The following is a 70658-nucleotide window of genomic DNA, read 5'->3' on the forward strand; positions in this document are numbered from 1 at the left end:
TATATACACTTTATTTTTTATTTTCCACCCTACATATTTGTTTGTCTTAGTCTTTAGCTGCCAGAACCCACAATTGCTAGTTTCTGTCTCTGGCTAATAATACTATGTGTGTACCTTCTAAGTGGTTACAGCAAAAGCAGGGTAAAGGGAGGAGCCCCTAATAGGTGGCACTTTCTCCTTCCAAGCCATCCATATACACCTCCCAAAGATTAAGGTTTGTACTTCGAGAGCTATAACTGCCTCTTCTTGGGATAGTGCAGTTAGTTCTTGGTCTGAAGTACCAATTATTTTTCATTGTCTTTTTGGTAAACTCTTTAAAAATGACTTATATGTCTAGACAAGTAAAAATTTTAGTTTTTTAGTCTCCTTTCTGTCTCAAACTATTTTGACCTTTGAGTATTTACCAAAGGACATGGTGGTCCCAAATGGTCCTATCTGTAGGCGGTGGCCTCCCTGTCCATGATGTCTCAATTGACCTCTGAGGGGTCCACATCCACTTCCATGAGAACAGTGGCCTTATCAGTACTTTAAGGATCCAGGTTTTGAGCATAAGGCCCTTGGTGTGCTGGTGAGCAGTAGTACTCAGAAAGGCCCATGGGTGTTGCCTCGAGTTTTACATTCCCAAAACAATGTCATGACTTCCTCAGGGGTCTTAGGCTAAGAATAGTGTTCCCCAAATTTTCTCTTTTCATTAAGCTTTGTGCTACTAGTTTCCATCCATATGGCCCTCCTACCCTTCCGAGTTAGGCAGTTAGACAAACAACACTGTAACAATCATTTCCTTTATCACAGGACCTGTGGGTGCCATGGTTACTAAGATGCCCTCACAATGACCCTTTGAATGGCTTGAGACAGAGAAGTCTCCTACTGTAGTGTAGAACAGCCTATTACTCTGTAATAGGATATAATGACTTCATTGGCCCTACCACTTGCTGACCAGTAGGCTACTCAGACCCATCCCCTGCCACTTGGATGGGATCATACCTCACTCCCTTCAGAGGAAACTTTTAACAATCAGAAGTAACCAATTAATTTGAGCTGCCCCCAGGTGCTCTGCCCTGGACACTTGACTCAGAGAGGACATAGGGAGTACTGTTCACAAATTTCACAGTTTGTGGAGTAGATTCTCAGCAATATCTGGCAGAGGCAACAAAAAGCAGCTATGGCCCACAGCACCAACATGCCAGCCAGTGGCATGCCTGTGCAAGTAGCCACTGCTGTCTGGAAGAACCTGTAAGTCAGAAAAGTCTAATGACATGTCATTTGGTCTGGAACCAAGCCATCTGACTTTGCTGGTTCAATTGCTTTGGTAGGTTTTTATTATTTCTATTATTATTATTATTACTACTATTATTATTATTTAGGTGTGCTAAGGCCAATAGAACAGAAGACAGCTGCCTCTGAAAAGATAGTTCAAAGTTCTCAAGAGGAGTACACATCATGTGGGGACAAGAAGGTGGCGCTGGGGGACAAAGAATGACCAAAGGTGAGGTCAAGGGGCAGAGAGTGAAGAGGAACCTGTATACCAAAGATTTCATGATTTCCTTGGAAATGATGGATTAGGCAGGGTAACCAGGGTTAGGTTTGGCTAGTTTGAATCACTTCAGCAGTTTCAGGAGCACAGGGGCTTCCCCCAGTCATCTGGTATCTAGCCCTGGAGTGATTAGGACAGATATATAGCAACCCATAGTGTGATAGCCTAATAAAGAAAGTGGTTGGGTGTGGATTTAATTAGCTACTCAAAAAAGGGAATTGACTAGCTTCTAGCCAGAGCCTCAAAACTGAGTCAAGATAGCATTTATAACAACTATATTAAAAGAATCCACCAGTCTTATAATTTGTTCTAATATTTGCTCAGTAGTGGGGTAAATAGTGTCTTCCCCCAAATTCATGTCCACCTGCAACCTCAGTGTATGATCTTTTTTTTTTTTAAGATTTTATTTATTTATTTATTTGAGAGCAAGACAGTGAGAGAGAGCATGAGAGGGGAGAAGGTCAGAGGGAGAAGCAGATTCCTTGCTGAGCAAGGACCCTGATGCGGGACTCGATTCTGGGACTCCGGGATCATGCCTTGAGCCAAACGCAGTCACTTTAACCAACTGAGCCACCCAGACACTGTCAGTGTATGATCTTATTTGGAAATAGGATCTTTGAAGATGCAATTAAGTTAAGATGATGTCATACTGAATTAGAATAGGCCCATATCCAAACACTGTTGCCTAAGGCCCATATCTAATAGTCCTTATAGGAAGAGAAGAGGACACACATGGAAGAAGGCCATATGAAGATGGGAGGCAGAAATTGAACAATGCATCTACAGCCTAAGGAATGCCAAGGATTTCCAGCAGCCACCAGAAGCTAGGAGGAAGCAAGGGAGTTTTTCCCAGAGTCTCCAGAGGATGTTTCAGAGGATGTTGCTCTAGCAACAGCTTGATTTTAGACTTCTGGCCTCAGAACTGAGAGATATTAAATTACCAAGTCACTTATAATGGTAGTCCCAAGAAACTAATAAAGATTTCGATACCAGGAAGTAGGGTGCTCTTGTAACAAATACTTAAAAATGTAGAGTGTGGCTTTTAAAGTGGGTAAGGAATGGAAGGATAGATAGAGACTGGAAGAATTTTGAGGCACAAGATAGAAAAAGCGTAGAATACCTTGAAGAGATGGTTAGTGGAAATACATATGGACATTAAAAGTTACTCTGGTTAGAGTTAAGAGATAGGTAAGGAAGACTATAGAGAATGCTTCTATCCTCTTAAAGTATACATATACTGACATGAACAGAATGTTAGTAGAAATATGAAAGTTAAAGATTCTTCTGGCAAGAACTTAGAAGGAAGTGAGAGACATTGTTAGGGTACAGAGTCGACCACCCCTCAATGAGACAGAGAACACTCTCGATAATGCAAGTCACACAGCGAGGTTTATTTCCAGCTAGGTGGGGTCCAAGTATCTGCCTGGCACAGTGGGTTTCAACAAGGACCCCGAGCACTCAAAGCCAAGGGTTTATATAGCATTTTCAGGGTACTTTTTCACAGCTACATACATATCTTTGTGCCTCACTTTGACAGTTTAACTTTGTTTAACTTTTTGTCACTCTGGCGTCACCCTGGCTGTTAAGTGAGATTTAGGTTTAGAAGAAATTTAACTTTATTTACCTTTCCCTCTGCCTCAGCCTCCTTCAGTTTTATGGTGGGGAGGGCGACCTTACACCTCAAGGAACTGAGCTCTTTGTCTCTAGAAATTGGGCTATTGAGAAGATGGCTTCTTTGTTGTAAATCACTAGGACATTTGTAAACCGAAGGAGACTACTGTCTTGCAGGTTTGTGATCTCTGCAAATTAACTCTTTGTTTTTTATTAACATTTGGTCCCTGTGGCACCACCACCTAACCACCCTGGTGGTATATGATTAAGTTGTTTTCCCAGGTTTTAGCTAGTTTCTCTTATCTCAAGTCACCGTACCCAGTATCTGCCTGTTAGGGATGCTCAGTAAAATGGCCTCCCGCCCTTCAGGACAACCATTCTTATGCTAACCCACTCTTACAGTGCAAGGTGCCAGCTTTTGCTTTGCCAAGATGGCTGTACTTATTTAAGGACCTATTTAGAAACTGTCCCTGCTCCCCTTCCCCCAGGGGATTTACTTGGAGACAAGTTCCGGAAACCAGCTCCAGGTAACAAAGCCCAGATACCAGGGTGGGTCAGACCAGGTAGAGACATCCGACCAGTGGGGGTTTGCATACTGTCTCCCTGGTTACCAAGGAGTAGGGACCCCCGTCCTCTGGGAGCTTTTGGCGCCAATCCTAATCAAGGTGTAATAGACTGGTTCTAATGTCTACTAGGGTAAATTGTAATTCAATTGGTCACCTAGCATCACTGGAGTTTCCTATGTGTGTTACAATTTCATTGGTCACCTCTGCATGGCCAGGCCCAACCACATGGCCTTTGCCCTTAAAAGCTAGTCTGTGAAACAGAGAAGGGTCGCCCTCTCTTGTAACGGGTGCAGCCCCGAACATTCGATTAGATTCTTGATGCTTGGTGGAAATAAAGCTTTGCTTGACTTTGGCCTTATATCAGTCTCGCTCCTTTAATCACAGACCCATTACTTATGTCAGGGCTAGACTCAGGTGGGTACAGCCTTGTTTTTCTTGGCCTCCACACCTGGAACTGGTTTCCAGGACTTGTTTTTAAGTCCCCTGGGGGAAGGGGAGCAGGGACAGTTTAAGGGTTAAACAACAAAGTTATTATTTAACCTCAATGGAACCCTCTGGCTAAAATAGAAATATAAAATAGGTCCTACAACATGTTATTGGACACTAGAAGAAAAACAATTCTTATTTTAAAGTGGTAGAGAACTTGGCTGAATTGTGTTTTACTGTTTGACAAAAGTAGAACTTAGAAGCAAAGAGCTTAGATATTTAGCTGAAGGGATTTCTAAGCAAAGTGGGGTAGGCACTGATTATCCTTGATGCTCATAGTAAAAAGCAAAAGGAAGAAGTAAATTAAGAAAAGGACAGTTAAGCAAAAAGGAGCTATCTTTTGATATTTGGGTGGTTCTCAAGTTATCCAGATTACAAAGGATTCAAATATTAAGAAATTCACTGTTGGGAAGTGTGCTCTGAAAAAAGTGCCCAAGGGTGTGGCTGGACAATCTTTCACTAAGGAGATTGGTCCCAACTCATGGATCCAACTGGCCATCCCAGCAGAAACAAGAATGGAGATGGGGTTATTCAGGATAGATCTATAGAAGATGCTCTTGTCTGAGAACTGAAACCCCATGAACTGCACAGGAGGTTGACAAGGTTTCTGAGAATGTTATACCAGGAAAACTACTGGCAACCTGAACTCCAAGGAACAGGACAGAAGAAAATGAAGGGAGGCTGTGGGACTTCCAAAATCCTGCAAATAGGGCATGGGCTGATAAAGATTCTCAACTATAGACATGCTTTACCCTTCAACTTTTAAGTTTTTATTGAAAGGTAGACACGACGGGTGCCTGGATGGCTCAGTTGGTTAAGCATTTGCCTTTGGCTCAGGTCATGATCCTAGGAAACCATCTGCCTTTGACTCAGGTCATGATCCCAGGGCCCTGGGATTGAGCCCTACATCAGGCTCCCACTCAGTGGGAAGAATGCTTCTCCATCTCCCTCTGCTGCTCCCCCTGCTTATGCTTGCTCTCTCCCTTTTCTGTTAAATAAATAAAATCTTAAAAAAAAAAAAAGGTAGATGATGAGGGAGCAGGAGGCTGGCAGAGGACAAAGCAAAAGCTGGCACCTTGCACCCCCTCTCCATCCGCTCCCCTTGGTAATATGTGTAACATTCCTCAGGCACCCCTGAGTTCCCCTTGGTTTACAAATGTCCTAGAGATCTACAAACAAAGAAGTTACCTTGCACTATTGATAATTTCCAGAGGCAAATAACTCAGTTCCTCAAGCCCTCCCTCCATACACAAAACTGAAGGAGGCTGAGATAGAAGGAAATGTAAATATAGTTAAATCTCTTCTGAACCTAAATCTCTCTAACAAAGACGCTTGATAGCAGAAATGTGACATTCCACCAGAAATCTCCCAACTATCTTGATGTTAATGGCTTACCAAAACACAACATTGATCAAGCTGGAAGACCTCCAGGTATCCTCCAGGATACTCCCTGCACCTTGTAGGCCCTCTTTAGCATATGAAAACTCCGTTGAAACCTCCCTTCCCTTCACCTTCCCCAAACCGCAGGGTACATAACCTGCCCTCCCTCACAACCCGGGGCAGCCCCTCTTTCTGCCCATGGGTCCTGTCCCCGTGCTTTAATAAACCACCATTTTGCACCAAAGATATTTCAAGAATTCTTTCTTGGTCATCGGCTCCAGACCTCAGCCCACCGAACCTCACCTAGGTTGTAGAACTTCATCAGTAGACATGATGTGTCAGGTAAAAGGAACTAAGTTATGCAGGGTTTTAGTGTGAGATTTTATATTTATCCTCCTAAGAATCACTCTGTTTATTGTCTGCTATGGCTGTAGGTATCAGAGACTAAAATTTCCTCCAGTGTTCTTACTTGTCTTCTCTGCTGTGTTTGGGTTTCCCATCAGATTTCTTACATAGATTGAGCCCTGCAGTTCTTTCAGTTGTTTTATATATTATGTGTATTATAACAAGAACCTTACAGATGTGGTGATAATATTTGGGAGGAGGAGAAGTACTGTATAATCCTATAGTCTTTTACTGAACCTCTGCCCTGAGGCTATAATCTTCAAAAGCACTTCCCAGTTTTTTTTCTCCTTTATGTGACACAGGAAGGGCAGAGGGGACTGGGTATTTCTCTTTCCTCAGGTTGGGTGGGGTCTAGTAAAATAGTTTCTCTAAGAATAGATCTTTGTTAAGGAGAAATGGGTGCTCTGGCATATTTCAAAGTGGTACTTTTCCCTCCTCTTGCCAGAAGCAAAGGAGATTCTTCTCCAGTCTTGACCCTAAGAACCTAGTAGGGTTCCTGGAGGTAGAACCCACAAAAATGTGAGGGTTGTCAATACAAAATGAATAAAACTTTTAGGCACTCTAAAGGAAAGAAAGTTTTATTCCATCCCGTTAGGACACCTGCCTGGGAAGCACACTCTTCACAGGAAATAATAGTGCTCCAGAGAATGAATACTTTATACAGGGTCAAAGATCTTTTTTTTTAACATCTTGTAAAAGGTCAAAAGATTACAGATTAACAGATAGGCAGGAATCACAAGTTTAAATGTTAAGAAATGCAAGAAGTAGGAGTATTCATTGACACCTCAAGGATAAGATGGTTTTCCTTTATGGCTTGGTAGGCCATTAATCATGCTTTTGGTTTAGAAAAAGTTTATACAGTCATGCTAACTTAGACATCTAAAATGGCTTCCCTTTGAGAAAAATTAAAGATGTTACTGCAGATAAAAAAATCTTCTCTTCTTTTGCCTTTAACCAATGTCATACTCAAGGGCTTTATTCTTTCACCAAATCTGTATATGCTCTGGTTGGAGTCTCGTTTCCTTAGTTTATAAATGAGAATGTCCTAGTTCCTCTGGTGAATCTGCTTATTTTTCTCTGTCCTGGGTGAGGAGTCAAGAGTAGAGGTGAGGTTGCGATGACCATGGTGCAGCTCAGGTAGAAAACCTTTGACTTTCCCATCTCTGAACAATTACTTCCAGTTTTCCTGAGGGTTCTGACTCTGAGGCTGATGGCCATTGGATCCATGCCTAGATCCCAAATGGAGTTGGAAACTGTTCTAACTGCCAAAATCTTTGGTTTTGTTTTGTTTCGTTTTGTTTTTTTTTTCAGTTTTCATTTGAGGAAAACTGGCGTTTACCTGACTGGCTATTTCTAGTTCTGTTTGTAATGTGTGAGTTGGGTCTGAACCTGCCCAGGGAGTGTTAGGGGCTCCATGTTGAGGAGAGCCACAATGACAGTGACTTTCCCACATCGAAAAACTTGAAAATTGTATCAATAATTGTCTACATCAGAGCCAAGTTATATTTGCATTATACCAAACCATAAAGAACTAAAAGTGCATTATACAAAACGTTTATACTGTTCTCATATTTCACCTATTTTGTATTCATGTGACTAGATCAGTACTTTCTAGAAAATGGTTCTGTTAATAATTTAGTGAGTTGCCATTAAAACTGCTATGGTAATCAACTGATGTCTCTTAGTTATTTTTGTCTAATTCAAGCTATCATGGTAGCAACTGTCTAGATTCTTTTTCTACAAAAGAGCAATAAATATTAAACATGTCAAAATAAAAGAAAATAAGCTTCCCTTATATATCAGGCCTTTAGAGAGTTTTTCTCTCATCAGGGTCAATTAGCCTTTAAGTTTTCTTACCAGTTACTGGCTCCAGCAGCAGCTTCTGAGCCTGGTATACTATGATTCTCTGTATTCATTCTTCTCCCCAATTTTCAAGGCAGCAATTTGCCCCCTGACTTCAATTTTCTGATGTATCTAAGAAGAGTTGTTAAATGTTAGACAGTTTTCTTGTGAGAACCAGTGATGACTTCCCAGCTCCACTGTATCCTATTTTAAGCTATACACTTTAAATTAATAGGATCACAGAAATCATACCCCCCCCCCCCCAAATGTATGAGTAAGTAAGTGTAGAGGTCCACTTCTGAAGGCAGGACCTCAGCCCTGCACATAACCTCCCTTGGTTGACTAAATTGAACCAGACTAAGGGGGTGGAAAACTGACTAAGGCACTTAGTGACTCATGTGTGTACGTTTGGCTCTCCTAACTGGAAGTGTGCAAGTGTTGGGGGGAGAGAGATTCTTTAAAAATTTTAAGTAATTTCCATAACGGGTAGAAGGCAAACCGGTTTGCTTAAGAACCCTAACCATTGGACTAGAAGGCAGGCAAAGCGGCCGCAAGACCAGAGAAAATTAAATTGCCGGAGACTTCTTCCAACTGGCCCTCTCCTGTGCATTCAGACACTCCATCCTATGCCCCTCCAGAGGCCGCTCTGCTTGTTGCTGCCTAGCCTCTGGACTGGCTCTGGAGCAAAAGTTCCAAGTGTCATGACTCCACTCATTTCTTCCCTCCTCCTGGAGGGTTCCACTACCCAGAAGTGTGTGGAAGGACTAGGCTGTGGTCGCCCTCCATGAAGATCAACAATGAATTTTGAGTATTTTAAATATTATTCAATATATAAATATAATGGTATTTGCACTTATAATGCATATGGTATCTTATATAATTAATAAATTACCCATAGAAAAATAGTTAATGATGTGACAATTAACACTTCCTTCAAAACACAGAATGATAGGTCCCAGAGCTCCCCGGGGCCCCAATTTTTCAGGCTTAAATGGAAAGGAACGCCCCATGTGACCTGAGGTGAAAATACAAAATTCTGGCCACCACAAAATCAGACCAACTACCTTCCCATACCGGGAGTCGAACCCGGGCCGCCTGGGTGAAAACCAGGAATCCTAACCGCTAGACCATATGGGAGGCGCTAAGAAGTATTTTCTCGTTTCTGCAGACATCGCTTACTTCAGCCTGCCGTCTGCCTCTCCATTCAACGGCTTCTCACCCGCCGGGCTCGCCCCGCCTCGCGAAATTCTGACTGCGGCTGCGCGAGTCCCAGCTTCAAGGATCCCCTTCCCCCAAACTGGCACCGGCTAGAATATCCGGGCCTCTCGAGGGGGCGGGAACTCCTACACCCGGAAATCTCCGAAAGATCTAGGGCCTGCTGGGACAGACTGCCGAGCGTTTGTGGTTTTCCGTTTGTATTGCTGACCGTGCTGGGCACAGTCCCAAAGCCCAACTTCAACAGTACAATGAAGGCTATTGCTTGACCTTCCACATCAACTGACATCTGAAACAAAGGACCCCATCCGGGACAGAATTCCACGTAAATATCTTTTATGTGAGAAACAAAAATGTGTTGTTTTTAATTTATTTTTGCTTCAAAATCTCACTGGTTGACACTTCGTAGCGGGATTTTGTTCTGAAATTCAACCTGTGTGGGAAGGGATGTACTTTTTTTCTCCAGCTTACTTTTGAGGTCTTCCATTAGGCTTTCCACTGACAACTCAACCTCAATATGGCAAAAACAAAACAAAAAAACAACCCGCCCCCATCCAACCACAGATATGACCTACTACCATTAAAAGTATATGTTAAAGAACAGTGTGGTACCTGTATATTAACTGACAGTAAAATCAATGAAACAATGGAAGCTCCAAAATACGGTATGGGTATACACTGGGATTACTTGAAAAAAAAAAAGGTAGCACCTCAACTCAGTGGTTCCACATACAGTAATGTAGACCTATGGTAGAAAAAACAAGCTGGATGTAGGAGTCACCCCATACCTCAACTGAAACCACAAAAGTTCTTTAGGAAAATACTGGAGAATTCTTTTTTTTAAAGAGGAAATTTTATTTATTTTTTTAAAAGATTTATTTATTTGATAGAGAGAGATCACAAGTAGGCAAATAGACAGGCAGAGAGAGTGAAAGGGAAGCAGGCTCCCTGCCGAACAGGGAGCTGGATGCAGGACTCGTTCCTAGGACCCCGAGATCATAACCTGAGCTGAAGGCAGCGGCTTAACCCACTGAGCCACCCAGACACCCCTGGAGAATGCTTTTATCATATCATTTACAACCCCAAATCCAGAAATGATAGAACAGCTGATTGATAAAGTCAACTCTCAAATCAATTAAGAAAACTAACTAAAAAAAAAATACAAGAGCTGGGTGATGGTTACTATAGCTTTCACCTTAGTTATTCATTAAGCTCTTCAATATTTTGTGCAGGTTAATGCGTTTTATTTTAAAATGAAGTTAAAAAAACGTAAGCAAAGTTACAAGAGAAATTGGGAAAAATATTTACATTTCATATTATGAACAAAGGATTAATTTTCCCCGAGCAAACTTTTAAAAAAACAACCCAGTAGGATAATAAAGCAAGGACACAGATCCCATCACAGGAAATACATTTGGCCCTTCAAAAATTAAAAGTAGCATGGTCTCACTCCTATAAAGATAAATGAAGAGTTCTTTGAGTTCCCTTGAAAATCTAAGTCAGATCTTTGAGACTTTCTGGCTTAAAACCTGCCAAGGACTACCTATCTACTTAGGTGTTCACGTTTTTTATTGACATGGAATCATACTGTCTTAATTTGTTAGCCATGTTCGTCTTTTTTTTCTATACCAAAATCAGTTTTCAGAATCTAGTGCAACTGAAGCACCAATTTGTTGTCCTTCCCTGCCACTTAACTGTGCAGTATTTTATCCTGTAAAGAAACCACAGCTGACATATCCTTGAGGCTCTTCAAACTTTCACACTTAACAAAGCTAGAAACACGCAAACCAGAAAATGCAAACAGGGATTAGTTGGGGTGGGAATAGGGGCAGGGGCAATCTGTGAAGGAAGAAGGCCTGAGATAAGGTAGCCACACCAAAGAACAGCTGTGCTCACTGTCCAGCCTCTGGTCACAAGTCAGGCAGACTAGGGCTCCAGCTGCTTGAGTTTTTCCTGGAGCCCCCGGAGTTGGCTTCGACCCCAGTCGATACGGATCTGAAGGCTGGCCATGTCTGCAGCCAGCTGCAGGCCTAGAGGAAGAGATAAGATTGTCACCATGGTATCCACTATGTGGATACCTCCGAACATCCCCAGGAACTGGAAAGGCTCCAGAATTTTCTAGCTTCCATACTATTTCTAAAACATTCTCAGAAGAGCCTTGCACTGGCTGCTTCAGAATCTCAGTAGACCCACACCCTCACCTCCTTCACATCTTTACTAAAATGTCACCTCTTCAACAGATTTCCTTTACTCCCTTACATTACCCACCGGGGACTAAAAATTCACAGATCATAACACTGTTGCATGGCCTGATTTCCTTCCTTCTTTCCTTCATTATAATAGTCCTTCACTATTCTTGCCCTCTGTTTACCCTGCCCCCAAAAGTGTTCCACATTCTGGATCCACATCTAGGTGGTTTTTGCCTGATGCTTCTGCTCAACAGTCTTCTGGGCCCTCCATGCCCAGACCACTCACCAGTTCAGTCTTCAGCCTACCTGCCTGACAGCAGAGCTGGCCACACATCTGCTCACTTCCCTCCAGGAAGCACTTTCTCCTCTTGGTTTCTGGGATCTCTCACCCTCTTGTTCCATGTGCCCAGACACCTGAGCAGAGTCTCCACCACACAGTAGTAGGAACACATTCTCACTCAACTCTTGACTTACCCTTGGCTACAGCTCTCCCACACCAGGTGAGGGCAGCTTCATTCTCCCAGGTGTTCCTGCTGGAATCTGTGGGTTCATCCTTCATTCCTCTCCTTCCCTTACTCTCAAATTGATCTGTTAGTAAATCTTGTGGCTTCTACTCTCAAAACATGCAGATTCCTGCCACTTGCCGTCTCCTTCACTGCCTCCACCTACCTCTCAATCCCGGCTGCTCCCTGACATCTGCTTCCTCCCTCTGCTCTTGTCTGTTCCCACCCAGCACCCAGAGTCTTCCTATCACTCTGTGGATCCAACTCTGTCTCACTCTCTTCAGAGCCACCTGTGACTCCCAAAGTCCTCAAATAACCTGGGCCCAGTCCGCTCTGACCTCAGTTCCTGGTACTCCCTGCTTCGTAAACTCCACTCCAACCTATTTGGCCTCCTCTCTGCCGACTTAAACATGATTTCACCTCAAAGCTTTTGCCTTGGCTGGCCCCTCTGCCTATAGCATAGATCAACTACGAAGTTCTTTCCATCTTTTCAGAGAGGACTTTTCAGATCACCCTTCATAAAATAGCTACCCTCACCCACTCCTGTTCCACTCCATCCACCATTCCCTATCAATATTTTTCCATAACAATTCGCACTACCCCGTATTATATATAGGGCCTACTTAATTATTTGCATGTTTTCATTCTCCTCTCAATGGAATATACATTCCATGAGGGGTATTTATCTCTTTTGTTTCCTGCTGTATCTCCAGCCCCTAACATGAGCCTGGAACACTGCCAACAGCCAATAAATCCTTTTTGGGGAAAAAAAAAAAAAAAACAGCATGTGTGCAACAAAAGCCTGTTATGGAAAAAAAACAAACAAACCCTGGAAAACCCTTTGCAGATAAACCCGAGCCAGGCATGGCATTACTACTACTTCTTCCTATAGATAGAGGGTATACTCACCTTCCCGGAAGCTGGCTTGGGCATGACGCAGACTGTGCGGAACCAGGATTCCAAACCAGTTCAGAGGGTCCTGGGGGGCTGGGGAGGACTCTGGCTCTGGGGTTCTGGAGAGACCCTTGCGCCTGCGCAAAGCTGGAGAAAGACAGACTGGAGGTTGGGGATCTCACTACCTGTCCCTTGTCTTCTCTGTGACAATGTTGAACTTGATCTAAGCTCATGATCCTGACAAACACTGAAGGCTGTAAAAATCCCTCCAACCATTTATGTTCCAGAAAACAGCTTACCACAAAGAACCTTTGTTTGTGATTCAGATGAGATGCCCTGACCACTCTTTCTCATGAGATCAGCAAATGACCCCCTTGTTTACCTGTGACAAAGCCACACACTGACTTTTCCCATTTTGCCTGAACATGCTGAAAGGCCAGACAGACCCTCCAACTCCCCGTTTGTCTCATAAATGACTGAGATTAGAAGTCTGCCCCTCTGAAACCAGTTAGACATATAAATATTTTTTGTTCAACTGACTGAAACCTCCCCCGATTGAAAAACTATCCCAACCGTAAAGGACTTCACCTATAACTTATCTATTTCTCTCTATAGAAGTCTAAAGCAAAAAAAAAAAAAAAAAAAACAGCCTGCCGAGATACTGTGATCCTCCGAGATCTGGGCCGCTCTCCCTCGCAACACCCTTTATAAAATAATCTCTTCAATTATCCTGCATATTTTGTTTTCGACATCGGAAGGGAGCTCCGACGCGAAGAAAGAGGAACTCACCTGCCTCACGGGGCCCCACCTCTTCTGGAGTCTGGGCGCTGGCTCTCACCACCCAGACCTTCTGGAGTCCGTCCTCGGCCTCGCTGAAGAACGAGAAGGCAGGATCGACATTTGGAGGCCCCAGCCTGGACCCTGTCCGCCCACCCGTTCCAACATACACGCTTCCTCACCTGGTGCAGACGCAGACCTGAGGCTCCATGCGGGAGGCATACTGCAGAGGACCTACAGACTTGGCACCCATGGCATAGCGCGCTTTGGAGAGTGAGAACCAGCCCTGCGATAAGAGGAGAGCGGTTAAACTCAGTTTACCTCCGCATGCCCGCCCATCCCTCCCTCCGCAAGATCCCACCTCCTCCACCCGGGCGTTCAGTGCTGCCCGCTTAGCCTCCAGTTCTTCCAGGTCCCCGAGCAGTTGCAGAAGGAGCGAGTCCACCTGTGCGCGTAAGCCCCGCGCAGCCATGGGCCCTCGGTACTGAGGGCTGGAACCAGACTCCTCACAGGTCGCCCAATCGTCGCTCGCCATGCCGGCATGACAACCAATAGGCTCACCTTCAAGGGGCGTTCCCAACCGTGGGCCGAGTTGCCCAACGTCTGTAAAGGTAAACGCTTTTAGAGCCGCGCTGCAGAATTGATCAGCTGGGTTTTCCGAAGCGTGTGAGCCTACGAAACAGTTGGCTAGAGCTGTGGGTGGTTCCGAGTCGCCTTGGGAAGAGGCCGCATTTTACACTTGATCTTAGCCAAAAGGCCGAGAAGCGATAAGAGGCCGCTTTTTAACAGTAGGGCGATAGCTGTGGTGATGGAAAAGACATAGCTGTGTGGCAGCTGTTTTAAGGGAGAAGAGGCTTTAATTCCAGCAGCCGGTAGGCGAGCCTCCAGTTAGCCTCTGTGCTGCTTTTACAGTTGCTGGATCATTTTGAACCGCCAATGATGATTACTCTAGCGGTTCATTATCTTAAAATTTGGCAACCGCACAGTGGTAAGTAAAGAAGCTATGCACTAACATCTTTAGTAAGGGCGAGGCTTACCGACGTGACAACGTTTTGACGCCCGCCTATTGATGTTCTAGTAAGCTTGCGCCTCCAGATTGGCCAATCGCCTTGCAAGTCCCAACCCACCCTCCGCCATCTTAACATTGGGCACTCCCCACAGTAAGAGAATGCAGCAAAGCCTCTAGCGACCTTCTTGATTGAGGGCAGAATCGTGGGTGACGTTGCTGACGCTGCATCCGGCATTCTCCTAGACCCACGTGGAATCCGCGCTCAGAATGGTAGGAGGGATGTTTGAGCTCCTGCTTTTGATACTGGGGGCTCGCGCAGGGCTGAGGATGATTTACGGGCTTGGGGCTGGTGGGGCTGGTGGCCTCCGGGCCCGGCTGGGCGTGGAGGAGGCTGAGCTAACCCGCTTTTTCCGTAGCTGCGTCGTGAGGCCCGCCTTCGCCGGGAGTACCTGTACCGCAAGGCCCGCGAGGAGTCGCAGCGAGCTGCCCAGGACCGGAAGGAGAAGGTTCGGCGCGCCCTGGAAGGTAGGGGTGCTCTAAACCTGTCGTTATAGAGACCATTGATTTGCATTTTAAAATCCAACGGAATAAAAGACCAGATTGTATAAAACGCGTTTAATTAGCATCTCTTAGTATTTGTGTGGCTGAGCATCCTTTAAGTATTTACTGGCCGTTTTCCTTGCCTTTTGGGTTTGTAAATTCTTTCCGTGATGCTATAAATTTCGTATCTTGTCATGTATGCTGCAGTATCCAGATTTTACAATTTGTCTATTAGCTTTGTTTACAGTGTGTTTATTTCTTCCCAAATTTTAAATTTTTACATTGTCCTCCCGCACCTCCCCTCGTTTTTCTTTTTGCTACCTTCTTCAGTACAAGATGACAAGAATATCTTTTAGTTGTTACTGTGATTACGTTGCATTTAAAAAGTGTTAAACCGTAGAGAATTTATTTTTATTCGAGTTGTGAATTGGTATCTAACTTTGCAATATTTTCTCCACTTTCTGTTTCTCATGCGAATGAGAGTGTTAACTTGTTTGAATGAAAATGTTATATTTATCCCTATTTTCTTGGTTCTTGTGTGAGTAGAAGTTTCCTGTCTGGATGGTACATCAGCTTACTATCTATGATTTTTTTTTAAAGATTTTATTTATTTATTTGAGAGGGAGAGAATGAGGGAGATCATGAGGGGAGAGGTCTACAGGAGCAGACTCCCTGCTGAGCAGGGAGCCCGATGTGGGACTCAATCCGGGACTCAGTCCAGGGACTCTTAGATCCTGACCTGAGCCGGAGGCAGTCGCTTAACCAACTGAACCACCCAGGCCCTTTCTCTGATTATTTTAAATTCACTTTGATTTTCTGTGTTTTAGACATATAAAGTGCATGAGTCTATATGTTTACATTAAGCGTTATGTTAAATAGCTGTGATCTATTTGCCCACATTAGAAATAAAAAATGCTCAATATATTGAAATTCAGGAATATTTTTCCCCAACTCAGATAGCCACAATACAGGATACTGTTTAAAAATAAGCTATTTCCTTACTCTTCTTTGTGCTTATATCATACTTGTTTGTATCCTTAAGTCACATAGGTTGATTTTTAGCTTTTAAATGTAGTTATTAGGTTGTATGTATTCTTTCCCAGCTTTATGTTTTCTAAGATCTGTTGAGTGTAGTGGGGGCCCCCATTTCCCTGTGCTTGGTATTGACCTTATTTTTTCGGTCTGGCGTAGTTAGGAACAGCATTGCTGCTATGAACCTTCCCTTCCATGTGCAAGAATTTCTCCAGGGCATATTGGAAAGACATGCTAGTTCCAAGGGCATGTTCATATTGAGCTCTGTACTCCAAAGTGGGCATGCCCACAGCCCAGCCCCCCCCCTTTTTTTTTAAACCACGTCTAGCTTTAGTTCACAGAGGAACTCTGACCCAAAGCATAAAGTTTAGCACTTTCATTGTCAGAGGGTTTCAGGGTTTTCAGAGTTTCTGGGCCACCTTCATATAGAAAGAACACTCTTTATTTGTTCTTTTAAAAATCAGGTGTTAATTTTTTTTCTAAGTACAAAAACAACATATACTTGCAACTAAATATTTTAGAAAGCCCTCAAACCATGAGACTAGAAACCATAAAAAATGAAATCTCCCGTAACCATTGTTAACAGCTTGGCATGTAGACAAAAACAGTTTTGTCTCCCTCTTCCCCCTGCCAAAGAAGTCATGTACACATTTCTGCACAGAAAGGAGTGAAAGGGGTACTTTTTAATCAAGTCTGTACAGTTTTTGTAAGCCACAGTGTTGTATAAACTGAGGGCTCCACGAATGTGTCTTACTCTGCCGCTCTGTGTTCCCCCTGCAGAGAACCGCCTGATTCCCACCGAATTACGCAGGGAGGCTCTGGCCTTACAGGGTTCCTTGGAGTTTGATGACGCCGGTGGTGAAGGTAAACTTCCTGACACTGGGCCAGCTTCTTCCCCTGCACTTGAGCCTGCTGGTGTCCATATCATTCTGCGGACAGCTTGAAGGAAAGGCTGTGTAGCTCCTCCTTGCGAAACTGTCTCCCAGATGCCCTCCTGACTGTGCACAGATGGCACTTTAGGAGAGCTCTTTCTTAGTGCTCCCAATTTCGTTTATTTAGCACATACAGGGTTATCCCACCTACTCTGTTTTGTCTGTTAATTATCCCCCTTATCAGAATATGAACTCCACTGAGGCAAGATAGTATCCATTTTGTTTACTGCCATGTCCCCGCCTCCCAGCCCTTTATTAACACCTAAACAGACATTACAAATTTTTGTTACGAGGAAAAGGAGTCAGTTACCTTTGGCCTTAACAGAATCTGGGTTTGCACTTGGTAGTCATTAACCCCGTGTGATAAATATAGTTAAAATGAAGTAAAATTAAGTCAAATTTAAACATTTAGTTCTTCAGTCATAGTTTGTGTTTATAACCAGTGTGGCTGGAGGGCTACCCTCCTGCTCAGTGCAGGCGTGGAACATTTTATTTTCATCATCAAAGGTGTTGTCAGACAGTGCTGCTCTAGACAGATTGAGCCACCCTCAAGTTAGCATTTTATTTCCCAAGACGATCACATTCTTTCCCCTCATGCTCTGACCAGGTGTGACCAACCATGTGGATGATGAATATCGATGGGCAGGGGTTGAAGATCCTAAGGTCATGATCACTACCTCCCGAGACCCCAGTTCCCGCCTCAAGATGTTTGCAAAGGTACCAGTAGTGGGAAGCAAATGGGAGGTCCTAAGGCACTAGTGGCCCCAGGCCTAACTGAAATGCGTTCACATACAAGGAGCTGAAGTTGGTGTTCCCAGGTGCCCAACGCATGAACCGTGGCCGGCATGAGGTAGGGGCACTGGTGCGAGCCTGCAAAGCCAATGGTGTCACTGACCTGCTGGTTGTCCATGAGCATCGAGGCACACCTGGTAAGACTGTGGTGGGAACAGGGTGTCTGCTGGGGTGGTTGTCTGAGAGCAGATAAGGTTTCTGACAGCCCGCCTGGCCCCACCAGTGGGGCTCATTGTCAGCCACCTGCCCTTCGGCCCCACTGCTTACTTCACACTGTGCAATGTGGTCATGCGCCATGACATCCCTGACCTGGGCACCGTGTCCGAGGCCAAGCCTCACCTCATCATGCATGGCTTCTCCTCCCGACTAGGCAAGCGGGTGAGTCTGGGCCCATGAGGTGAGGGCTGGGGGCAGGGAGTTCCAGGCTGGGCATTTGCCACTCTCCTTCCCTCTGACCCAGGTCTCTGACATACTCCGTTACCTGTTCCCCGTGCCCAAGGATGACAGCCACCGTGTCATCACCTTCGCAAACCAAGATGACTATATCTCCTTCCGGTAGGTCCGTGGGCTGGCCTCAGAATGGCGTCCTGACGTTTGTGTTCCACTGCTGTTTGTTATTGACCCACATCTCCTCACTGTCTTCTCTCACCCCTACCCTGTCTCCCCTTGCCTCCAGGCACCACATATATAGGAAGACCAACCACCGCAGTGTGGAGCTGACAGAGGTTGGACCTCGCTTTGAACTGAAGTGTGAGTTTGGGGCTGAATTCCACTTCTCGTGGTGGTGGGGTGCTGGCGGCGTAGGTGACAGTGTACCCATCTACACCCCCCAGTGTACATGATCCGCCTGGGCACGCTGGAACAGGAGGCCACAGCAGATGTGGAGTGGCGCTGGCACCCATACACCAACACCGCACGCAAGAGGGTCTTTCTGAGTGCTGAGTGAACCCACTTGCTGGTCAGGACGTGGACCTGGACCCAGGACTTGGCGAGGGGTCAGAATAAAGTCTGTGTGCCACACCACCCCATTTGCTTCTGTGTGGTCAGGACAAACCCACCGTCGGGCTGCATGTGAGGGACAGTTTCTACTGGGTCTTCTTAGGTGGAGAGCTGACAGCTCAGGGACATTCTCAAGGCTGCTGTTGACGTTGTATCTAGGAAAAGGCAGGCCCAACCTGCTCGCTTGCTCCTTCACCATAGGAAAGATTTGGGAGATTTGGTGGTAGTGTCACTTGGGAGTCGGGCTCTGTGAGAGCCCATCTCAGACTGGGACTGATGTATACCTAAGGACCCTGGTTTTACACAGAACACATGTCAGGACCCTACAGCATGCCCCCAAGTTGTTGTGGAGGGGGGTATGACATTAAGAAAGCAAGCCATCACACCACTTGGGGCAGGTCTATAAGAAAACAAGTCAGGCAGGGGGATGGAGAGTGGGGGAGACCTCTGCAGATGTCCCGAGAGCTACAGGATGGCATGAAGCAGCAGGGATCACCTGGGTGATCTGCGCAAAGACACTGAGGTGGATGTACTCAAAAGGGTTCCAGAAGCAACAGTGGCCTAGCGAGAGGAGCCTTGAGGGTGAATAAGCAATAAGTTTCATGGGATGTCTGTGACTTCTAGCCCCACTCATGTAAATCCAGGACTTTCCAGAGCCTCTCTTCCCTTGCCATTACCTCAGCTCACAAATGAAGGATATGCCACTAAAATTTTCATGCAAGTTACAGAAATTCCAAAATACATACAAAGTAGAAGTAGTATGATGTTTTATTAGTTTTCTGGACTACCAAAACTGCCATGAACTGGGTGTCTTAAAACAACAGAATTACTCTCACAATTCTGGAGGCCAGAAGTCAGGTCACTCCCAACCCCTCCTCCATTACTTGCCTCTTCCAGCTTCTGGTGGCTATTGACAATCCTTAGTATTTTTTGGCATGTAGTTGCATTGTGGTTTCGGTCTTTGTCTTCACATGGTCTTCCTCTACTGTCAAGTTTCTACTGTGTGTCTGATAAGGACACTTGTCATTAGATTTATAGCACATCAGAAAATCAAAGATGGGGGTGGCTCAGTGGGTTAAAGTCTCTGCCTTCAGCTCAGGTCATGATCTCAGGGTCCTGGGATCAAGCCCAGCATCGGGCTCTCTGCTCAGCAGGGAGCCTGCTTCCTCCTCTCTTCTCTGCCTGCCTCTCTGCCTACTTGTGATCTCTGTCTGTCAAGTAAATAAATAAAATCTTTAAAAAAGCAAAAAAAAAAAAGAAAATCAAGGATGACTTCTTCATTTAAAGATTCTGAACTTAATCACATCTGCAAAGCCCCAAATAAGATCATGGGCTCCAGGAATTAAGCTGTGGACGTATCTTTTGGAGCCACCATTCATCCAACTACATGTCCTCATTTCTCACCTTCAGGGGCTGTGGGCCTCCTGCCCTTCCTGTTTACTGTATCCCCCTGTACCTCTTGCAGACATCATAGGCATGAGGCTGATGCTCCCCTGCCTACTCCGAGCATCTTCCTAGGTAAGCACCGTGAGGCCTGGGGCTGCATTCACTGTTTCACCAAGCCTAGAGCAGGCCCTTAGTTACTGGCATTTTATTTTTTTAACAGCACAGAAGTCTCAGCAGGCCTTTGTGCTGGGGGCCAGCTCTTAGGGATAGGTGGAAAATAAGAGGCAAACTATTTATTATTCACTTTATTGTGGCTTCCACTGCTAAAGAGGCCTTTGAGAAGTCAGCACACTTGGGCTCACCAGTAGTGGAAGGATTTATGAAAGACAGTGGGGTCCACATTTTGCTCATCAACTGTGTTTAGCCACTGGATGTGAGTGATATCTACTGTCAAGTGATACTGGGGGAAACGACCCCTCACGCTGCTGGTGGAAGAACCTGTGGGTAAAGTCTTTTCAGATGGCAGTCTGGCAGAGTTTCTGAGCATTTGAAAGTTCTACTACTTGAGTCACCATCCTGGGGTCAGAAGTGGTCACTGTGATGCTGCTGCAGACAGCTTAGGTACAGCTTTGGGTATTTGAGCAGGGGAGTTTGTAAAGTGAGCCAATAAAATAACATTAATTAAAACAAGAAATAAATAATTTGTGGGAAATGTCCACTGTAGTGCCTTGTGTATTGCACAGATAATACCCTGAGGACTCACAGGGAGCCTTGGTTTGGAGGCATTGGGTAGGGCTTAAAGGGATATTTATGCATCTTTTATTTGACTTTTTAAGGAAGAAGTCAATTCTTATATGGTTTTGAAATGTTAAGGACAAAGGAGAAGACAGAAGTGGCGTGGGCATTGGTGCTTACAATTTGAGTATCTCCTCTGGCCAGAGAGCAGTGGCCCAGAAAGAGTAGAGGGCCTTTGTGACCAGGTTTTCCTTTGTTATGTCTGCAACTGATTTTCAGTTCTAGTATTCTTCTCAATATTCAGAAATATTAACGTGGGGAATCCAAGTTAAGGGCATGAGGGCACAGATTGCCCTGTTTTTGCAACTTTTATATAAATATGACATTTCAAAAGAAAAGTTATGGGGCACCTGGCTCAGTTGGTTAAGCAACTGCCCTTGGCTCAGGTCATGATCCTGGAGTCCCTGGATGGAGTCCTACATCAGCCTTCCCTGCTCAGCGGGGATCTGCTTCTCACTCTGACCTCTCACTTCTCATGAGCCCACTCTCTCTCAATCTCCCTTTCAAATATATAAATTAATAAATAAATCTTTAAAAAAAAAATCTAAAAACTTAGACATAGTGAAGTATTTAGGGGTGAAATATCAGCCTGATACTTGCTTGAAAGTGCTTCAGCAGGGAAAAAAAGCTGAACCAATATACTAATTGTCACATTTAGGTGATGCAGAGAGTTTGTTATAATATTCTTTCTACTTTGATGTATGTTTTAAGTTTTTCACAGAGGATTAAGAGGAAAATAATTACAAATGTGTATTGTTATTAAAGCATTTTTCAATTTTTAAGTTGTTAAAAATCTCAGTAAAAAGGCTAAGGTGTGAAAATAAAAGGGAGCCTCCTTTACAGTAAAGTTGGAAAGCCAGCAGGGAGCTATCTCATGCCCTACCACTCCTTGAACTCCTTAATTGCAGACCCAAATAGAAGAGAAACCTTGTAAGTCCCCGCTATGGGTTAGCTGTTTGGTATTCCAGCAGAAGAAAGGTTTTCTACTTCTCTGGCAACAGCCCAGCCAATGAGAGACAGTCACAACTCAGCCAATAAAAAGCAACTATCCGGGCGCCTGGGTGGCTCAGTGGGTTAAGCCGCTGCCTTCAGCTCAGGTCATGATCTCAGGGTCCTGGGATCGAGTCCCGCATCGGGCTCTCTGCTCAGCGGAGAGCCTGCTTCCCTTTCTCTCTCTCTGCCTGCCTCTCTTGTGATTTCTCTCTGTCAAATAAATAAAATAAAAACAAAATCTTTAAAAAAAAAAAAAAAGCAACTATCCTTTGAACTCCCAGTTTACTCTAATGGACTTTTTGTTTATAACAGCCCTCCCAGCTTCTCATTTTCCTCCATAAAAGAGCATTCCTCTCTTGTTCTCTGGATTTGCCTATGGTTTTGCCTTACCATGCTTGTCTTGGATTGTAGTTCTCTACTACTCCCAAATAAACATATTTGTTGCTGGTAAACCAAAGGCTGGTTTTATTTTTAAAGTTAATGAAGGAGACACATGCCAACCATTAGTGGTGGTTGAAAGCCATTGAGAGTTAGGGCCAAGGGGTGGTGGTATGTTTTCATGTACAAAAAGAAGTGAAAATTCAAGCACAATATGAGGTACATTTTAGGCATTGTTCCACCAGACTGGCTGCAGTGAATATCTTGTCCACTATCCCTTATTCTTTCCTATGGTAGACTCCTAGAAGGGAAATTTCTGATCCAAGGAGATGCACAAGTCTAAGCCTTTTGGTATTTACTACCAGCAGTTTTATAGCAGGAGACCACATTTATCAAATTGGCAAAGATGAAGAAGGTTCAGTATGGTTCATTAAGGTGTGGGGAGTTGAGTTTTGTTTAACAGATGTAAAACTTTATGGGGAGATTTTATAATTTCTACTTTGATCCAGTAGCCAGAACTAAGGATGTGCCCAGCCTGTACACCAGGTACACAGTGGTCACGTGCAAGGATCTGTACCATTGTTTGTAGCAGCAAAAGCAGGGAAACAGCCTCAATGTCCATCATAGCACTGAAGTTACATAAATTAGGGTGCATCCACAGAGTGGTGCACTGCAGCCACTGAGCACCTCAAGATAAAGTGTTGAATAAAAAGCATGGTGACATCCCATATGGGATATGCTAACCAGTGTGCAGAAGGAAGGAGAAGGGCCTTGTGCTGACATGTGAACTGCATTATCTCCAGGAGGGTAAGCATTCAGCTGGTGCCTTGCTAGAGAGAACGGTGCACTAGAGATCCAGGGAGGAGGGAGAATTTGGTGCTACTGTGAGTAGACATTTCATTTACTTGTTGACCATTTTTGGGAGCTCCTTTCTGGCTTCTCTGCCCAGTTTTCTTTGGAGTGCAGGGAAGGTACTTTGATTTTATCTGATTGGCTTCAAGAGTTTGAAGATGTAAGTACTTCTCCAATGCCGATAATTTCTTTAAATTACAAAAGTAACACACCCTCGTGTTTAAAAAAAAGAAAAAACCAAACAAACAGAAGTGCACAGTGAAAAAGAAACCACCTTCCTCCTTCCTGTGCCCCCAACAATCCCACCCTACTCTCCAGAAGCTATGGACTGTTGACTTAAAAAAAATACGTGACCAGATGTTTTCTCTTCATGGTATTTTTTTAACCCAAAAATCATGCTGTATACACCATTCTGAAAATTCCCGTCTTTCCCTTTAATGATCTCTTTCAGCTACCTCTAGGTTATCAAGGATATCTAGTACGAGTGACTGCACCTCCTATTTAATGGCTGCATATTTCAGTTGTTTTCTATTTTTACTACCAGAAACCTTGCTTCAAGAACATCATTGAGGGGCGCCTGGGTGGCTCAGTGGGTTAAAGCCTCTGCCTTCAGCTTGGGTCATGATCCCAGGGTCCTGGGATCGAGCCCCGCATCGGGCTCTCTGCTCAGCGGGGAGCCTGCTTCCCTCTCTCTCTGTCTGCCTCTGCCTACTTGTGATCTCTGTCAAATAAATAAAATCTTTAAAAAAAAAAAAAAATCATTGAACATACCCCTGTGTATACTTAAACAAGTATATCTGATGAGTGGAATTTTGTCTTAAAAATGATCATAGAAAAAAAAATGATCATAGATGGGGCACCTGGGCGGCTCAGTTGGTTAAGCATCTGCCTTCAGCTCAGGTTATGATCCCAGGAGGGCCTGGGATCAAGCCCTGCATTGGGCTCCCTGCTCAGCAGGGAGTCTGCTTCTCCCTCTCCCTCTGTCCCCACTTGTGCTCTCTCTCTCTCACTCTTTCTGTCTCAAATAAAAGCTTAAAATGATCATAGATGCTGCTGAATTGTCCTCCAAGAGGCTGTCCTGGCCATTGTCAATAGATCTGAGTACCTGTTTCTGTGTCCTTGCTGGCACTGGGTACAATCAGACTTTTCATCTGGCCAAGCTCTAGGTGCAAAATGGTTCCCCAGCTGATTTCGTATTTCTTTAATTATGATGGAGATTGTGCATCTTTTTAAATACTATTGGCCATTTGTATGTATGTGGTTCTCTGACCTCTTTGCTCTCTTTTCTGTAGAAATGATTGTTCACCTCTATCCTGATTGATTTAAATACTTTAATTGTGCAAAATTTCAAACATACAAGAGCAGAAAGGACCATACAATGAGTCCATGAGCCCACCTCAATGTTGACCATCTGGTTTCCTTCGTAGCCCCACCTACTCCGTATATCCACTCACTTGTTTATTTTGAAGCAAATCCTTGACCTCATATTATCCATGAATATTTCTGTATATATCTCCAAAAGATAAGGACTCAACAAAAATAACGATACCATTATCATGTCTAAAGAACCAGTTATTCCAAATATATATTTTATATATTGTATAATCCAAACATTATTTCACATATCCAGTTAATGTTGAGTTTTCCCTGATTACAGTATGTTAGTTTGAACTAGGATCCAAATGAGGTCCATTCATTGCAAATGATTGAAAAGTAACTTGTCACTCTTTTTAAATAGCTTTATTGAGATACAATTCACATATCACACAGTTCCCCCTATACCTTAAATAAGGTAAACAATTGAAAAATATATATACAATTAAATTTTTTTATCATTTTCACAGGATTGCGCAACCATCTCTACAATCTAATTTTAGAACATTTTTGTACCTCCTAAAAAGAACTCCATACCCATTAGCTGTCACTCACCGTTCTCCACCAACCATCCCTCTACCCTCAGGCCCTTGCAACCACTAATCTACTCTTGTTCCATAGACTTGTCTATTCTGGACATTACATACAAATGGAATCATACAATATGTGGTGTTTTTTGACTGCCGGCCGCCTTTTACTTAGCAGTGCATTTTCAAAGTTTATCCCTGTTGTAGCATGCATTATACTTCATTTCTTTTTACTGGTGAGTAATAGTCCATTGTATAGATAAACCATATTTTATTTATTTATCACTTTATGAAACTTGGGTTGTTTCAACTTTGGGGCTAATATGAATAATGCTGCAGTATTTGTGAACATCCTAAGCCTCTTTTAACCTGTAGGATTCTCTCTTTTTTTTTTTTTTTTCCTTTGTAATTTATTCAATTAGGAAACTGGTATATTTGCCTTAGAGTTTCCACAGTCTGGATGTCTCTGATCTTGTCCCTGTTGTGTCACTTAACATTTTTCTGTGTCCTTCTGTTTCCTCTGAATTAACATTTAGATCTAAAGGCTCAATCAGGTACAGGTTTAAATTGTGTTGGTGGGAATACTTGGTGGGTGCAGTGTTGTGTTCTTTTACCAGGAGAATGATAATGTGTGGGTGTCTTTTTTGTGATGGTAGCAGACATTAGTATCATTGTTTAGCTCTATTAATTCAATAGGGGTTTGGAACTTGGTGCCTATTTTTTAAGAAATAGGGTTTTTTTGCATTACAGTTTCAAATTCATTTTTGCTGTTATATAGGAAAATGATTTCTATATGTATATGTGTGATGTGTGGGTGTGTATTATATTTGAACTGGATACATTATTAAATTTTCTTTTAACCCTTTATGGTCTTTCATAAGATTTTCTAACTTTCCAGCTGATTATGCCATGTGCCAGTTACACAGTATTTTTGACAGACTCCTGCCTTTCTTTCTCCTTGCCATAATGCATTTGTCTAGGACTTGAGAACACTGAGCGGCAGCAGCATGAGATGCCCCCTGCCCTTGCTGTAGGTCTCATTACAGAAATTCTTCCAGAGATGTTCATACTTGCCCAGACATAGATGTGCACTTAACTTCTCTCTGGTTTTATAATGCCAGTGGAGAAGATCCGTACCTCCCTTTGGTTGTGATGCCATGGGCTCTGCATTCAGCATCCACAGAAGAGCCCTTAGCTATGCAGGACTCCAGCCAGACTAAGCTTAAAAGAACATGGCTAGTTGGTCTTTTCCAAATAAGGTGCCACACACACACAGAGGTGTGTGTGGGCTGGGCTAAAGTTGGGTATGGAATCTGCAAGCCAAGGATGCAGAGCAACCAGACCAGAGGCCCCAGGATGCTACTAGCATCGCTGTCAGAGTTTGTTTGCCTAGAGTTCACAGCAGTCGAAGCTGTTGACACAGAGAGCCCAGGACTGAGTTCATTTACTCCAAAGACATGGACTAGCATCTGGGGCTCACTCTAGGTGATGAAGATACCCAGGCTCTGCCCTGGAAGAAGTGGGGCAGATTGATAGGAACATTTTAAGGATATCATTTTTTAAAGATGAGGAAGAGGGCTTTCCTTCCTCTGTGAAGCAGAACAACAGGGCAGTTCCCAGGAGGTAAAAACCAGCCTCCACAAAGAGGTCATGTGGGTTGGCAATGGGACTGAGAAGCAGTAAGTAGGGTGGCTTTCTCCTTGCACTGTGTTCCCCCAGCTCTAAGCTGCCTGCCTCCCCCTCTCCCAGAAAGGGTCCAGGAGGGATCCTCAGTTCAGAACACTGAAATCCAGAAGCCCTGAGGAGAGTTAGAGACTAACAAAAACCCACCCAAAGGTAGTTAGCAGTAGTCACTGGTGGGCACAAGCTGCCCCTATTGGAGACAGTATCCTTTTTCGTTTGCTAAGCACCACACTTGTGGATGGACCAACAGGTCAGCCCATCTATCCTACAGGTTCTTAACAGGAGCTATGGGAGAATTTTTTTCCAATATCTTCTGCACTTTTTTGGTCTATCAAAAAAAGAAGCCAGAGAAGAACTGTACAGTAGTACTATAATAGCCTCAAAGTATCTCCCAGCAAGCTCCCGGGGTTAAAGTGGTATCTTTGTTTCTCCATTATAAACATTTTTTTTCCTTTGCAACATCGGCTCAGCGTGGGTTTCTCACAGCGTTAAGAAAGCTTACCCAAGCACCTTCCAGCACACAGTTCATTTGGCTCTGTTGAGTGAGCACTTCAAGCAGGCAAATAGGCAGATGGGCATGTAGCATGTGGGCACTGAGTTACTTAGGATCTCCAAGGACAGTGCCCACTGCTCCCACTTCATGGTATTGCTACCAATAGGGTGAACAAAAGGGCGCCTACCAGAGGCAAATTTCATTGTAGTAACATAGCATGCAATTCTCTGGGAAAAGGGAGAGGTGGGACAGGCCGGGCTACTGGAGGAACTCCCATGGGTCTTCCCATCCCCCACACCCAGCCTGAGCTGAGGAGATTGCAAGCCAGGAGCATTTGGATATCTGGAGAGACCCAGGGGGATAGACAGTGGAGCAGGCAAATTAAACGAGAGGCAGGCACGGAGTTAGGGTGACAATACAACCAAAAATACAGCCAATCCAGCTGAAAGCACGACATGAGGCCACAGCCTCAGTCATTCTATCCGTAAGCCAAAAGATTTTGAACCAGATAGAAAGATCCCCAAACAGGCAGACACACAGACCCCTGGCTAGACAGACTTCTGGATGGACCAAATCCCAGGGATGACAAATAGACTCCAGAGGGACAGACAGCCAGACAAATGGGCAGATTCTTGAACAAAGATAGGAATATGCCCAGCCAGACATCCAGAAAGACCTGTGGTCAGACACATGGACACCCCCTGGCGCCAGCCAATTAGAAGGTGATCCCAGCCAACCAAAAGACAAGGACAGAGAGACTCCACCCATAGATAGATACCCCAACAAAGAGTACCCCACCTACCCAGTCAATTAGCCAGCCAGAACTCAGCTTGATTACCTCCTGCCAGTAAGAAGCCCCCAGCCTATGAGAAAGCCAGGCTCTCAGCAAGGTAAATGTTACCCCAAAAAGTCAGGTGGACAGATAGATACATCCTCCCACTGGACAAACAGACCCTTAGTCACTAATCAGAAGATCCCCAGCTTCTGGGTCAGCCCTCCTGCCTCCCAGTCATCACCATAGATGATAGGGATGGCCCAATGATCCTTCAATGTTGCATTTGCTCCCTAAACCACCAGTTTCCAGTGACCTTTGACCTCCAGTGGCATCCACTAACACCAGGGTCCACAAAAGATCAGTCCTTTCATGATCCCACAGTGACTCTTCCTCGTATACTCTGGTATCCCCTACTCCCTAATGACTGCCATTAATATCCATGAGTACTCAGAGACTAAAGAGTGTCCATGACTCCTGCACTGAACATCCATATCTTCTCAAAGTTACCTGATACTTCTGTATCCCACCTCCCTGAGTCTCAAAAAACCCATGACCAGTCACAAAAGTTCAGTTCATTGACATACACTATAGTGCATTGAGTAGGAGCCCTCAATGACCTTCCTTCTTTTGATCCCTCAGTTACTTAAACTACCACTCCAAATCCCAATAGCCCTTTAGCCATTTTTTTTAAAGATTTTATTTAGTTATTTGACAGAGAGAGATCACAGGCAGGCAGAAAGGCAGACAGAGAGAGAGGAGGGAAGCAGGCTCCCTGCGGAGCAGAGAGCCTGATGCGGGGCTTGATCCCAGGACCCTGGGATCATGACCTGAGCCGAACGCAGAGGCTTTAACCCACTGAGCCACCCAGGCGCCCTGTCTGTCACTGACCTCCAGTGACTGCCATTAACATCTGATGACAGTTGCCCATGAACATCCAAAGACCTCTCTCACTGACCTCCAATGAATTCACTATAAACGTCCATCCTCAGTGATCATTATTGACCATCTTTGAACTCTTAGAGATGAAACTAATAAACACGAGTCCACAGTGACCCCGCCTATAAATTAAACATCCCCACTGATCATCTACTTTGACTTCTGTCACTTAAACCTCAGTCACAAACCACACAGCCTCAGGCCACACACACACACACACACACACACAAATGTTTTGTGACACATGAAATTACGTGAAATTAAAATTTCAGTGTCCACAAATAGTTTTATTGGAATATATCCCCACTCATTTCTTTACACGTGGCCTATGGCAGCTTTCACACTGTCATGGTAGAGTTGAGTAGCTGGTACAGACACCGGAGACAGCAAGGCCAAAAACCAAAGCCTTTTGAAAAAAAAGAGTTTGCCCATCGCTAACTCAACATTCTAATAATCCGTAATTAATTAAATCCACAACCTGAACCAATGACCTTGTTGACCCTTCAATCTCTTAAAGTACACCTCACCCCATTGGTTAACCTTTGACACCTCAACGACCTCAAACTGGACTCCACAGACACCCCTTCTGGTGACAGCCCCTGAAATTCCTTCCATGACCTCCGGAGCCCTGCTGGTTGACGGGTGGGCTGACCCATCCACGCAGGCAGAAGCCCTAGGCTCCTCTAGGCTTTCTCTAGCCTCCCCTTGGTGACCTGGGGAACTGGATCACCATGTTGTCCTCTGGCCTTTTCCTGCCCATTTTCTGAAGGTGAGAGTGTGCAGACAGCAAAAAAGAGAAGCTCTTTGAAAGCCTTGAGAACATCTTTTTCTCCCTGGAACCCATTTTAACGGCCTCAGTTCTGTTTCCCTGCATGTCTATGTGGGTTGAGATTTTTAAATTCAGAAAGGATCCTGGCGCCCCCAGTTCCTCCTAGTCCGACCCAAAAAGAGGAACCTCAGGAAACAGAGACACAGAAACATCCGCTTCCATGCGGTCTTTCTCACAGCGGGGGTGTCCGGTGTCATTCCCAACACACATACCGCCCCGCTGCAACCTTGGCAACCTCCAGTGACCTCCCTCGGGCCCCGCCGCCGTAGCGCACAGTGAAGGATGCCCCCAACCCAGGGTCCTCGAGGAGGAGTTGCAGCTCCATCTCGGCGACCATCAGAGCCCAGTCTCTCTCTCAGGGAAACAACCTGGGAGGCCAGGCGAGAATGCAAGGGCGTCTACCCAACGCGGGCCCTTGGATGAAGGTTGGCCCCGGGCGCGGGTCCCGGGACCAAGCGGGAGACAACGTCCAGAGGATTCTGCGGACTCAGCCAACATGCCCGAGGCCCATAAAAAGGGAAGCACCAGCTCTGGACGCCTCAGACCCAGAGGAAGAGGACCTACGTCTCCCGCCGCTGCCTGGGTCAGCGAGCCTGTGGGCGTACCGGGGCGAGCTCGGAATGTTATTGGCCGAGGGGCGAGACCTACCTGCCGCCTGCTGCGCGCTTCCATTGGGTCGCAAGATCGGAGGCGAGGCCTCCGCAGGCCGCCTCCGCCTCCAGTTTTCTTGACTAGGTACTCGCGCGGAGCGCCGCTGCGGAGGTGGAGCTCGCCAGCCCGCCTCGTCAGCCCGCCGCGTCATGAACCGCAGCTTGGACGCTGTGCAGAGCTTCTTGGAGCGGTTGGAGGCGCGAGGCGGCCGGGAGAGAGCGGTCCTGGCCGGCGAGTTCAGCGTGAGTGGGCAAGAGTGGACGACCAAACCGCGCGCTCTGATTCCTGGTCCCGGACTGTCCGGATATCTGTACTGTGCGCCCTGCCGCGCTTTGCGCCCACCCCCGCCCCTTTTTCTCAACCTCCAAGGGTGTCTCCTCGCCTCAAGGTCTATTTTTCTCTTTCCAGCACCTCTCTGTCGCTCTCTTCCCTGTCCCCATCCTCTGCCCACAGAGCCCCAGAGGGCGAAGTCCACGGCCGGTTGGGCGGTGCCGCCCACGCCCTCGGGTCCCTGTGCCCTCTCATCCAGCTCCCAGAACAGTCCCACTGCTGGGTGGACCTGGAGAAGCCGGCTCCCCAAGGGAAGGCAGGCGCGCACTTGCACTGGACACCGGTCAGCCCTGGTCTCTGTGATCATGTAGAAGAAGGGGCCAGGAGAAGAGGACCCGAGAAGCCCTACTGCGGGTGGGGAGAAGAGGGGATGGTGCTGTGGGTGCCGGACTCTAATAGGAGCTGTGACCTAGGGTACTTTACCTGGGTCCTCTGGTGTCAGTTTCTCCTTGGGTAAAACGCTAAGGTTAATGACTGAACTGGCATGAGGAACAGGTGTGGGTGAAAAAGCGCCTAGCAGATCTTGAGCGCTCACTTTGTAGGTCCCTTTGTCACTAGTTACAAAGATTCTCTCTTTTTTTTTTTTAAATATATTCATTTATTTAACAGAGAGAGAGACAGAAAGAGCACAAATAGGCAGAGAGGCAGGTAGAGAGAGGAAGGGAAAGCAGGCTCCCGCTGAGCAGAGAGCCCAATGCGGGGCTCGATCCCAGGACCCTGCGATCATGCCCTGAGTCAAAGGCAGAGGTTTAACCCACTGAGCCACCCAGGTGCCCCACTAGTTATAAAGATTCTAAACATTACAGTGCTGTAATACAAGCCATGTGTAAGGAATGCTATGCAGCATCCTAGGCATTGGTAGGTGTTACTTATCGTCTGATTTTGAATAGCTGATGATGGTAATACACTTCACGAATTATAATAATCTAACAGTAACAAAGTATCAATGATATTTTGTTACACAAGTAATGTTATACATTATAATTTATATACATTTTATAGTGTCATATATATCATACTTCATGTTTGTTACATTAAATACATATTACATTACAATTATTGCTTATAATACAATGTAATACAGATTGTGTTTGGGTGGTAGATGCTGAGAGGTTTGAGTGCAACCCTCACTGTTCTACTTCCTGGTTGGGACTTTCGGCAAGTCACTCAACCATGTTGTGCCTCAGCTTTCTTACCTATGTGATGGGAACATCACAATGGAGACCTTGCAGTGATTCAGTGTCGTTAGCACAGAGCCTGGCACAGAGAAGGTGCTCGAGTTGCTATTACTACTATCTCACTACAATTACCCACCCAGGCACCATGCTAAGAGTCTGCATTCACCTCTCACAGACCGTGTGAGAGACACGCACTTGCACACTCCCTACAAGTGCCTCTGTGCCCAGAACTCTGACTTGGCTCCTATCTTCTCTCCTTCCTCTCCCGGACTGGCTAATGGTGCCTTCCACCAGGACATCCAGGCCCACTCAGCCGCATGGAAGACTGACCCTGTGTATTCCACTGAGGCTGGCCGTCTGCCAGGGAATGTGAGGAAGAACCGCTACAAAGATGTGCTGCCATGTAAGTTGGGGGCTTCCTGAGGGAGTCGGTAGGGCTCTGCACACATCTCCACCTCATGGCAGTCCAGTCCACCCCACTATGCTCCCAGTGTACTCTCAGATCCTTGCAAGTGGCTGCATTTCTCCTGAGCAGCTCACAAGTGCACCCAGGTGGGATCCCTGCTGGGTGTGCAGTAACCCTGCTGGCTTTCATCCAGGAGTCTGTCAGGGCCAAAGCACTTTTCTCACCTCTCCCCCGGCAGATGATCAGACACGAGTGATCCTCTCCCTGCTCCAGGAGGAGGGACACGGCGACTACATCAATGGCAACTTCATCCGGGTCAGGCTGGGAGTCAGGGAAGGGGCGGACATGGTGGGGGTGATGGCAAGATCCCAGTGGTGAACTTAGCCTTTACCAGGGCACAGACGGAAGCCAGGCCTACATCGCCACACAAGGACCCCTGCCTCACACCTTGCTAGACTTCTGGCGCCTGGTCTGGGAGTTTGGGGTCAAGGTCAGCCTTAGGGGAGGGTGAGGTGGGGCTAACATTCTGAGTCCTCCCTTGGCCTTGTTTTTCCATTTCCCTAACCCAAATCACTCCCCTCTCCCTTTACCCTTCTTGTCTAGGTAATCCTGATGGCATGTCCAGAAATGGAAAATGGGCTGGTAGGTGTCCTCGGCCCTCTAGAATACATTTCCTTGTGCAGGAAGGAGACAAGAGAAATCTTGCTAGCACCTCCCTGATCCCAGGTCTGAAAGGCCCAATTCTTGGAGTGTCTCCACTATTGCTCTCTTTAATTTTTTGTTGATCTTTTTCCTTTTATTCATGGTGCTCATCCCTGCAGTGTTCACAACCCCTTTACTGTTGGTCTTCACAACCCAAGTCTGCACCACAGACCATAAGGCTTATACTGATCTGTCCCTGGTACAACTCTGATCTCTGTTTTTGCCTCTCTCCTTTATTCACTCTACTCTAGCCATTTCGGCCTTTGCTGTTCCTCAGATGTGCCAGGGATAGCACTGTCTCAGGACCTGTGCCTTGGCTGTTCCCCCTGCCAAAAGCAGTCTTCTTGAATTGCTCTGCTACCATCTTCAGATCTTTGTTCAAATGCTACCTTCTCCATGAGACCTTCCTGGATCTGACATCATTTAAAACTCCCAGTGCTCCTACTCTCCTCCCTGTGTCCTGTTTTCCTTCACAGTTCTTAACCACTTCTAGCAAACAAGGTAATCTACACATTGCTTATTCTCCATCTCCTTAATTAGAAGATAAGTCCAGGGGTGCAGGAATCTTTGTTTTGCCAGTTAGCATAAATTAGTTACTCAATAAATGCATGTCAGCATTGAAGGCACATGGTTTCTACATTCTGGCCTATTCAGTAGAAGGGGTTGTGAAGTAGGGTAACTGCCCAGGGATGAATGGCTGATCATGAAGATCATGAAGTCTGTACAATCTGTAGTGGTGCCCCTTTTTCGTTCCAGATTTGGGTAATTTGGTCTGTCTGTCCATCTCTCCCATGTCAGTCTGGCTAGAGTAAAGATAAGCAAACTTCAGCTATTGTACTAGGTCTGTCTTGCTGCCTTTTTTGGTAAATAAAATGTATTAGAATACAGCCACACTCATATGCTTATATATTGTATATACCCACTTTCATGCTACAGTGGCAGAATTCAGTAGTTGCAAATTGGGTAGATTGAATGACTCAACAAAGTGTAAAATACTTATTATCTGGCCCTTTACAGAAAATGTTAGCGATCTCTGGATTAGAGGTTTGTCAATTGTTGTTGCTGTTGTTGTTGTTATTGTTTTTTTTAAAGAACCAGCTTTGTGTTTTATTCATTTTTCTGTTTTACATTTCTTATTTCATCAATTACTTTTCATCTTTTTCATTTCCTTCCTAATGCTTATTTATGTTTAACTTGCTCCTATTTTTCTAGTTTCTCTTTTTTTTAAGATTTTATTTATTTATTTGACAGATAGAGATCACAAGTAGGCTGAGAGGCAGGCAGAGAGAGGAAGGGAAGCAGGCTCCCTGTTGAGCAGAGAGCCCAATGTGGGGCTCGATCCCAGGACCCTGGGATCATGACCTAAGCTGAAGGCAGAGGCTTTAACCCAGTGAGCCACCCAGGTGCCCCTATTTTTCTAGTTTCTTAAAGTTAGATCATTGATTTGAGATTTTTCTTATTTCATATATAAGCATTTAATGTTATCCATTTTTCTCTAAGCCCTGCTTTAGCTACATCTCACAAACTTGATAAGTTGTATCTTCTTTTTCTATTAGTTCAAAATATATTCTAATTGCCCTTGTGATCTCCTCTTTGACTCCTGGTATTTGACCATGGTTGTACTAAGTTCAAAATATTTGAGGACTTTCCTGTGTATCTTCATGTTATTAATTTTTAGTTAATTCCATTGTGGTCAGACAACTTTATATGATTTCAATCATTTTACATATACTGAGACTTGTTTTACGGCTATGAATATGGTCTTTCTTGGTAAATAGTCTGTGCACACTTGAAAAGAACGTGTATTCTGCTTTTGTGGAGTATTCTAGAAATACCCGTTTAGTTGAGTTGTGTCTTTTTTGAAAGACACTTTAATATTTTTTGTTGTCTTTACGGTATTTTATAAATCTTTACTAATTTCTTTCCTCTAAATGTTCTATCAATCTCTGAAAGAGGAGTGATGAAATCTCCAACCATTCTATAACTGCCAATTAGGACAAATATTATGCAAATTTTACTGTTTGCATGAATTTTTAGGGTGTCTACTTGCCTATCATTTGCTGAAATAATGTTGAAATCTCTAATTTTAAAATTATCTGTCTTCTTAGTTCTGATAGTTTCTGCTTCAGCTATTTTGAAACTCTGTAATTGAGTACATACACAGCTAGGGTTATGTCTTTCTGATGAATCAATCCCTTTTCCAATATGTAAGGTTCCTTTCTATCTCTGGCAAAACTCCTTTTCTGAAGTGGACTGTGATACTAGTATAGGCATTTAGATTGTGCTAGAGTGTACACATCTTCTTCCATTCTTTTATTTTTTAATCTATGTTCATCTTTATTTTTAAAGTGTCTTGTAAGTGGCATATTGTAAGGACTTACTTTTTTATTTAGTCTGACAATCTCTGCCTTTAATTGGAGTATTTAGTTGTTAATATAATTATCAATAACGTTGGGTCTAAATCTACCATCTTTGTTTTCTATTTGTTCCATCGGTTCTTTGTCCCTTTATTCTTTTCTGTCTTCTTTCAGATTGAGAATTTTTTATTTTTGATTTATTTATTTGAAAGAGAGAAAGAGAGAGCAAGCACGAGTCGGGAAGAGAAGGAGAAAAAGATTCCCCACTGAGCTGGGGCCTGACGTGGGTCTCGATCCCAGGACCCCAAGACTATGACCTGAGCCAAAGGCAGATGCTTAACTGACTGAGCCACCCAGGTGCCCTTAGATTGAGAATTTTTATGAATCCATTTCAAAATCATTATATACTTATTAGTTATACCGCCGTGTATTATGTGCATAGTGTGGCTTTAGAGTTTACCAGTTATATCTTTAACTTATCACAGTATACACTCAAATAATATTATACCATTTCATTTAAAACATAAGAACTTTATACTAACATACTTCAAATTTCCCATTCCCTGCTTTATGTTACTGTTGCCATAGGTTTTAATTCTAAATATGAAATATACTCCACAATGCACTATTATTTTTACTTTAGATTGTCTTTTTCTTATTTTTTAAATTTTTTATTTTAATTCCAGTATAGTTATACAGTGTCATATTAGTTTAAGTGTATGATATAGTAATTCAGCAATTCTAAGTATTATTCCATGACCATTATGGTAAGTGTACTCTTTTTTTTTTTTCATTTTATTTTATTTCTATTCAGTGTTCCAGCATTCATTGTTTATGCACCACATCCAGTACTCCATGTAATACGTGCCCTCCATAATACCCACCATGAGGCTCACCCAACCCCCCAGCCCCCTTCCCTCCAAAAGCCTCAGTTTGTTTCTCAGAGTCCACAGTCCCTCATGGTTTGTCTCCACCTCCAATTTCCCCCACGCACTTCTCTGCTCCATCTCCCAGTGTCCTCCATGTTATTCCTTATACTCCACAAGTAAGTGAAACCATATGATAATTGACTCTCTCTGTTTGACTTATTTCACTCAGCATAATCTCTTACAGTCCTGTCCATGTTGATATAAAAATTGGGTATTCATCCTTTCTGATGGAGGCATAATACTCCATTGTGTATATGCACCATCTCTTCTTTATCCATTAGTCCATTGAAGGGCATCTTAGTTCTTCCCACAGTTTGGTGACTGTGGCCATTGCTGCTATGAACATTTGGGTACAGATGGCCCTTCTTTTCACTACATCTGTGTCTTTGGGGTAAATACCCAGTAGTGCAATTGCAGGGTCATAGAAAAGCTCTATTTTTAATTTCTTCAGAATCTCCACACTGTTTTCCAAAGTGGCTGTAGCAACTTGCATTTCCACAACAGTGTAAGAGGTTCCCCTTTCTCCACATCCTCTCCAACACACGTTGTTTACTGTCTTGTTAATTTTGGCCATTCTAACTGGTGTAAAGTGGTATCTCAACGTAGTTTTGATTTGAATCTCCCTGATGGCTAATGATGTTTAACATTTTTTCATGTGTCTGTTAGCCATTTGTATGTCTTCATTGGAGAAGTGTCTGTTCATGTCTTCTGCCCATTTGTTGACATGATTATCTGTTTTGTGTGTGTTGAGTTTGAGCAGTTCTTTTTTTTTTTTTTAAGGATTATTTATTTCTTTATTTATATGACAGACAGAGGTCATAAGTAGGCAGAGAGGCAGGCAGAGACAGAGAGAGGGAAGCAGGCTCCCTGCTGAGCAGAGAGCCCGATGCGGGGCTCGATCCCAGGACCCTGAGACCATGACCTGAGCCGAAGGCAGAGGCTTTAACCCACTGAGCCACCCAGGTGCCCCAAGTTTGAGGAGTTCTTTATAGATCTTGGATATCAGCCCTTTGTCTGTGGTGTCATTTGTGAATATCTTCTCCCATTCCGTGGGTTGCCTCTTTGTTTTGTTGACTGTTTCCTTTGCTGTGCAGAAGCTTTTGATCCTGATGAAGTCCCAAAAGTTCATTTTTACTTTTGTTTCCTTTGTCTTTGGAGACATATCTTGAAAGAAGTTGCTGAGGCCAATGTCAAAGAGGTTACTGCTGATGTTCTCCTCTAGGATTTTGATAGATTCCTGCCTCACATTGAGGTCTTTTATCCATTTTGAGTTTATCTTTGTGTATAGTGTAAGAGAATGGTCGAGTTTCATTCTTCTACACATAGTTGTTCAATTTTCCCAGCACCATTTATTGAAGAGACTGTCTTTTTTCCACTGTATATTTTTTCCTGCTTTGTCAAAGATTATTTGACCATAGAGTTGCAGGCCCATATTTGGGCTCTCTACTCTGTTCCACTGGTCTATGTATCTGTTTTTGTGCCAGTACCATGCTGTCTTGGTGATCACAGCTTTGTAGTAAAGCTTGAAATCAGGCAATGTGATACCCCCAGTTTTGTTTTTCTTTTTCAACATTTCCTTAGCAATGTGGGGACTCTTCTGGTTTCATACAAATTTTAGGATTGTTTGTTCCAGCTCTTTGAAAAATGCTGGTGGAGGGACGCCTGGGTGGCTCAGTTGGTTAAGCAGCTGCCTTTGGCTCGGGTCATGATCCCGGCGTCCTGGGATCGAGTCCCAGTTCGGGCTCCTTGCTCAGCAGGGAGCCTGCTTCTCCCTCTGCCTCCATCTGCCAGTGCTCGCTCTCTCTCTCTGACAAAGAAATAAAATCTTAAAAAAAAAAAATGCTGGTGAAATTTTGATTGGGATGGCATCAGAAGTATAGATTGCTCTAGGCAGTATAGACATTTTAACAATGCTTCGGATCCATGAGCATGGAATGGTCTTCCATGTTTTTGTGTCTTCTTCAGTTTCTTTCATAAGTGTTCTGTAGGTCCTCGAGTACAGATCCTTTGCCTCTTTAGGATAAGTGTACTCTTAATCCCCTTCACCTGTTTCACCCATTTCCCACCCCTACCTTCCCTCTGGTAACCACCTGCTTATTCTCTATAGTTAAGTCTGTTTTTTGGTTTCTCTCTTTTTTTTTTCCCTCATTTATTTGTTTTGTTTCTTAAGTTCCACATATGAGTGGAATCATATGGTATTTGTCTTTCCCCAACTGATTCTTTTCACTTAGGATTATACCCTCTAGATCCACCCATATTGTTGCAAGTGGCAAAATTTCATTGTATATTCCATATATATATATATATTCCATATATATAATATTCCATATATATATATATATATATATATATATCTCACATCTTCTTTATCCATTCATCTATTGATGGACACTTGGCCTTCTTCCATAATTTGGTTATTGTAAATAATGCAGCAATGAACACAGGGGTGCATGTATCCTTTTTTTTAAAGATATTATTTATTTATTTGACAGACAGAGATCACAAGTAGGCAGAAAGGCAGGCAGAGAGAGAGGGGGAGAAGCACGCTCCCTGCTGAGCAGAGAGCCCAATGTGGGGCTCGATCCCAGGACCCTGGGATCATGACCTGAGCTGAAGGCAGAGGCTTTAACTCACTGAGCCACCCAGGTGCCCCACATATATCCTTTTGAATTAGTGTTTGAGTATTCTTTGGATGAATACCAAGTAGTGCAATTACTGGATCATAGGGTAGTTCCATTTTATTTTTTGAGGAACCACCATACTGTTTTCCAGAGTAGCTGTACCAGTTTACATTCCCAACAGTGCACAATGGTTCTTTTATCTCCACATCCTTGCCAACACTTGATGTTTCTTATATTTTTTATTTTAGTGATTCTGACAGGTGTGAGGTGATATCTCATTGTGTTTTGATTTGCATTTCCCTGATGATGAGTGATGTCGAGTGAGCATCCTTTCATATATCTGTTGGCCATTTGGATATCTTCTTTGGAGAAATGTCTGTTCATGTCTTTTGTCCATTTTTTAATTGGATTATTTCCTGTTTGGCTGTTGAGTTGAATCGGTTTTTTATATATTTTGTATACTAACCCTTTATCAGATATGTCATTTGCAAACATCTTCTCCCATTCAATAGGTCATTTTTTTTTAGTTTTATTGTTTGTTTCCTTTGTATGCAAAAGCTTTTTATTTTGCCACAGCCATCAGATAAGAAAATGAAATGCCATCCAGTGGTACTTATTTTGCCACAGCACTCAGATAAGAAAAGGAAATATCATCCAAATTGATAAGCAAGAAGTAAAACTTTAACTTTTTGTGGATGACATGATACTATATATAGAAAATCCTAAAGACTACACAAAAAATTACTAAAACCAATAAATGGAGTAAGGTCACAGTATACAAAATCAGTGTATGTAAATATTTTGCATTTCTATACACTAATAATGAACCAGCAGAAAGATAAATTAAGAAAACAATCCAATTTACAATTGTACCAATAATAGTAAAATACCTAGAAATAAACTTAACTAAGGAAGTGAAAAATCTATACACTATAAACTATAAAACACTGAAGAAAAAATTGAAGATGACACAAATAAATGAAAATATATTCCATGCTCATGGATTAGAAGAAGAAATATTGTTAAAATGTCCATTCTATCCAAAGCAATCTAATGCAATCCCTATCAAAATAGCAACAGCACTTTTCACAGAACTAGAACAATCCTGAAATTTTGATGGAACCAGAAAAGACCCCGAATAGCCAAAGCAAAAAAAAAAAAAAGAAAATATAAAGTTGGAGATAGCACAATTCCAGATTTTAAGTTATATTACAAAGCTGTAGTAATCAAAATAGTATGATACTGGCACAAAAATAGACACGTAGATCAATGGAATAGGATAGAAAGCCCGGATATAAACCCATGATTATATGGTCAATTAATCTATTAATCTTCAGCAAAAGAGGCAAAAATATGCCATGAGAAAAAGAATCTCTTCAATAAATAGTGCTGGGAAAAGTGGATATCTACGTGCAAAAAAAAAAAAAAAAAAAGAGAAAGAGAAAGGAAACTGGACGACTTTCTTACACCACACACAAAAATAAACTCATAATGGATTAAAGACCTAAATGTGAGACCCAAAAGCATAAAAATCCTAGAAGAGAGTATAGGCAGTAATTTGTCTTGCATTGGTCATAGCAGTGTGCTTCTCAGTATGCCTCAGCAAAGGAAACAAAAGCAAAAATAAACTGTTGGGACTAAATAGCTTTATCAAGATGCACTTAAGGGGCACCTGGGTGGCTCAGTGGGTTAAAGCCTCTGCCTTCAGCTTGGGTCCTGATCTCAGGGTCCTGGGATCAAGCCCTGCATGGGGCTCTCTGCTCAATGGGGAGCCTGTTTCCCCTTCTGCCTCTCTGCCTACTTGTGATCTCTCTCTGTCAAATAAATAAAACAATCTTTTTTTAAAAAGTATAATTTATCCATTTAAAGTGTGCAATTCAGTTGTTTTTGGTGTATTCCTGAGTTATGTAACCGTCGCTGCAATAAATTTTAGAAAATTTCCATACTCCACAAAGAAATACTGTATCCATTGGCAGTCACTCCCCATTTCTTCATCCAGGGTAACCCCTACTCTATTATTGGTCCCTATAGGTTTGACCACTCTGGACTTTTCATGTAAACTGAATCATATGATATGTTGTCTTTGTGACTGGGTCCTTTCACTTAGCATGTTTTTAAAATTTCATGCATATTACAGCATGTGTCAGTACTTGACTCCTTTTTATTGTTTAACAGTATTCCATTGAAAGGATCTACCGCATTTTATTTATTCATGTATCAGTTTATAGAATGTGAGTTGCTTTCACTTTTTGGCTATGAATAATGCTGCTTTTGAATAATAATGCTTATGAAAATGCAAGTTTTTGCATAGAAGCTTGTTTTCAGTTCTCTCAGGTACATACCTAGAAGTGGAATTGGTACATCATATGATAACTCCATTCTTAATATTTTGAGGAACTGTCATTCTGTTTTCCACAGTTACATCATTTTACCTTCCAATCAGCAATGTATGAGGATTTGAATTCACATTCTCACCATTACTTGTCTGTCTTTTTTTTTAACTCTTGTTATTTTTTTTAGCACTTATTTGTCTGTCTTTTCACCATTGAATGGTCTTGTTATCCTTGTTGAAAGTCAATTGACTATAAATGTAAGGGTTTATTTCTGGGCTCTCAACTTTATTCCATTGATTGGTAGGTCTATCTTTGTACCAGTACGATACACTTTTTATTATTGTAACTTTATAGTAAGTTTTGAAATCAAGAAATGTAAAGAAAGAGGGAAAAAAAAGAAATAAGGAAATATGAGTCCACCAGATTTCTTTTTTTTTTTTTTTTCAAGATTGTTTCGACTTTTCTGGGTCACTTGCTGTGCAGAGAAGAGTAATATAGCAGGCTTATGATTTTTAAAAAAGATCTTCCGATGGGATTGGGAGAGAGACAAACCATAAGAGACTCTTAATCTCACAAAACAAACTGAGGGTTGCCAGGTAGGGAGAGGGTGGTGGGGTTATGGACATTGGGGAAGGTATGTACTATGAAGTGTGTAAACCTGACAATTCACAGACCTGTATCTCTGGGACTGATAATACATTACACATTAATAAAAACATAAGAAAATTTAAAAAAATTTTAAAAATATCTTCCTACTAGGTTAGATCTTGCCTCGAAACTGGATTTCTTTTTTTTTTGTTTGTTTTTTAAATATTTTATTAATTTGACAGAGAGAAATCACAACTAGGCAGAGAGGCAGGCAGAGAGAGAGGAGGAAGCAGGCTCCCCGCGGAGTAGAGAGCCCGATGCCGGGCTCGATCCCAGGACCCTGGGATCATGACCTGAGCCTAAGGTAGAGGCTTTAACCCACTGAGCCACCCAGGCGCCCCTCGAAACTGGATTTCTTTCTTTTTTTTTTTTTTTAGATTTTTATTTATTTATTTGACAGACAGAGATCACAAGTAGGCAGAGAGGCAGGCAGAGAGAGAGGAGGAAGCAGGCTCCCTGCTGAGCAGAGAGCCTGACGCGGGGCTCCATCCCAGGACCCTGAGATCATGACCTGAGCCGAAGGCAGAGGCTTTAACCCACTGAGCCACCCAGGCGCCCCCGAAACTGGATTTCTAATGAAAGTAGCTCACTACACTTGAACTGTTTGTATAAACAGTATGGTTTATTTGAACACCTGCCTGCCTTCTGGGAGTCTGAAGTTTTGGTATATGCTAGTTAGAGGGGGCCCACATATCACATGAATGCCCCAGTGAATTCCCTGGGCACTGACTGCCTAATGAGCTTCCCTGGGATATTTCACACATGTTGTCACAAATCATTGCTGGGGGAATTCAGCACATTGTGTATGACTGGGAGAAGCCGCTTGGGAAAATACCCTTGGAAGCAGGAACCTTGTTTCCCTCACTTAGCCCTGTGCATCTTCTCCCTTTGCTGATTTTTTTCTGTAGCTTTTCATTGTAATAAGTCATAGCCATGAGTACAACTCTGTGCTGAGTCCTATGAGACCCCTAGTGAATCATCAAACATGAGGGTGGTCTTGGGTATCTATGACACACTCATTAATGTTAACATATTAATGTTAAGATTAGCTTGCCAATATCTTCTAAAAGCCCTCTGGGATTTTGATAAGGAATGCATTGAACTATCAATTTGGGAGCTATTGCCTTCTTAACCATATTGTCTTCCATTCCATGAGCATGGATGTTTTTCCATTTATCTAGGTCTTTTTAAATTTCTCTTAGCAATAGTTTTATAGTGCTTGGCTTAGAAGTCTTGCACTTTTTAAAAATTTATTCCTAAGTAGTTTATACTTTTTGATGCTATTGTAAATAGAGTGATTTTCTTAATTTCATTTTCAGTTTCCTTATTGCAAACCAAATAGTTTTCACTATATAGAAATACAATTGATTTTTCTGTATTGATATTATATCCTGCAACCTTGCTGAACTCCTTTATTCGCTTTAGTAGTATATGTGTGGGTGTGGGTATGTATAAAACTTAGGGTTTTCCATATACAATATGCCATCATCAACAAATTGAGATACTTTTGCTCCTTTTCTTTTTAAGATTTATTTATTTGTCCGGGTTGGGGGAAAGAATGAGCACATGCACAACCAGGGAGAAAGCAGGCAGAGGGAGAAGCAGGCTACATCCTGAGCAAGGAGCCCAATATGGGACTGGATCTGAAGACCCTGGGATCATGACCTGAGCTGAAGGCAGACACCCAACCAGTGAGCCACCCAGGCATCCCTGCTGCTTCTCTTCTAATCCAGTACTCTTTCTTCCTTCTTCCTTCTGGCCCTCCCTATTTTTCTTTTTCTCTTCCTTCCTCCCTCTCTCCTTTCTTCCATTACTTTTTTCCTAATTGCACTGACTAGACTTCTCAGTACAAAGTTGAACAGAAGTGGCAAGTGCAACCTGATTTTAAGGGCAAAACATCCAGTCTTTCATCATAAACCTAAGGATTGGTTGTAGAGTTTTTTTGTAGATGTGTTGTTGTGGTGGTTATGGTTGTTTTGATCAGACTAAGGAGTTCCCTTCCATTTCTAGTTAACTTTTTATTTTTATCATGAACAGCTGTTGGATTTTGTCCAAAAAATTTTTTCTGCATCTATTCAGGCGATCATGTGTTTTTGTTTTATTTTCTATTAATATGGTATATGACATTGATTTTTTTGTATCTACAACCTTGCATTTCTGAGAGTAATCCAACTTGGTCATGGTGTATAACCCTTTGCTGGTGCTTTGTTGAGGATATTTATATGTCTGTATTAATGAAACATTGGTTAGTAGTGTTCTTTTCTTGTGATATTTATGTCTGGTTTTGATATCAGATTAATACTGGCCTCAAACAATATGTTGGGAAATGGGCCTCCAATTTAAAAAAAAAATGTGAAGGATTGTTATTAATTTTTCTTTGTTTTATAAAATTCACTAGACTATCTTTTTTAAATGTTAAAAATAAGAAATATCGGGGTGCCTGGGTGGCTCAGTGGGTTAAGGTCTTACTCTGCCTTCGGCTCAGGTCATGGTCTCAGGGTCTTGGGATCGAGCCCCGCATCGGGCTCTCTGCTCAAGCAGGGAGACTGTTTCCTCCTCTCTCTCTCTCTGCCTGCCTCTCTGCCTACTTGTGATCTCTGTCTGTCAAATAAATAAATAAAAATCTTTAAAAAAAATAAGAAATATCTTTTACATTTAGCCACATATTAGGTTTTTCTTTACCCTTCATTCTTTTGTGTAGATCCATATTTCATCTAGTTCCTTTTGTATGAACAGCTTACTTGACTGTTTCTCACAGTACAGGCTTGTTTGTGATAAAGTTCCTCAGCTTTTGTTTGTCTGAAAGTTTTAATTTCAGCATTTTTAGAATGTCACAACTTTCACCTGTGATTTGCAGAGTTTCTGACAAAATTCTGTCATTCTTATCTTTGTGCTTAATATATAATGTGTCTTTGTGTATATATATATATGATGTGTTAAGTTTTCTCTCTCTCTTCCTCTCTTCTCTCTGGAAATTTAATCATGATCTGCCTTGGGGTGTTTTTTTTTTTTTTAAGATTTTATTTATTTGTCAGAGAGAGACGGAGAAAGCACAAGTAAGGAGAGTGGCAGGCAGAGGGAGAAGGAGAAGCAGCCTCCCCCCCTGAGCAGGAGATACGGGACTCGATCCCAGGACCCTGGGATCATGACCTGAGCTGAAGGCAGATGCTTAACCAACTGAACCAGCCAGGCATCCCTTGGTGTGGCTTTTTTGGTTTTTGTTTTTTGTTGTTTTTTGTTTGTTTGTTTTTGCAGGGTGGGTAAAGAAATCTTTAATGAGGATTCAAGGTACAAAAGGAAGATGTGGAGGACGGGTGGTCAGCCCCAGGAAGCTCATGTGTACATGGCTCCATGAAGGTTCTCAAGTCGGTGCTTTTGCTGCTGCTTGCGAGCCTTATCTCGTCTGTGCTCCTCATAAGTGTCATCATCAGTGGGCAGCTCATGGCGGCACAGGGGGCAGGAATTTGTCAGCCTGAGAGCCCCTGATGACTGTCCTGGGAAGGTTCTCAACCACAGTCTTGGCAGCAGGTGGTGATCCCAATCTACTACCAACCCCAAGTCTTCAAAGTCCATCCTATTGAAAAGTGACCTTGCGAGCTCCAGCAGCATATTGGTTTGGGCCTCCTGCTCGGAATTCAACGGCTCGCAGTCATGTTCATAAAATAGGACGCCATGGCAGCCCTGGTGTGGCTTTTTTTATGTTTATTCTCCCTGTAGTTGGCTTTCTTGGATGTGTGGGTTTGTGGTTTCATCAAATTTGGAAAACTTTCCAGGAATTATTTTTTCCAATATAGTTTCTGTTCTCCCCTCTCTCCTCTCCTTCTTCTGGACTTCAGATGCACATACATTAGGTATATTTGGTATTTGGTATATTTTATATATTGGTATTTTTGGTATATTTGGTATATTTCCATATTTGGTATATTTGCTATTTTTTGGTGTATTTCCGCAGGTAACTGATTCTTTGTTCATTTCTTCCCAGTAGTTTTTTTTTTTTTCATTTTATTTAATTTATTTTTTTTCCATTTTATGTATTTTTTTCAACATAACAGTATTCATTGTTTTTGCACAACACCCAGTGCTCCATGCAAAACGTGCCCTCCCTATTACCCACCACCTGGTTTTTTTTTTTTTTTTTTTTTTTTCATTTTAACTAGATGCTATTACTATGGTCTTTTTGTTCACTGATCTTTTCTTTTGTGTCTAATCTGCTATTAGACAGTGAATTTTTTATTTCATGTATCTTACTTTTCCTCCCTAGAAGTTTCATTTTGGTATTTTCTCTATCTTTTGTGTCACTTTCATTATGTTCATGTTTTTCTTTCATCTTCAAGTATTTTAAAAATATTTTTTAAAAACTGCTTAAAGGTCTTTGTCTACTTCTTTCTTCACCCCTATTGGATCTTCTGTTCACTTATTTTTCTCCTGGTTGTGGATCATGTTTTCTTGTTTCTTTGTTTGTACAGAAAACTTTATTGGATGCTTGAGATTTTTAATTTTGTAGGTAACTGTTGGATTTATTGTCTTCCTTTAAAGAATTTTAGATTTTTTCAAAAAGACAGTTAAATTACTTTTGGAGGTTTGATCACTTTAAGGTTTGTTTTAAAGCTTTTGTAGGCCAGGTCTAGAGTAGCCTTTATTCTAGAACTAATTTCATTCTACTTCTAATACGTGGTCCTTCTTGCTTCCCTATTGAATACCCTTATAGTCAATCAGGTCTCTCCACTCTTGCTGGAGGAATGTAAATTATTTCTATCCCATTATAAACATTATAGTAAATGTTTACCTTATAGGTCCTTAGTTATTATTCTTTCATGGGAAGTTATTCTTTCCTGGCTTCATGGAGTTTCATGATGCTCAGATTATTATTCAGCTAATAATACTCAAGGGGACCATATGCAGGCTTCTGAACTTTTAAATTCTTGTTTGCATAGCTCTGTTCTTCCCAGGACCCTGCCCTTCAAATTCTAGCTGCTTTGGCCACCCTGAGCCATGATCTCTGGCTTCTCAACTCAGTGGGATCATTGGACTCTCCATGTCCTGCAGCCTGGTGACTGCTTCTAGGCAATAAGCTGGGGCAGTCATAAGATTTGACCCATGGTTGGGGCGCCTGGGTGGCTCAGTGGGTGAAAGCCTCTGCCTTCGGCTCAGGTCATGATCCCAGGGTCCTGGGATTGAGCCCCGCATTGGGCTTTCTGCTCAGCAGGGAGCCTGCTTCCTGTTTCCTCTTCTCTCTGCCTGCCTCTCTGCCTACTTGTGATCTCTGTCTATCAAATAAATAAATAAAATCTTTAAAAAAAAATTAAAAAAAAAAAAGATTTGACCCATGGGTTTCCCTTTGTTCACAATCCTGCAATTGTGAACAATGTCTGTGGTCCAATGTCTGAAAATAGTGGCTCATACGTTCTATCCAGTTTTTAGTTGCTTACAGTATTAGAATATTCTGGCCTGTCTTCTTCCTGAATAGTCAGAAGCATGTCTCCACTGTGTGTGCATGTTTAATCTGACAAGGCTGTTCCAGCTGGCCTGCATGATTGGCTACAGCTATCTGTGCTCCCACCAGCAATGCCTGAGGTGTCCTGTGGAGGTGTGGAAGTATTGAGCTGGAACTCTAAAGCAGACTACTGTCTTCACTCTCTGCTCTTTCTCCCTTGCCTTTTGCAGAAAAAGTGTGAGCGCTACTGGGCTCAAGACAAGGAACCACTGCAGATTGGGCTTTTCTGTATCACCCTGGTGAGCTGGGGCAGTGGTGGGAACAGTGTTTTATGAAGTCTTGGATGTTGTGGAAGGTTTCACAGAAGATTCTCAGGGAAGCTTTTGGGCTGGCGTGAAAGACTGAGTAGTTTTCCTACAGTCCTCTCACACTGCAGGGAACTCTCTGGTATTCGCCTGCAAATAGTCAGAACTCAATATATACTTGCTTTTGCATTTTAACTATGACCATGGTTATCTCTGTTATATAAATGTGCCTGGTTAGGCTCTTAAAATCCCTATTTCCCTTACCATTTCATAACTTGAGAAGATCTCTCTCAAGTCAAATATAGTTGGTGCATAATAGCTGCATTAAAGCTCTTGTTGTACAACAAAAGAAATCTTTTTCTTTTCCACTATAAATGAGCTTGTTGCGGTTTTTAAAGATTTTATTTATTTATTTGACAGAGATCACAAGTAGGCAGAGAGGCAGGCAGAGAGAGAGGAAGGGAGGCAGGCTCCCCACCAAGCAGAGCCCAAAGCAGGGCTCGATCCCAGGACCCTGAGATCATGATCTGAACTGAAGGCAGAGGCTTTAACCCACTGAGCCACCCAGGCGCCCCTTTTTGGGGTTTTTAATCATAGTTCTTTCTCCCCTCTATCAGTTGTTTCCTTCAGGAAAGCCATGGGGGATGTTTGAGCTGAATGAATTTTTAAAAATATGTTGTTTGACTTTGATTTTTAATCAGAAATGCTTTGTTTTCTGCAAATGTCTTTTGGCACCTATGGTCTTTGTTCTCCTCTCTGTTCGTACCTGCCCCATATCCTCAGACAAGGAAGAGATGGCTGAATGCAGACATCATGCTCAGGACCCTCCAGGTTACTTTTCAGAAGGTACTTACAGGGGGAGGAGGAGGCTCCCATATGGCGGAGCTGTTTTCTGTCTCTGCTCTCTCATTGTAAAATGGGCATTAGCAATAGTACCTATCTCCTCAGTTATTATCTGTTGGATTTAAATGAAAGTTATTTAGAACTGGGCCTGACATGCAGTAGGTGCCCAATAAATGCTTTTTTATCATTTGCCGCTCTTTTCCTGTGTTTCAGGAATGTCGTTCTGTGTACCAGCTGCAATATATGTCCTGGCCAGACAGAGGAGTCCCTAGCAGTCCAGAACATGTGCTCACCATGGTGGAGGAAGCCCGTCGCCTCCAGGGATCTGGACCCAGCCCCCTCTGTGTCCACTGCAGGTTTAAGAAATGGGTTTTATGGAGGTCTGTTGAGATAAAGATGACTGGGAGTGGGGGGAGGGAGGCCAGGGCAGGCCTCGAAGCCAGTGTCACAGTTTGAGTGCCTCTTTTGAAAAACCTGAGGCCACACTAGCTCATGCTGCATCAACTGAAATTTAGCATTTTGAGTGCAGACTGCCTGCTGGAGAGTAAACACAGAGTTGATGCTCAACAAATGCAAGAAATTAAAAAGTTTTTTTGTGTTTTTTTTTTTTAATTATAATGTGGGGATTCTGAGAATCAAAAGGTGCTGCTGGGTACCTCCATTAGGACCCTCACTCCCAACCCCAAACACCCCATACAGAAGGGGTTGTGGGCAGGTCCTGACCAAGCTTTTGCTTACTCTTGCTTGTCAGCGCGGGCTGTGGGCGGACAGGTGTCCTGTGCACTGTGGATTATGTGAGACAGTTGCTCTTGACCCAGGTATGAATAGGGCATATTTGTGCTTATGTGTAGTGCAGATCCCATGCCCACCAGGTCCTGCTCATGTACCTTCTCTGTCCCAGATGATCCCACCTAACTTCAGCCTCTTCAACGTGGTCCTGGAGATGAGAAAGCAGCGGCCTGCAGCTGTGCAGACAGAGGTGAGAGCCTCAGTCTTAATCCAAGAATACATCCCTCCTCCTTTTGTCTTCCACTTTTGATGATTCCTCTTCCCTACCAGGAGCAATACAGATTCCTATACCACACGGTGGCTCAGATGTTCTTCTCAGCACTCCAAAACACCAGCCCCATTTACCAGAATTTCAAGGAGGTACCAAGGCCCCCTTCCTACTCTCTTCGTATCTACCATCAAAGCCTCAGAGACCAGGACCCAGAGAAGAAGTGTTTGGTCACCATGGACTCTTTCTGGGAGCAGGGACTGACTATGATATCCACCTTTGTCCTCCTTGCTACCTTATCAGACTGTTCTTAAGCTTACCCCTCTACCCCAAGAGTCCATGGAAGTGACCATGGACTTCCCAAACAGGGATCTGGCCAGTTTCCTCCAAGTCTCATACTCCTCCCCTCCTGTCTTTCCCCAGAATTGTGCCCCAGTCTACAATGACGCCCTCTCCTTCCAGACTTCCCAGATGCTTCCCACCACACGGCGCCCACCTGGCCAGGTCCTCAGGTACCCAGCTCCATCTCTTCATTCTTCTCTTTCCAATTTCTCATGCTCAGAGGCTAACTCTTTCCTCCTTCTTGAAACATCAGGCCTTCCTTGCTGTTTAGTTTACCAAATATTCACTGGCTCTTTCTTGGAACTGAGTCCAGGAACCTGCCCCAAGATGACACTGGACCCAGGGATCCCACTGCCTCTGCCTCTAAGGCTAGCCCCTGTGTTAGCCCTTTCTTTGCTTTCCTAGTCATTAATTTAGCAAGTATTTCTTGATGTCGCCCACTCGTCAGGCCTCATGTCAGGTACTGGGGACAGTCAACCTTCCCTTGCAGCAAATCTCATCCCATCGTCCTCGAAACTAGCTCTCCATTTTGAGGCTATCCCTCCCTCCCACCTTTAGATGCCACTTCCTCATTCTTTCATTCAGACATGTACACAAAAATGACCACCCCTTACCTAGCACCAATACCCTCCCATTTTCCTGCCAGGCTGTTCCCTTCCCTTCACCCACCTAACTTGCCAGGCGCTGGAGAGACAGCACCGAACTCCCCTCATCCAGAGACCCCATCCTCTCTCCTCTGAGACCTGCCCGCCTGCTGTCTCCGACCTGACCTGACCTGCGAGCGCCTTGGGTGGGAAGGAAGCCCGCGGTTTGCGAGCGAGGCGCACTCCCCACCCCCTCCCTCGGCTCAGTCACTTCACTTCCTCCCCGCCCTCCCCACCCACAGAAGCATCTCGGTGCCTGGGCCCCCGGCCCTCGCCATGGCCGACACGTACGCGGTGGTGCAGAAGCGCGGGGCACCGGCGGGCACCCGGGCGGGGGCGCGGGGGCGCGGCGCGGAGGAGGGGCCGCTCTACAGCCAGGTGACGCCGCGCGCCCGGCGGCTGCAAGCGCACGCGGAGGACGCGCGGGCGGTGCTGCCCAGCGGCGGTGAGTCCGAGCAGGCAGGGGCGCGAGGCGGGAGGACTGGCACCTTCTGCGCCTTCTCCAGACCCAGTCTTGCTGGGGTCCGGAAGGCCCTGGCGGCCTCGAGGACCCCCGCCCCTGAGTCCGGCCTGGTCCGGGCCCAAGCTGACGTCTGTGCTTTCCCCGCCACGCCTCTGGGACTGATTTCCCAACCCCGTCGCGGCCGGAAGTGTGCCAGGCCCAGTCCTGGGCTGACGGCTGGGGCCTTTTCTCTGGCGACGCTAGGTACTCCCGGCAGCTTTCCGCTCTGCCCCTCCGGCTGCCCTCCCCGCGCCGGCCCTCAGTCGGCCAGCTCAGGCTTCGGGAGCGTGGAGGATGCAGTTCTGCCCCGGGTGGGTTCCGGAGCTCCGTGGGGCTGCCTGAGCCAATCCTTGGGGGTGGTTTTCTGCCCGCAGTTCCTGCTGCCCAAAGCCCTGCTGGGCCTGACGCCTATGAGGACGTGGTGGACGGAGCTCAGAGTGGTGGGCTAGGTAAGTCAGAGCCTGGGTTGCTGGGCCTCGCAGCTTCGAATCCCAGGATTTGGGGGTTTAGGGATGGTGGCAGGGGGCTCACACTCTCCGAGTCCTGTGGATGTGGCTGCAGTAAACCACCAGGGCCTGGAGGCTTGAGGATGACCTTCCACACATCTCTGCGCCTCAGCTTCTCCACGAAACCCATGGTGCCCTTCTTCCAGGATTCAACCTACGCATTGGAAGGCCTAAGGGGCCCCGGGACCCCCCTGCTGAGTGGACCCGCGTGTGAGTGCTGGACCCTGCCTGCCTGTTGCCCCACGTGGGCACCTGGACTGCTGAAGGCCATTCTTTGCTATGTGAAGTGTTGGGAATGGGAAAGCTGGTCTTGGATCAAAATAAAAGTTTCTCAGGGTGGAAATGTAGGGGTTTTGCCCCAGTGATTATAGTATTCAAGGCTGGAGGCTGGGGGAGGTAGTTGGGAGATAATGGCTGGTGAGATTGCAGTGAACAGATTCAAGCAATAACATCAGTAATGGGCCCAACCCCAGGGGACTAGGCAGGTTCTCCCAGGTGTGAAGAAGAGGATGAACAGGTGGGCTTCTGGAGACTGCCCCATCACCATGATGGACTAGTTCATCTCAATATCTGATCCTTCCTCACTCAGATACCCAGCTGAACACAGAAATGGGTGGGCCCTGAAAAACACTGATAGACACACCCTCACCCCCCAACCACCATTCAGACAGATCCAAGCCAGATATAACAACCCAGCAGACTGATTCCAAACAAGTAAAAAGATCCCCACATGGGTACACAGACAGATGGACCCCCAACCAGGACAAGTAGATAGCCATACACCTAGACCGACCTTCAGAGGGACAGTCCACAGCTGAATGGACTGCCATTCAGAGAGATAAATCAACTAACAGCCTGACAGACCACCTCTAGCAAGAGAGACCATCAAAAAGACCCATCCTAGTTGGACAGCCAGCCAGACACCAGCCAGATGGACCCCTAGGTTGACAGACTCCCAGACAGACATAAACAAATCCGTAGCTGAACAGACACATACATTCTCTCAGACAGACCCACCCCCAAGTGGGCAGACAGACTGACCTAGTCAAACTTCTAACTAGCCAGATGGACTCCAAGCCAGACAGAAAGAACCTTGATTGTACAGACAGCCTCCCAACAAGGCAGGTAGGTAAATTCCTAGACAGGTAGATAGTCCCCACCAACTCACCAATTCCAAAGACCCACATTTTCGCAGACAAATTGATGCACCACCTGCTGAGAAGACTGCAGGGTGGATCCCAAGGCAGTCAACAGGCCAGATAAGTAGACAAACCCTAAGGTAGATAAGCATCCTAAGCCAGACAGACCGCCCACCATCCAGATCATTTATCAGCCTTACAAATCAGCAGATCCTTCAGAGGCGAGATCCCTGCTTGCCAGATCCGGCCCCAATCTCTCAGGGCCTCACTGGAGGATGAATCCATATTCAGACACATGACAGATGACCCCAGCCAGACAGTAAGGCACTATGCTATGCTCAGAGATAAATGAACCCCAAACCAACTGGCCAACTAGACCCCAAGCTGGACAGAACACAAACCCCTTGAACAGCTAGATCCCCATCTGGAGAGATGAATGGACCCCTGACAAGTCAGACCCCATTTAGAGAGATCCCCAACCAGATAGACCAGAGTCAGACAGGAAGACCCCCAACCAGACTGACTCTGAGCTGTTCACATAGACTGGCCAGGCAAACCCCAGTCCTTGAGTTGACAGCAGATGCACACAGATTGCTAATTTGGCAGCAGATCTGCAGCTGGTGAGACAGACATCTAGCCTCACAGACAGATGGACGCACCCTAGACCAACAGATCAGTCTGTAGCCAGAGGGACTGATGAATCTCCCAAGTAGATTGCTGGAAAAGTGAACTCCAGACAGATTGAATTACCAGCTTGGTAAGACCCTCAGACCACTGGCTAGACAGATATGCAGACCCCAACCAGAAGGACTGCAGCCAGACAGATCCCCTACTAGATAGGTAGACACTCCATGAGCCAAACAGATCTTCAGCTAGACAGAAAAATGGGCCACTCAGCCAGAAAACAAATCATCCTCCATCAAGATGGATCTTCAAACAAGACAACCCCAAGTAGACAGTAAGACAAGAGTAAATTTACACTTGATGCTCCAAAACCCTGATCCTGCTCTATGAGCCTCTCCTAATGTGATCTGACAGTGTCTAGTTCGTTCGGGTGGATTCCCTTCCATCCCTCCCTAACACAGAAAGCTGTCCTGTATCTGTGCTGAACATGGACCACTGACTGAGGCCAGCAAGGCCCACATACCTCATACAGTTACTGTGAGAATTCAGTGAAAGAGAGAATATAAAGATTTAGTTCCGGAGCTTATGCGTGATAAGTGTTAGACCATAACCAGGTCTTTGCTCCTGAATTCAATATAGGTTCTGAGACAAGTCATTTGCCCTTTCTCGGTGAAAGGAAGGTGAAACTTGCCTTCCTTGACCACAATGGTGCTTGCTGGCATTGGACTTAGTCAAGTGCTGTAAGGTCTCTGCACAAAAGTCAGTTCAACCAGCCGAAACCTGGAATTGCAGAGAAACTTTGGGATTCTTCAGCTTAATGGGGAACAGGAAGCCCGCACTACCTGGCATCCAAACTCTTTGGCAAAAGGTAGAGCTGACCTCAGTGTAAAGAGGCACGAAGGAGGACCCAAGGCTGCTAGTAACAGAGGAGAGTTGAGGTGTCACTTAAAGAGTGTAAAATTATCTCATAGCCAGAAATATTAAGTTCATTTGGCTCCAGAGACCAGAAGGGGAAAACCAGTAGTATCTTTGAGGAGAGGTGTCCTCTGGCAGAAGGAAGAGGCATATATCCCTCCTCAGGGGAAGAAACCGATGTCAACTAGAGCATTGGTCTCTGGGGTCTGTCCTTAAGCCAGCACCCGCTCAGCCCAATTTCCTACTAGAAACCATAACTGTGGAGTACAGTAGGCCCATTTAGGTAAGATTTTTTAATAATTAGGTGTGAGGCTGAACTGTTTGCAATTCTTAGCTGCCCATTCCAGACTGAAGAGTTGTTCTTCTGGAAGTGAGAAGAACAGCACCCTTGTGACTAGCAACACAGAAAAACCTATAGGCTTGGCTTGCAAGGTAGAGCATTAAGGAGAATGCTGGGCTGGGCTCTTGACATATTTTATCTCATTTCATCTGTAAAGCAATATTTGTAAGTTAAGTATTGCTACTGAGCCCGTTTTGTAGATGCAAAGGAGACTCAGAGAAGATAATTAGAGATTCACACCCAGATTTAGGTCTCAGTGTTTAGTGTTACAGAAATATATGGCTCTGAGCAAAAGAAGCCTTAAATCATTAAATGAATGTAAATAACTAGCACTGACTAGGTCCTTGGTGTAAACATGGACTGAATCATTAATTTTCAGAGCAACCCACACACAGAGGTAAGTTTGTTATCCCTACCTTACAGAAGCCAGGAATAACTGCAGTGAACATAGCATAGCATCATTTAATATTTCTTTAAAGAATCATAGTGGTTAATAGCTTGGACTCAGTCACTTACTAGTGGTTGGATCTTGAGCAAGTTTTCAGTGTCTCTCTGGTTCAGTTAGTTTCCTAGTCTATAAATAGAGGACAAGAAAGTTACTTTTATCATAGGGCCACCACATGAATGATTGTTCAGAGCAAGAGTGAATCTGGATTTTTACAACACACATAGAAACGATGTCATTTTTTCAGGGATTATTTCCAGAATAAAACAATTTACACAGTTCTAGTCTTGGTTAACATTTACATTTTAAGTCAGTGTATGGTATTGAGATAATTAAGTAGTCATTAGGAAAGAAAGAAGTTCCATACATCATACCCTACGGGAGGACAAATCCTAAATGTATTAGAGATTTAGATATAAAATAATAAACCATAGAAGCATTAGAAGAAATTATGGGAAATTTTCTTTATATTCTTGGACTGCACCAGTGCTTGCTAAATATGGAAAGACAGCAGAAGCCTGGAAGAAAATAAAGTTTATTGCATAAAAATATTTCAACCTCACAAAAATCACCAAAGCACAATCAGAAAATTAATGACAAAGTTGAAAAAAATTTACAACTGAGATCAAACAAAAGGCTTGTTTTCTGAAATATGAAAAGCTCTTAAGAATAAAGGCCAAAAACTAAAAAACTGTGCAAAGATGCCCTGCCTTAGGTGTAATAAAAACATGAAAATCAGAATTTTATACTGAGATAGCCAATTTCACTTACGTTAGCAAAGATCAAAAAGTTTAGTAACACAGTGTGTCGTCTAAGATATAAGGAAACATTCTCGTATAGAGCCAGTGGGTGTTTAAATGCATACAACCTCCATGGAAAGCACTTTAACAACATCTATTTAAAAATGCATATACTCTTTGAGGCAGAAATTTCATTTGTAGGCATTTAGCTTCTGTGGGTACTCACAGAACTCTAAAATGACTGTTAGACTGAGTTAATCACTATAACACTGTTCTGTAGCAGCAGAAGACTGGAAATAAATGCTAGCAGTGGGGTCCTGGTTAAAAAAATGCTATGATGGTATACTACGCAGTGTAAAAAAGGGAAATGAAACCACCTCTACACTGGTGTGAACAAATTTCCAAATAACATTGTAAAATGAAAAAAAAAAGGATATTAACTTATGTTATAAAAAGAAAATATTTTATATGAACATATATAAATATGTTTTTCCTTATATACACATAAAGAGTCTTGAAAAAAGCACAAGAAATTTGACAAAGAACTGAACATCTGGGGGCCCTATCCTGCAGTCCCATGTGCTGTGCTCCAGCCGTCCTGCCTTCCGTTCACCTCCTCAAACCTTCCATGTTCAGGCATTTGTGTTGGTTGTCCTGTCTCCGCAGAGCCTCAAGTGACCATCTCTGACTATTGTGCACCCTGAGGTCCCTGCCAGTACTGCTGAGGTGCTCTGGGGATCCACATCCAGCACTGTCCTACCCACATAAAAAGATACCAGGACTTTTACCCACAAAGAGTAGCTAGTGTTCATTAGGCTTCTTACGTGGTAGGTACTATTCAAAGTATATTAACTATATAAATTCATTTAATATTCCCAAAGAGATTAAGTACTATTTTTATCCCAATTTCATAGATATGAAAAAATTAGGTGGAGACATTGAGCAATCCAAGTTTACCCAGTTAGAAAATAGCAGAGATATATTTGAAACCTAGGCATTCTGGTTCCCCACCCCACCCCCAAAAAAGTGTAGTCATGCCTAAAAGCCTTAAGGTGAACTTTCTCCATGCTGACCTTCCGTAAATAGGTCAGTGTCCCCATGAGAACATGGGATCAGAAGTTCTACAGCTACCAGGAAATGTTTCAAATTTGCGGTCATGTGTACAGTGGATGCTTTAAATCAACATAAAAAATATCAACAGTGTGATACTGTGATTTATAATAAATATATATTTTGGCCTTCATCTACTTGTTCCTAGCTTCCAGCTCCTAAAATCTTTGGAATTTCCTAAGCGATGAGAGTATCCTTGGTAATCATAAAAGGCCTTTTATCCTCTATCCCAGAAATTGTTTCAGAGCCATAAAGGTAAAATGGGTGTAATATTATTCATAATAAGGCCCTTTTTACCATGCTTGATTTTATGTTAATGAAGTGACAGCCCCACCTGTGACCTGCAGTGAAGGGGTGGTACGTGGAGATTAAATTCAATCACCAGTGGTGAATGATTGAATCAACCATGATCCATAAAATTCCCTGACTACCAGTTTGGACAGCTTCGAGGTTGGGGAACCAGCATGCATCCACATTCTGGGAGGGTGACACACCCTAAACTCCACAGGGACATAAGTACCTGTGTTTGGGACTATTCCTGACCTCACTCTATGTATCTCTTCATTTGGCTTTTCAGTCACATACTTTCATATTCTTTGTAATAAATCAATCAATAATCTCCAGCAGGACCAGCTGATCAAGTTGTTATTCCTGAGTTCTAGAAAATTAATCAGACTGAAGGAGGTGATTGTGGGAACTTCCAATTTGTAGCCAGTCAGTCAGTAGCACAGATAAAAACTTGGACTTGCAATTGGCATCAAAGTGGGGTCAGTCTGTCTCTAGGTAGACATCAGAATAGAGTTAAATTTGTGGAAAACTCAGTGTCCACTGAGAGTTGAAGAATTGCTTGGTGGTGTTGGGAAAAAAAAAAAACACTAGAAATAATTACTTTGAATATTTTAGTGGGCCCATTTCTCACTTTGGGTTTCTTCTGGAGGGCATGGGAATTTCAATGATCAGAACATCCCAGCTTAAAGAAGACTCAGCCATATTTCTCTTTTCCTGAAATATGACCAATGTGTGTAAGAAAAGGGAAACCAACATGGGGAATATGTTGGGGAAACCTGTATAGTGTCCATGGTATAGAGGGAGGAAGGGAGACAAAAGACAAGGAAACACTTTTTCTCAGCTGGTGTGAAAAGTACAATAAGCAGTGCAGGGAAGCGTGGGTGGGTGGGTCTCAGTCCTGTAAGAAGTGAGGTAGGAGAACAATGGGTCAGGAAGGGCCTCCTAGAGGAAATGACACCTGGCTGAGCTGTATTTATTAAGTTCAGTTATTCATGGACTAAATTAACTATTAGTGAAAGTTAACTTTATGTATGCTCCTGGTCAGGTCATTGCTAGGGAACCACAGAGACCCCATCACGTGTGAATTGGTGCTCTCCTATGTTGCAGTGGGAAAATATATTGGGGTAACTGTTTTGAAGAATTATCTGGCAATGTCTACCTTTTAAGAAACCAGTGCACTAGGAACCTACCCTCTGAATATATTTTCAAATTTCACTTAAAAAAATGGTTGACTAATTGAACACAATAATAAAAAAGGTTTTATATTGATTATATGTTGAAATTATAATATTTGGCATAAACAAAATGTTTAAGTAAAATATAACAATGTACTTAATATATTGTATTTAATTTAAAAATTGGTTTTCTCTGGAGCTGGGGAGTAGTCTGAGAACGAAGTGCCGTCACCTTCTGAGACAGTGCTGTGTGATGGTTAAATGCCGCTGAACAAAACACTGCGCCAGAAGAATCATGAAAAGGCAGATGTGTTCGGTGCAATTTGGTGACATACTGGGGAGAATTAAATGTGTACACTTGATTAACCATCTCTCCATGCCCTCCTTTTCCTCTCATATTTCAGAGGAGAAGGTAAAATATAACTTCTGTGCCTGTGTCCTATCTTAGTGGGCAAAGTTGTGAACATGAAAGGGCAGCAAGTACCCTGGTAAGAAGGACAAGAAAAGGGGCATTTGAAACATGGTTATATTCTGTCATTTGTTTACACTATCTGCTTTTCCATTCAGAAGCTGTGAGGCTGTTTCCTGGGACACATGACTTCCCCAAAAATGTGCCCACTATACATGTAGCATCCCCAGGGCTGACATTTGGAGAACAAGGGAGCCTCATGTGTTCCTCCCTGATTCTGGGACATGTATTTGGCAGCTTTCTCACCGATGCTGAGCAGAGCCCACTCTATGTTTGCAATATAGAAATGCAGCCTGTGGTGCTGAGTGAGCAGTGACAGAGAACCCTGGGTGAGAAAAGTAAGCCTCTGGCTACTATTTGTTCAGAGGCCTTTGTTCGTTTGTGTGTGTGTGTTTTACAAATGTGGTCTTTTTTTTTTTTTAAGATTTTATTTATTTGACAGAGAGAGAGATCACAAGTAGGCAGAAAGGCAGGCAGAGAGAGAGGAGGAAGCAGGCTCCCTGCGGAGCAGAGAGCCCGATGTGGGGCTCGATCCCAGGACCCTGAGATCATGACCTGAACCGAAGGTAGTGGCTTAATCCACTGAGCCACCCAGGCGCCCCTACAAATGTGGTCTTAATCACATAAGCACACTCATTCCATCAAATCAATGTGCCTTACATACTCACCAACATATTTAGCCACAGAATAAAATACTTAAGTCTCTAAGTGACTCTGAATTTTCCTGCTTCTCAGATGGTTGGTGGGGACCTGACCAAGAGTATTTTGAGTTGAGGGGGATTTTGACTGCACTAATATAATCAGACTTCCTAAAATTTAGAATTAACACCATGTGCTCAGCTCGCATTAACATCTGTCTTCCCATACAAGATTAATGTTGAATTATATTGTCTTTCTTGTCCTGGGAAGACAAGTTAAATGTCTAGAGAATTTCATGTCTGAAAAGTGCTTAATTTGAGGGCCCATTGAAAAGAAATTTAGATTCCCTAGGACTAAGTGTCCTAGGGAATAATGAATAATGAATACATTTCTAGAGTGGCTTTACTGTTTGTTAGGAGAAAATATGCTTCACAGCCATTCCTTACAGGTTTTTGGCTCCTTTCCTCCCATGTTCACACACACACACACACACACACACACACACACACACACAGAGAGAGACACAAACACACACCTTTTCCCAACATCAACTATTTCATCATTTTCCCAAATCCTAAGTTTTTTGACACTTTCAGTTTTTCAGAGAGACCCACATTAAGCAACTGAGTTCTGTGAAAGGGACAGAGAAAAAAAATCACGGCCTATTAGAACTAGAAAGCACCATATTTTTGTATATGTGCTGCCAAAGTGAGCACGAAAACACCATATTTTTGGAAGAGAGGAAAGGGCAAGAAGGAGGCAGATAGAGGTGACATATAGGAGCCAGGCTTATGTGGATGTGAATGAGAATGAAGGCAACAATGAGAAATGAAGGTGCAAATGTAGACGTGTGAAAAAGATGGATGGAAACATATGGATGACTTGCTCAGGACTGGTCACTTGTTGGCAACAGATTAAAAAGTTGAGGCCCTGACAGCTGACACTATACAGACAGAATGAATTCATTGTAGAGTATCTTTGTTCCTCAAGGCCACAAAAGTAGGAGGCATTGTAAAGTGGATCTGGGACTCCAGCAGGACTGGCTGATCAATTATGCCTTATTCATACTCTGCAATTCCTGTGAGTTTTGAGGATGACTAGGAAAATATTCCCAGACTGTGAGAAGAAGGTAAGTCCACATCTTATGTGGCCTCTTGCCAAAACCCCAGTTTGCCTGCACCTGGGCTCTAGCTGAGGAAACCAAACCGGGGCAAGGATGCTTTGAGTGTTAGAGTCACCAGCCTTGTTTCTCATTCCAGAGGATATGCTCTGCTTTAAGGGACAGAATCTGCTTCAGTGCCTTTGGCTACCCTAGGCCTCATTCCCATACTCACACACACAGGGGGGATGTTTCAAATGCATGAAAGGAAGAGCAAGAGGCACCAGGGGATGGTGCATGGTGGTGAGAGGACGTCAGCCCCTTGAAACTGCAAGAGTGGAGCACTGTGCTCAGCTCTTGCCCTCAGTCTAGTCTCTGGTCTGTAAGATAGGGTTGTTGGCATTAAAAGACATAAGGTATCAAGCACTAGGCATACTTCAGGAGTAAGATGCTCTAGCGTCCCAGGAAGGTAGGGGAGGAGGGAGACACTGAGCAGGGACACCGGAGTGGGAGGCCACACTTCAGCCCACTCCCACTGGCCACACTGGACAAATTGTGGCTGGGGCACTAGCCTGCCATCTGTATGGTCAGATGAGATTAACTTGGGTGGCCCAGTCAGGAGTTACTTGAATACCCAGACTTTAAAAACCAGCTGTGAAACTCTGGTGCTTACATGTCTAGGTCCTCCCAGAAATAAGCATGCAAAAACATAAAATATTCATTGTAGATGATGCATGGACACGGGTCCAGGATTGTGCTGCAATCTGAGCGACCCTGAGCCACTTTTCCCTGGAGAACCCAGCAAAGCATACCTAGACTCTTGACTCAGGGAAATTGAAATAAGTTTTGTTGTCTAAGCTTTTAAGTTTGGGGATAACTTTTTTACAGAGTAGATATGAAATACAAAATGCGTTACCTGAAATGACATGCCTATTTGGAGCCCCCCAAAGTGGATAATTTGAGAGCTCACCCCAGGGGCTTGATCTTTCTCCCACTAAAGTCTGGGTAGCTCTCCTCTAAGACACTCCTGACCTGACTCCAGCTCCAGGTTCAGCCAGGTCCCTTTCAAGGCTGCATTAGGTGTTTTGGAGCCAGAAAGTTCCTGAGGTATCACTAAGGTTTCTTCTCACTGGAAAAATCTGCTCCCGCTGGCATTAAAGAAAGTGGGCTTATAAAGTACACAGGCCATCTTGGTAATTATTGATTTACAAGTTTATTGTCATTATTTGGTTTTCAGAAGCCTCATCAATTTTTAGTATCTGGGGGAAAGAGCCGATTTCTGTACCTGGGAAGCTTGTAGTAACATTGTGAAGCCTGGTCCAGGGGCTTAGCCAAGCTCTCTCTAAGGGCAGGGTATGCCATCTTCCTTTTACATGACTGTGAGTCACAGAAAAAATATGGACCAGGAGTGGGTTCCTCCCCTAGCAAGTCAGTACTTAAGAAGTATTTATTAAATGAATAAATAATTTCCTTTTACATCATTGATACACTATATATATTTATGTACTTACAGTTTTGTGTCTTGCATTTCTTTTCAACATTATCTTTGAAGTATTCTGAAGCCCCTGAAGTCTTTATAGACATCACTATGAGGGCAGCATCGTGCTCCATCCGATGGTGGCCACTCAAGGTTGAGCACTACCATCCTTGTCTGCACTCCCCCTGCTCCGCATGGCTCATGCATATATTTGCTTTATAGAACTTCTTTACCATACCTGTGTTAGGCGGTATTTTCTCTATTAATAATAATGCTGAGATGTACATATATTTTCATTTGCGTGTGTGTCTTTGCCTATGATTGAGCCCTAAAAGTACTCCTTAAGTTAAAAGGCAGCAAGAAAAACGGCAGCCAGGACATGCAGGAGCTGGCCTGGCATCACAACCAGGCCCTTCTGTCCTCCTGTGGAACAGTAGCAATATAACAGAACATAACTTTCAGGCTAGGCTACTTTGGAACCATGACTGAGAGGACAAGAACAAGTTCCCTCCAAGTTCATGACTAGGCACAGACCAAACACACATGTTGTTCGGGTTACCAAGACCAAACACATTCCTGTGCTGGCTACTCTGAGTGACCTCTGGATCTTTTCCAGTCGCAGCTTTAGCTTTAATTCTTTCCTCCTGCCTTCTGGATAAAGCTGTCAGATCACAATGCCCCCAATTCCTGACAGCACCCAAAGCAAAGCCTTAGACCTAGGGCTTTGGAAGTCCTAAACCTATCTTAAGTTCTTTCTAATACTCTCTTATTGAGGGAAATGAATTTGTTTACCTACAGATGTGTTCTTGTGGTCCATGGAGGAACATGATTTAGAAGACTACATGTTGTACAAAACTGCATTCCCAAAAGGTTGTACCAATTTGCATTTCCACCAGCATTTCAAGCTGCTTTGTTTTCCTCCTAGAATTGGTGAGATCAAATGAAATGAAATGATGTGTTGCAGACCAAGAAAGGTCTTTCTCCCTCTGGATAGTTGTTGCTCCACAACAGAGAACACCTTCTGAGGATTTTGCTCATGGAGGAGGTCAGCCCTAACTACCAAGAATGGGATTCAAATGAGGTGGTGAATTTCACATCCCAGACACCAACACTTCAAATTCATTCATTCATTCTACAAATACTGAGGTGCCTTGGGGATGGATCAGAGAATAATAAAATGAAGTTTCTGCTCTTTTCTTTAAAGAATTTATTTATTTATTTGACAGACAGAGATTGCAAGTAGGCAGAGAGGCAGGCAGAGAGAGAGAGGAGGAAACAGGCTCCCTGCTGAGCAGAGAGCCCCATGTGGTACTTGATCCCAAGACCCTGAGATCATGACCTGAGCCAAAAGCAGAGGCTTAACCCACTGAGCCACCCAGGCGCCCATCTCTGCTCTTTTTAACCGAGTTTTCATTTCAGTAAGAGGAGATAGATAATAAATCAAAAATATACCTAAAGAGTGTCAACATACTATTTGGTGTGAATAAGCTCTATGAAGAAAGATCAAGAAGAGAAGGAGGAAGGCTCCTGAAATGAGCAGACAGAATGTGCAGACAGAGTGCTTTCTCTGACAGTCACTTGTGTTACCCTCAGAGGGAGGCCATGTGAAATCAGTGGTTGGTATGGGCAGACAGGAGGCAAGATTCTTAAATGATAACCTCTAACTTCCTACTATAATTTTTTGTAAGCTTAAAAAATAGGCACCTGGGTGGCTCAGTGGGTTAAGCCGCTGCCTTCGGCTCGGGTCATGATCTCAGGGTCCTGGGATCGAGTCCCACATCAGGCTCTCTGCTCAGCGGAGAGCCTGCTTCCCTTCCTCTCTCTCTGCCTGCCTCTCTGTGATTTCTCTCTGTCAAATAAATAAAATCTTTAAAAAAAAAAAAAAACCAAAAATACAAAACAAAAAAAAAAGTACATAATCAAGTTTAAAATTAAACTTGACAAACTGATTATATTCATCTAGGAGAGGAAATGTACAATAATAGCTAAAAAGAATTTGAAGAATTTTGAAAACTATAGTTATTAAAATGGCAGAGATAGATGAAACAATGGACAAAAACCTTAGATCCAGAAAAAGCCCACGTGTAGCTGGGAATATGGTAAATGTTTAAGAAGATGTCTTAATGGATGGGGGAAAAGGAACAAAAAACTATTTAGAGAACTTATTACAAATTCATAAAAATAATTTGGGAGCTCTCTTTTCCACCATTAACAAATATAAATTTCACAGGGATTAAAAAACTGAACATTTAAAAACATAAAAGTATGTTAGAAAATACAGAGGAATATGATATACCCATGATATAGGAAATGCCTATCTTTATACCTGTTTTATGACTATATTTGTAAGTTGTACATGCGACCAAATGAAACAAATGAAAAAGCATAGATGATTTTTTAAAAGGTTAAAAAATATGCGAACTGAAATTGGCTTACAATTCTAACTCTCCAGTAAACTGGAGAAAGTTAATCTCAAATCAGGCCCCTAGATTAATTCTCAGGAGTTTTCAAGAGTATTTGCCTTAAAAAGGGTCCCATTCATTGCTCATTTGGGGGACTACTGATGCATACCACAGATAGTACAGGAACCCCAGAGAGAAGAGCTGACTTGCAGCATGGATCATTCCTCTACCAACCTGATTGTTGTTACTACAAACGTATCGACTCAACAATAGAGTGGGTCATGGAGAAATTAATTCATGCTTCATTTTGTGAAAATTCATTCCACACACATCCAGATTTATAAGCCACTATTCAGTAAGTGATGCCTTTTTTTTTTCACCAAACTCTCTAATAATGTTTTCAGTTGCATATCTAAGTGCCAGAGACTGTTGGTTAGGCTGATCAGTTGCAAAGAAGAGAAATGGACTATAGTTCTTACAGGCACTGATGCTCATGCTGAGAGGCAAACGGAGATCCTTCTTGATAGCTGCACAGTCTGACTTCCTGAAGGCCTTGGGCACTGACCATGACCTTTCAGATACAGCCACAAATCCCAGAGGTCCCATCATTTTGCCACACTTCAAAAACAGACACCTTGTCATTCCTCTTTTCTGTTTCTCCTGTTTGTTTTCTGTTCTTCCTTCTTGTATTGCACACAAAATTCCCTGAAATGTAATTAACTTGCTCCAGCTGGTCGCAATCCTACATGGCATGCTCAGATTTTTCAGTTTTCAAAGCAGACCGAAAGTATTCCACGCCTAGAGCTTTGCCTGTCCAATACGGTAGCCATTAACTACGTGTGGCTATTTAAATTTGTTTATTAAAATAGGTAAAATTAAAAATCCAGTTCTTTGTTTGTACTAGCCACATTTCAAGTGCTCAGTAAGCACTCAATAAGCATCCACTTTGTGGCAGCCTGTGAAACACAGATCCAGAACCTTCCCAATTCCACCATGGCAGGAAGCGCTGCTGGCCGGCCAGCGCTGCTCTGGAGGTCATGTGGGCAGCAGTGGGTCCCAGGGTGCAAGGCACAGCAATGGGGGCAGCTAACCTTTGTGGACTTGCATCTCATCTCTACACAAAGTGAGCAGAGCTATGTGGCTAGTGTGCAGGTCAGTTTGGGTTTGGCGCGTGACTCTTGTTTTCATGTAGCAAAGAGAAAAGGGCGGAGGAGCTCTGGATCCAGCAATGGCCTGCATTCTTCTGAGTTCATCCATTGCACCCTTGGGCACATTTGTAATTTTTGTGCTTCAATTTTTGTCATGCATAAATGATAAGATTTTTTATTTCCCACCCAACTCTGAGCACAGCATGGTGAAGCCCAGTGACTTATTCACTGAAAGCAGCAAAATGATAATTTTCTGATACCTAAACCAACATTTGGATCTCTAGATAACTCACTGGGAGAAAAAGAACATGTTCACTGGCAAGTTTTGATGAGAAAGAAAATACTGTGTCACCTTCATCAATAATTTTCTGAGTGACTCCTTGATACATTTTTTTTTAAGATTTTATTTATTTATTTGACAGACAGAGATCAAAAGTAGGCAGAGAGGCAGGCAGAGACAGAGGAGGAAGCAGGCTCCCTGCTGAGCAGAGAGCCTGATGCAGGGCTCGATCCCAGGACCCTGAGATCATGACCTGAGCCGAAGGCAGAGGCTTTAACCCACTGAGCCACCCAGGCACCCCCTTGATACATTTTAAAAATATATGTGTTAATGTTTTATGTTCCCAAAAAAACATGTTCTTTTGTACAATTCCATAGTAAAAAGGATATTAAGTGAAGGATCATAGCTGTGTTCCAATGTGAACCCAATAAAATGGATTCAACCATGCTCACATTAAAAGTCAGCTGCACACCCTGGTGTGAATGTCAGCAGACATCCTCCCCCCAACCCCGGTCAGTAGTAGTATTTCAATATAAATGTACCAGAAACTATTCTACCAGGTCTCTCGTGGGTGGAGCTTTAAAACCCTCCCAGTTCTCCCTATTAAAAACTTTATTGATGTGAATACAATTTATCTTGCGTACTTTGTAAGTAAGTCTGCAAGATCTAGTCTTAGATGGAGCATTGCTTGGGGCAGCAGGCATATACATTTAAAATTTTGGTAGCCAAATTATCTTCTCCTAAAACCTCATCAATCTATGTGTCTGCAAAGATAAAATGAAAGTGTCTTTTCCCCTCAACCTTAACTCTGCAGAGTGTTATCAAAATTTTTATTATCACTAAGGTTGAGCATTTATCATATGCTTATGGCCAAGTGTATTTTTCTCTGAGATAACATTCATATCCATTGTCATTTTTCCACTGAGTTTTTCACCATTTTCTCTGAAAAAGTTCTTTGCATATTAAGGAAAAAGGCAACCATTATTTTTTATGGGCTAAAAGGCCTCAAGCTTAGTGGCTGTGCACAGTTTAGAAGTGATGAAAGTTTATATGCTTTGACCCATTTATCCCACTTATATGAGTTTATTCTCCCCAAATAACTAAAAGTTCAATAGAAGACAAGAGCTATGTATCCAATGGTATCCATTTTTTAAAAAATGGAAACAACCAGTCCTTAAAAATGAAAATGATATGCAACATGGAAAATGCTTCTGATATAATACTGAATGAAGTAAGGCAAATGCAAACTATCCACATAACAACAACCCTGGAAAAATATGCATGCAAATGACCTCATGCAAATAGCTTCTTCCTGGTAAGAGAGAGAGAACTGCAATATGACTCTTCTAATGATAAACATTAAACAAATCAAAAGATAAAGTGTAGAGAGCTAGAGAGGAGTAGAAAGAGGTGCCCCCCTTCATTGTATGTTGTCTGTTGTACCGGCCTGTGCAAATGCTGCAAAGGACTTCCCTCCACCCAGCCCCAGTTCCCAGCATCAGTCACTGGTGTCCCACTTCCTGATATTTGTCATGGCTAGCTATTTTTTATTCTGTTTTTCTTAATTTTCTCAAAGTTGACTTTAATTATTCTTCTTACTTGGTTGCATCTGTTTTTTAAAGATTTATTTATTTATTTTAGAGAAAGAGAGAGAGAATGGGGTGGGGGGCAGACAAAATGAGAGGAGAGAGTGAAGCTCAAGCAGTCTCCATGCCCAGCACAGAGCCCGACACAAGGCTCAATCCCACTACCCTGACATGATGACCTGAGCAGAAATCAAATCAGCCACTTAACCAACTGAGTCACACGGGCACTCCTTACTTGGTTGCATCTTAAATAATAGTAATATTATGCTAGTTACATTTTCATCATGTTAAGATTAATATAAAACTATTAAAATAAAAAAAACTTTTCATTAATGTCTCTACTGACATTCAATTCATCACCCTCAGGAACAGAGATACCATACTATGGAATACAAGTGACTATAAGAATCAGATCTTTGCTTGAAACATTTATTCTATTTAATAAACGAAGTTTAGATGAAACTTCTATCAGCAGAGGTACTTCCAGGACACAGCCTCTTTATGGCTTTGCCTCTTATCTCTGAGCTAAGTTATCAAGACTGCAAATGGCTAGGAGCTGTGCTGAGCATATGCTGGTCCTCAAGCTCCCACAGGGCTCACAGCAATATTCTTATATTCTAAAGATTAACCTCCTGGATCAAAAGAGCAGCGCTGAGATAACTTAGCAAATTGTGTAAATGCCAAGTGACAATCATAAAATCCAAGCTTGGTTGCAGCTGCCCCAGAATCCGAAGCACCTCTGCTTTATACCTAAGAAAAATTAAGAAATAATTACTGAAGGAGTATGGATGGCAGATAGCAGAGGAGTAGAGGACCCTAAGTTTGTTTGGTCCCTTGAACCCAGTTAGATAGTTATCAGATCATTCTGAATGCCTGAGCAATCAATTGGAGTTCTGAGAAAATAAATGCAATTCCACAAGTAGAAAAGTGACCACTTTTTGGAAGGTAGGAGGTGCAGACACTTGAATCCAGGGTGCTATATCTGAGGCTATATAGCACAGGAGAACGAGCTTGCTTAAGAAGGCTACTGCAAAGTATTATAGGCAGTGGAGCACAAAAATCAAACTTTTAGAATCCTCCTACAGTGGGGTATGTCCCTGGCTTAAAGGTGCACAGGTGGCAAAGTGGGGTGGGGTCCCAGGAATGACAGCTCAGAATCCCCAGGGTTGCCAGAAGAATGGATGGTGTCTGAGTATGACAGAATTATCAGGCATGGGTGAAACAGGGAAGACAGCTGAGAACAGTAAGTTTAGGTGCCACTTCCTGCTATATGTTGCCATAAACTGTGAAGGCTGCTCCCCTGTGTGACTGCTTTCCTGAGAGGGGTCCAGCAAAGGCAGAAGCTTCGGAGACCACCATCCCTCCCCTGGGAGGAAGAGCCGGGGTCTGTGCCTCAGGAATGTGTAAAATCTGGAGTTTTGAAACTCAGCTCTGGGCCTAAAATAAAAACACTCAGTTACAGGCCAGGTAAACGCAGAGTTCTGGGACCCAGGGGACAAGAGTGACTGACAGCTTTTCTGTAAGTGCTCGCTGAAGAGCAGGGCGAACTAAAGTTCAGCTCAGGAGAGCAGAGGGCCACCGTATAGATCCCACCCATGAGGACTGAAAGCCTTCAGAGAGCAAAGCGGCGCCACTTAGTGGAATCAGGAGCTACTTACACTGAGCCCTGCCTTTGCCAAAGGGAGGCACCTTTGCAAAAGTGCAAGTACACCTGAGAATCAGGGGCCCCTCTCCCAGAAGACTAATCCAAACAACTGGTTACCATCAAGTTTACTGATCATAGAGGACAGCAGAGCTCAGCTACTGGAGAAAACAGTATATATCACTCATTGTCCTTTCATTCTTTAGTCTTTCAGTATTATTTCTTTCAATTATTTTATTTTCTCAATTTTTAAAAAATTCTTTTTAATTTTTATTTATATGTATACTCATATATATTCATTTTTGCTTCCTTTCATTGTGTGTGTGTAAATATATGTTACATATATATATATCATATATACATATATATGTTTTTGTTTCTTTCTGATTGTGAGATCTAATTTCTTTTAACAAGCAGACCAAAATACACCAAGGATCTAGTATTTTCTTTTTTGTTGTTGTTGATTTTGTTTTGTTTTATTTTGTTTTGCTTGTTTGTTTATTTGTGTTTCTTTTTTTTTAAGCTTCTTTTTTTTTCATTTAAATTCAATTAACCAAGGTATAGTATAGCACATCATTACTTTTTGATATAATGGTCAATGATTCATTAGTTGACTATATCACCAAGTGTTCATCGTATCACGTGTCTCTTTAATTCCCATCACCAAATTACCCCATTTCCCCACCCACCTTCCTTTCTGCAAACCTCAGTTTGTTTCCTGGAGTCAGGAGTCTCATATGGTTTGTCTCCTTCTCTGGTTCCTTCCCATTCAGTTTTTCCCCACCACCCTTATTGTCCTCTGCATTATTCCTATGTTCCACATATGAGTGAAACCATATAATAATTGTGTTTCTTGGGGTGCCTGGGTGGTTCAGTCATTAAGCATCTGCCTTTGGCTCAGGTCATGATCCCAGGGTCCTGGGATCAAGCCCCGAATTGGGCTCCCTCCTCAGAAGAAAGCCTGCTTCTCCTTCTCCCACTCGCCCTGCTTGTGTTTCCTCTCTCTCTGTCTCTCTGTCTCACTCTCTGTCAAACAAATAAAGTTTTTTTAAAAAATTGTGTTTTGCTGATTGACTTATTTCACTTAACATAATACACTACTTGTCAATGTAAATGTAGATATTCACCCTTTATGAAGGCTGAAAAATATTCCATTGTATATATGAACCACATCCTCTTTATCCATTCATTCACTGAAGGGCATCTCGGCTCCTTCCATAGTTTGGTTATCGTGGACATTGCTGCTATCAACATCGGGGTGCAGGTGCTCCTTCTTTTCACTACATCTGTATCTTTGGGGTAAATACCCAGTAGTGTAATTGCTGGGTCATAAGGTAGCTCCATTTTTAAAGTCCTGAGGAACCTCCATACTGTTCTCAAGATTGGCTGCACCAGCTTGCATTCCCACCAACAGTGTAAGAGGGTTCCCCTTTCTCCACATCCTCTCCAACACACGTTGTTTCCTGTCTTGTTAATTTCAGTCATTCTGACTAGTGTAAGGTGGTATCTCTTTGAGGTTTTGATTGGCATTTCCCTGATAGCAAGTGATATGGAGCATTTTTTTCATGCGTCTGTTAGCCATTTGCATGTCTTCTTTGGAGAAGTGTCTGTTCATGTCTTGTGCCCATTTTCTGACTGGATTATTTGGGGGGATTTGGGGTGTTGAGTTTGAGATCTTGGATCTT

The 70658-nt window shown here is 43.3% G+C and overlaps 3 protein-coding genes, 1 non-coding gene and 1 pseudogene across 10 annotated transcripts; 2 read left to right on the forward strand and 3 right to left on the reverse strand.

Moving 5' to 3' along the window:
• Positions 1–8889: 8889 nt before the first annotated feature.
• On the reverse strand, positions 8890–8961 carry TRNAE-UUC. The gene has a single exon. It is a non-coding gene; the product is annotated as a tRNA-Glu (tRNA).
• Positions 8962–10261: 1300 nt separating this feature from the next.
• CCDC115 (coiled-coil domain containing 115) lies at positions 10262–13919 on the reverse strand. The gene is made up of 5 exons (XM_045978087.1): positions 13764–13919; positions 13585–13688; positions 13415–13497; positions 12641–12772; positions 10262–11069 (listed from the first exon to the last, which is right to left on the reverse strand). The coding sequence occupies exons 1-5, from the start codon at positions 13872–13874 to the stop codon at positions 10966–10968; spliced, it is 534 nt and encodes a 177-aa protein (XP_045834043.1). The 5' UTR covers positions 13875–13919; the 3' UTR covers positions 10262–10965.
• A 74-nt stretch (positions 13920–13993) lies between these two features.
• IMP4 (IMP U3 small nucleolar ribonucleoprotein 4) lies at positions 13994–18730 on the forward strand. The gene is made up of 9 exons (XM_045978086.1): positions 13994–14681; positions 14828–14936; positions 16764–16847; positions 17523–17632; positions 17712–17844; positions 17931–18085; positions 18168–18262; positions 18384–18457; positions 18541–18730. The coding sequence occupies exons 1-9, from the start codon at positions 14679–14681 to the stop codon at positions 18651–18653; spliced, it is 876 nt and encodes a 291-aa protein (XP_045834042.1). The 5' UTR covers positions 13994–14678; the 3' UTR covers positions 18654–18730.
• An 11721-nt stretch (positions 18731–30451) lies between these two features.
• Positions 30452–51798, forward strand: PTPN18 (protein tyrosine phosphatase non-receptor type 18). 7 transcript variants are annotated; one of them, XM_045977972.1, is made up of 15 exons: positions 30452–30620; positions 32181–32289; positions 32531–32607; positions 32687–32782; positions 32896–32934; positions 47547–47615; positions 48405–48467; positions 48678–48820; positions 49216–49282; positions 49366–49443; positions 49524–49613; positions 49885–49973; positions 50690–50892; positions 51324–51398; positions 51602–51798. In XM_045977972.1, the coding sequence occupies exons 1-15, from the start codon at positions 30528–30530 to the stop codon at positions 51667–51669; spliced, it is 1359 nt and encodes a 452-aa protein (XP_045833928.1). In that variant the 5' UTR covers positions 30452–30527; the 3' UTR covers positions 51670–51798. The 7 variants fall into 7 exon arrangements, with proteins under 7 accessions (XP_045833928.1, XP_045833929.1, XP_045833930.1 ...); XM_045977973.1 differs by having other exon boundaries at positions 49924–49973; XM_045977974.1 differs by lacking the exon at positions 47547–47615.
• LOC123924965 lies at positions 45035–45575 on the reverse strand (annotated as a pseudogene).
• Positions 51799–70658: the final 18860 nt, after the last annotated feature.

This window comes from Meles meles, chromosome 14 (genome assembly GCF_922984935.1).
Source record: "Meles meles chromosome 14, mMelMel3.1 paternal haplotype, whole genome shotgun sequence".
NCBI lineage: Eukaryota > Metazoa > Chordata > Mammalia > Carnivora > Mustelidae > Meles > Meles meles.

What these genes read in the sequence shown, in the direction of transcription:
- CCDC115 (XM_045978087.1), bottom strand. Translation starts at nt 13,874, where the DNA reads ATGGCTGCGCGGGGCTTACGCGCACAGGTGGACTCGCTCCTTCTGCAA. An exon ending in CAGGTCTGCGTCTGCACCAG is followed by an intron (nt 13,498 to 13,584) that starts GTGAGGAAGCGT and finishes CTCGTTCTTCAG; the next exon opens with CGAGGCCGAGGACGGACTCC. An exon ending in GGTGGGGCCCCGTGAGGCAG is followed by an intron (nt 12,773 to 13,414) that starts GTGAGTTCCTCT and finishes GTCTTTCTCCAG; the next exon opens with CTTTGCGCAGGCGCAAGGGT.
- IMP4 (XM_045978086.1), top strand. An exon ending in GCCTCAAGATGTTTGCAAAG is followed by an intron (nt 17,633 to 17,711) that starts GTACCAGTAGTG and finishes TTCACATACAAG; the next exon opens with GAGCTGAAGTTGGTGTTCCC. An exon ending in GATGACTATATCTCCTTCCG is followed by an intron (nt 18,263 to 18,383) that starts GTAGGTCCGTGG and finishes CCTTGCCTCCAG; the next exon opens with GCACCACATATATAGGAAGA.
- PTPN18 (XM_045977972.1), top strand. Translation starts at nt 30,528, where the DNA reads ATGAACCGCAGCTTGGACGCTGTGCAGAGCTTCTTGGAGCGGTTGGAG. An exon ending in CTACAAAGATGTGCTGCCAT is followed by an intron (nt 32,290 to 32,530) that starts GTAAGTTGGGGG and finishes CTCCCCCGGCAG; the next exon opens with ATGATCAGACACGAGTGATC. An exon ending in GACAGTTGCTCTTGACCCAG is followed by an intron (nt 49,283 to 49,365) that starts GTATGAATAGGG and finishes TCTCTGTCCCAG; the next exon opens with ATGATCCCACCTAACTTCAG.